The sequence below is a fragment of the Rhipicephalus microplus genome, chromosome 2 (assembly GCF_043290135.1).
Source record: "Rhipicephalus microplus isolate Deutch F79 chromosome 2, USDA_Rmic, whole genome shotgun sequence".
NCBI classification, from domain to species: Eukaryota; Metazoa; Arthropoda; class Arachnida; order Ixodida; family Ixodidae; genus Rhipicephalus; species Rhipicephalus microplus.
Window position 1 is genome coordinate 203421671 of NC_134701.1, and position 72089 is coordinate 203493759.

At 43.7% G+C, this 72089-nt stretch overlaps 10 non-coding genes across 10 annotated transcripts; 5 read left to right on the forward strand and 5 right to left on the reverse strand.

Moving 5' to 3' along the window:
- Positions 1-22463: 22463 nt before the first annotated feature.
- On the reverse strand, positions 22464-22536 carry TRNAT-CGU (transfer RNA threonine (anticodon CGU)). Its single transcript has one exon. It is a non-coding gene; the product is annotated as a tRNA-Thr (tRNA).
- Positions 22537-22918: 382 nt separating this feature from the next.
- Positions 22919-22991, reverse strand: TRNAT-CGU (transfer RNA threonine (anticodon CGU)). Its single transcript has one exon. It is a non-coding gene; the product is annotated as a tRNA-Thr (tRNA).
- A 382-nt stretch (positions 22992-23373) lies between these two features.
- On the reverse strand, positions 23374-23446 carry TRNAT-CGU (transfer RNA threonine (anticodon CGU)). Its single transcript has one exon. It is a non-coding gene; the product is annotated as a tRNA-Thr (tRNA).
- Positions 23447-23828: 382 nt separating this feature from the next.
- TRNAT-CGU (transfer RNA threonine (anticodon CGU)) lies at positions 23829-23901 on the reverse strand. The gene has a single exon. It is a non-coding gene; the product is annotated as a tRNA-Thr (tRNA).
- Positions 23902-24282: 381 nt separating this feature from the next.
- On the reverse strand, positions 24283-24355 carry TRNAT-CGU (transfer RNA threonine (anticodon CGU)). The gene has a single exon. It is a non-coding gene; the product is annotated as a tRNA-Thr (tRNA).
- A 486-nt stretch (positions 24356-24841) lies between these two features.
- On the forward strand, positions 24842-24914 carry TRNAT-CGU (transfer RNA threonine (anticodon CGU)). Its single transcript has one exon. It is a non-coding gene; the product is annotated as a tRNA-Thr (tRNA).
- Positions 24915-25296: 382 nt separating this feature from the next.
- TRNAA-CGC (transfer RNA threonine (anticodon CGU)) lies at positions 25297-25369 on the forward strand. Its single transcript has one exon. It is a non-coding gene; the product is annotated as a tRNA-Ala (tRNA).
- Positions 25370-25751: 382 nt separating this feature from the next.
- Positions 25752-25824, forward strand: TRNAT-CGU (transfer RNA alanine (anticodon CGC)). The gene has a single exon. It is a non-coding gene; the product is annotated as a tRNA-Thr (tRNA).
- Positions 25825-26206: 382 nt separating this feature from the next.
- Positions 26207-26279, forward strand: TRNAT-CGU (transfer RNA threonine (anticodon CGU)). The gene has a single exon. It is a non-coding gene; the product is annotated as a tRNA-Thr (tRNA).
- A 382-nt stretch (positions 26280-26661) lies between these two features.
- TRNAT-CGU (transfer RNA threonine (anticodon CGU)) lies at positions 26662-26734 on the forward strand. Its single transcript has one exon. It is a non-coding gene; the product is annotated as a tRNA-Thr (tRNA).
- The last annotated feature ends 45355 nt before the right edge of the window (positions 26735-72089 follow it).

Consider the following 72089-nt stretch of genomic DNA (forward strand, 5'->3'; position numbering starts at 1 on the left):
TGAGATACTCCAAAGAGTGGCCACGTCGTCGTTTTGAAATGAACATAAAAATAGAAGATGGAAGCCCCATCATTTGCATATTTATGAGGAGCCAGGATTCATAAAGAGAAGTGTAGTGTTCTATGTGGGCCTTCTTTTTTGTTTTTGCACACGTGGCAATGAATGAGAACGAGAATAACTAGCGTGAAATAAAAATATAGCCTTAAAGATAGTTTTTGGTAATTCATTCATAGTTACTAAAAGCATATATGTTACGGAGCAGTCAACGCACTTTTTGGCAATAAAACGCAAGTGCTTAATCTTCAACAAAGAAAAAAAAGATTTCGAAAATTTGCCTTACGCACACACATATACGCAAGATGCGCCATCCGGCCTAGTCAGGGTTAAAAATATACCGATGGAATCTATGAGGGCTCGACCAATTGAAAGATCATTGAATAGTGTGTCACACTATTTTTGTGTGGTACTTGACTGCCTAATCAGGCAGGTCTAGTTAACCTTTTGATGCAACGAGGTCGGGAAAAAGTTTCAACTGTGGTAAGCACAAGATCACCAATTCTTTATACAAAAACGTTAGAGGCTATATAACCGCACGTTTTGCGAACTGATCTAAAACTTCCTCATCGCAATTTTCGCCCAGATTCGTTGCTTTTAATTACATTTGCTGTATCTTCTAAACACTTGAATACTTTTGCCATAGCCATGGTGAAGCAGCATTTTCTTGGAGCGTTAATATCTTGGAGGCTCTAACAATTATTAGGACATTGCAGGCACATGTTCGTCGTTGCTGTCCTCGTGATGATTCATAACATCGTCCCGCATGTTGTATCGCCTATGTGCGAATGTAGACGTGTGAGCGCAGCCAATATTCGTGGCTCAAGTGGCACAGAAATACACCAGCAGGCTTTCATAGTTTTCCCTTAGGCGCCCACGGAGCAGAGGGGGGAGGTGTTTTGTAGAACAGGTGGCGTGACAGAGAAACTTCGCATTTAGAGCTGCCGGGCGCGGTCACGCGAGTGTCCCATTGGAAAGGTGTTAACAGAAGGCAGAAGCACAAAGTGTTAGCAGATACCATGGTACATGCTGTGTTTTCGGTCCTCAGCTTGCGCTGAAGCAACGGCCAGGGGGAAGGTCACGTCGCTTGCTCCAACAGCCCTGTTTCTTTCGTCCATCAGTTTTTTTTTATGACGAAAAGCCATATTTTTACACAGGAATTCTGTTATCACAGGAGGCACCTTTGGTCCAGGGCCTGCGCTTCCTGCTATACTTTGTACGGTGTTTACCGAGTTTACTGCTAGCCTTATTTTGAAAAGTTTTCCAAATTCTTACTAATCCTATAATTGCTTTGCCTTCGCGATGAATTTGTGACGTTTGTTTATTTGTGCCATTGTCGTCATCTTTTCAACAATCACTACAATATGTACATATGTGTAAACTCAGTGTATTTATGTTTTTCATATGAAAACATGCCGACTATTATAAAGAAAAGCAAGTCTATCTCTTCGCTGTCATGCTCTTGCTCCTCATGAGCAAGGACACGAGAAAACAAATCACCTTCGTGACGGGACGTTCGACAGGGGTACGAACATGACTACCCTGTATAAATAAGTAAGGCACCTATTGGAGATAGTCCCAATTTCGGTATGCTGATCGAATTTCCATTTCTGAGTTCAAATGGGGCCATTGTGTCTCGATGCAAACTTCTTTTATTCTTATGTCAGCTAGATTTTATTTCTTATTGTAGTTCGCAATGCACTTCCTCCCTGAATCGGCCCTGAAATTTACACTGGGGGCGCCTGCGCACGCGTTACAAGTCTGTCATGTGTGTGTGTGTGTGTGTGTGTGTGAAGTGTCGTATACTCTGTATGGACTACAGACAACACTGCCAAGGAAAGAAAGTATAGGGGATGATATTAGTAGTAAATGAGATATACTGAATGTGAAGCCGCCGTGGTCGCTCAGTTGGAAGATCGTAGAATCAGCAATTCAAAGGTCGCAGGTATGATCATTGCCCACGTCAAGTTATCTTTTCACCCACTTTTTTCATAGCATTTACATTACTTAAAACATTCCTATACTTTATTTGGTAATGTTGTCTGTTCGCATTATTATTGTCTCGCAAAAAAAGACGTGCCCTGACACTTCTGCTTCAATACTCTGGTTGTGTATTTATATTATCAATCACGTTGCTATGGCAGACTCGCTAAACTGTGACAACTGTGATTGCGTAGAAACTCTTAACCACGTCCTGTACCCTTGTTCTGACTTTGAACAAGATCACCGGATTTTCAAGTGTTCCCTCAGGAAACAGGATGATCATCTATATACCAGGGCAAAGGTCTTGGGGCTCTGGTAGTCAAGTAGATCAGCCCACGCACACACATGAGCCCTTCTACTATTCTTCATGGTGACATCACTGAGAAACTGCCTATATGAAGCCTTGCACTGTGTGTGTTTTGTGCAATGTGCATTCCTTCTCTCTCTTTCTCTCTTTTACTCCCTTATTCCCCTCTTTCCACTTGCAGGAAGCAAACTGGACGTAGTCTAGTCAACATCCCTACCTTCCTTACAAACCTTCTCTCTGTCTTCGTTTATCTATGCATTTTTCTACTTATGAGCGTACGTGGCGCAGTGCCACTTTTTTTTTAGAATGCGTTCAATATTTATTTTTCTCTCCCTCCCGTGCGTTCTCTAACTTTTTCAAACAGATTCGTCTGTTTGAGCCTTGCTTTGTGGTTTCAATTATCATTCCACGAGCAAGTAACCCCGCGTTATTTATGCAAGTCTCCTGAGCTCAAATTATTCATTTTCATAACGTACGGTAACCACACGTCAAGTATCTTGGCTGATTGACCCATGGTAGAAGCGCTGTTTCTTCTTTCTCCAACTTCTTTTCCCGTGATGCTATATGCACTTATGCACAAACTTGTTTTTAACTTTTCATCAGACGTTCTACCCCACATATATTATTACAATATTTAAATAATAACAATAAGTTTGTAACTTTTTCACGCAGCCAACTAGCCTTCCATGTTTCTAGTTGATTTCTGCGAGCCCGAAAATTGTAGTTACACACAATGCAAATGTTGGACCGCGATCGCAATTTACTGTACTGATGGCTACACGAATTAGAGCCGTGAAACAAAAAAAAAATTCTGTGGTGTATATATTTATTTATATTTATTTATTTATTAAACCCTTAAGGCACGAAGACAATCCGGAGAAAAGTTGTAAACGCGAATATGTGGTATAAATAGGTTGGGATATTACCGTAATAAAAGGGTACCGTAATGAAAAAACAGACTAGTATTAGCAATAATGAAGTGTAATTGGGCAAAACTATGCAAAAAGTTGTAGGTGTCGCAACGTGAACACAACGTACATAATTCCTGTTTGTGCAATGTTAGCTGATTTGTTTTGACTTACTCGACAAAAAAAACGATAAATAGAACATTTTCGGCTTAAACAGTGTTGTTAGCAGTCTTGTGAAAAGTTAGTCAATTTTGATTACGATTATGTATTTAGCAATGGTAGTTCAATTGCTCGAAGAATCTGGTGGAAAAAGAATCACTGAATGCGTTTGTATATTTGTATTTGTACTTTCAATGTCCCTCCTGCTTAAGCCCCTACCTGGGCCTACAGTATGTCACAAAAAAATAAATACATAAATTATATACTACATCCTGTTTTATTCGTGTTTTTCTAGCGATGTTTTTGTTGGTCCGATAAGTGATGCGGTTCTGAAGTGAAATCATTTTGAAGAGAAGAATTATGATAGAACGAGGGAGGCTAAGTTGAGGCCTGCTATTTTCTTCTGAGGTGCAAGTGATAGAAGGCTTATATTGCCTTGCATTAGGATTATGGTGGAATTACATTAATATTAAAATATATCAATTGAACTTGATCATTTGGAACGAGCTTCAGAGGAAAGATGTTATTGTCATTGTGTGGCTCACACCTGTTGCAGCATACACTTATTTGGGGTACTAGTGACTGGTATAGTCTTTGATTTAATGTCAATTCGGCATTTTAAATGCTGTGACACAAGTAGCCGAGCATACTGAAACTTTTAGGGATCATTTGCCTAGTTCAAAATACTCATTAAAAAATGGCAGCAAAATTTGTGTTATGTTCCCCTTTTGAGCTCTACGAAAACCCTCGCCCCAATGACACGCTATTGAATCTCTTCTGTAAGCATGCCACACAATTCATCTTGCAAAAGTTTAGAATGGTCTATTTTCGCGTAAGTAGTAGTGCCCGCAGTGCATACATACATACATACATACATACATACATACATACATACATACATACACACATACATACATACATACATACATACATACATACATACATACATACATACATACATACATACATGCATGCATGCATGCATACATACATACATACATACATACATACATACATACATACATACATACATACATACATACATACATACATACATACATGCATACGTACATACAAACGTGAGTACGTGCGTATGTACGTGTATGCACTCATGCCTGCATATATCAATGCATGCATACGTTACTATGTTCAGGGGTTACATTTAAGTTCTTTCCCAGTTTGGTCGTATCGCAGTAAGAGACTGCGCTGTAAGAAGGCAAACTACATTTAGAGTATGTGCTTCCAGTTACAATTTGTATCATCAGATTTGCTAGTTTTCTGGGTGTGTGATCAGATTGTCTATTAGGCTGAGCATGTAATAATCAATCATAAGCATATGCTACTTGACACATAGGTGCAAGCTCATTTCATCTGGGCAACAAGTGCTCGAAAAAATGCGTAGTGGAAGCACAAGTATCTAAAATGTCTCATCTTGTCCACAACACATGTGCGGTTCGAGAATTTCACGGAACGTTTTGATGAAATTCTAGATTCATCTCCACCTCTTTCGGATCCTCAATCACAACTTTGTAGCTTCGGAGATCTGCTTCGTGTTTCTGTTTTTTTAATCTTTTTTCGGTAGAAGTGGTAGAATCACATGGAATGCAGTCGACCGACGATCAACATTTTGACGAATGCGCGATCCCCTTAAAAAAAGGTGTCTCTTTGTGAATCGCTCGTTTCAGGCTTGACTCGGCGTGTTCGTAGGTTTTGAAATGACGCCAGTTTCCTGTTTATTCGTAGTTGGTCAAGGCAGTTTTTCAAAATCCTTTAAGTAGGCGGCCGGAGAAAATATTTTTCCCGCAGAGCACACGTTTGTGCTGGAATGTGAGCGCTACCACAGGAAGGAATTATTTATTTTGATACATTTTGATCAAGTGGTAAACTTGACTAAAAACCTACAAATCGCTATGTAGTATATTTTCTTTTGTGATTTCATAAAAATATGCAGAAAAAGAAAGTCTTACGGCCCGCATTATTTTTTGCCGACGAACAAAATGAAACTAACATCCACTATCACGACAGTGATGCCGAAGTACTTATAGAACATCAACGTAAGGGCTGAGGCTCAGGTAAAAGATTGGGGAAGTATAGAAAGTTGGTGGTTTACAAAAGAATGTCCACTTATGGAAGAGAAATCAACATCTATTTTTCGGACTATATAGCACAAAACTCGATATATGATATCAAAAAAAAACTAAGAACTCGGCATGCAGAGGGCGAATCTTGCCGGAAGCGCAAAAAGTATTTGGTCATTTTTTCACACCAAAGAAAAATCTTACATATTTAAGCACTTGCGCAATCTTCTCATCCTGGCAACAAGAGGCTCACACCACACCTCGAGGACATACACGCAGAGCCACCGAAATACCTGTACTAGGTTCGATATGAGATAGCAAGCTAGCTTTGAGAAAGCAGAGGAAAGGAGATCACAGGGTTGCCGAGGACGCCAACAAGGCGCAGTGGCAGTTAGCTCACGCTTAGACGAAAAATTATACATTCGTGGTCTTACTTGCCGACTAAATAAAGCTCACTGTGTTTCATATGTAAGCCAGTTTCTTCTACGAAATAATCTAGCTGTTGCGTACAAAAATAGATGAGGACATGTTTGTCGTGTTTAGTTGCACTCTAACGATGGTTTATATGTCAAAGCACCAACTTGCCCAACAGTCAAATGTCTTGAACGAACAACAAGCAGCCACAATGATTGCACTCTTTTTTGAGAGTGTTTCGACAAAGTCGTCACGAAACTTTTTCCGAGTGTATGCACATATATTTGAACTGCTGTTCACTGTGTAAATATCGGCTATGAGAGCACCACGCCTTTCTCGAAATTCCTCCTTACTTCACGTTTCGCACTGTCACCAGCGCAGTTACAGACGTGACTTGCAGAACGCTGTATGGCTGCGGCTCTTTTTGCGGCTTTTTTACATTCATACACCTGTTCATAGCGCTATCGATTAAATAACCTTTGATAAGCGTACTGATGAGTGAATGCAAACGAGGTATACGTTGGGGAGAAAACAGAAGCATGAAGACCGAAACAAAAAAAATGACGAAGTTAGCGCTATATGATGCAACGCTTTAACAGTGAAACTAGAAGACTCTGAGGAATACTTTGGCTGCTAGATTTTTCTATGCCCTAGCTTGGCGATGCAGGTTCTCGGTTGCTTTTAGTTTGTTGGCAAGCTTTAGCTGGAAGATGCTAGTTTGCTTTTACGTTCTATCTTGGCGTACAGAGGCTGGAGGTAAACCACACAGCGACTGATGTGACTGGTTGTCTAGATTCCAGAGACAAAAACTGTACTAAAAGCAAGCTTTCGCTCCTTGCAGAGATATGCGGGTGCGTCGTTATTCGCATATACGCCTTCCATCACGGAGTCGCCACTTGCTTTCCTGTTTCCTAGTATTGCTTGGTTATGTACGCCTAGAGTCTTCCGTTCAGCATCATTGCTTCGTGGCCATTAATTTGGGCTAACAGTTGGCCTATTTACACATTTATTGAACCGGCAGTTCATACTGGTATGTGCCAAACTTCAGCGGCATATACTTGCTTATGATGATACATTCCAGGATCGACTCGCAAATAGCGATTTGCAAAACAAATTCGCTGTTCAGACTTCTCGAACAGGGTGTATCACTAGAGCCAACACTTCAACATATCACCTTGTTTTTTTTTCCTCTGACTGTCTTCAAGAAGACAAGACCACTTTTGAAAGCGTTGACCCTAACGGCTTTATTATATTTCAGTGAATTTTAGTATATAGATAAATCTTTGCGCTGTTCGTTATGATATCAAGTTTGCCAAGTTATGCAGTTGCTTGCCAGAATACCCCGTCGTTATGATGAAGATTTCTCATCGTATTTTTAGTTTTTACTTGATTTACAGTATATCAACCTAGTTTTCTTACTTTTACAGGTTTCAGCAGGTGCGTAACTTGATTGTTTCTCGTTTTTTTTTCTGCTTAAGGATAGCAAGGTACTGCTTAATCACCTAGAGTAAATACTCGGAAAGTAGCGCCAAAGTATTCATGTTTTTGGGATTTTCTGTGTTGAAAGAGCAAAATATACATGCTTAATTTACTGTAGCATGAAAGTAGTGTCAACATGTTAATGTGTTTCTTGCTTTCTTGTGTAGATTTTTTTTCTTGTTTGCACTTCAATGCCCACACAGAACGGCACCATAATAAATGGATAAAATAGCTTAATTTAATGAAACTTTGTCATTTTTGAGTTTCAAGAAGAAGGAGTAAAGTGATTCTAAGATAAATTACTACAAATAGGAGTAAAAAAGTGAAACAATTTGTTTAGGAAAATTGAAAAAAAAACTTCGGCTTTCCGCTTCGTGTTTCTTCTAGATGAAAAGAAAATTTCATGAGCAAGACAATCAAGTACTATATTTATGCTTCCACTGTTTCATGAAACTTTCCTTTTTTTATGGAAAGCTCAGCAAGAGCTAGTTCAGGCTTAAATATGTAACAACAGCACAATGAAAGAATGACATTCTAAATGATGGCCTAGTGACGTGTGGTCAAAGTTCCGCTTCTCAGTTGATAGAAGATTCCCAGCCCTTATTGCCTTTCTCATGTGTCTCATCCAAAAACAGCACCTACATAAAGAACTTTCGCGAGAAAATAGAACAAAAATATGACGTATTTCTCACCCAATATACACGGAGAAATCGTTTCTGACATAAAGCACAAATATAAAAGCCCTCAAGAAAATCTGACTGCTCTTCCCGCAGTATAACAGCAACGTAAAAAACGAAAGGAATTAGTGGCTGGTTGTTTAAAAGGAAAACAGAGGTCAGAAATTATAAAAAAAAATTTATAAGAGCCTGAAGTAAAACAAAATGATACAAACTCAATGAAAGCTCAATGATTTATTCATAAAGGTGGATGACAGATATCGTGCAAAGTTACTGCACTTCTGATAAAAAATGTGCTTGTAAGACTAACAACCAGCCTACACGCTCTACTCAGTTTCATGAGCATGTGAGGAAAAAAAAAAAAACTAACGAAACGAGCAATTGACTGAAATTTCTGATCAACCTTGGGCGTGCAATAAATTTACTAGTTTCTGTTGGTTCCACGTTAACAGTTCTCTATGGTCGTTTTTTTAGCGTAATATCAATATTGTGGGTGAGATATAACTGTAAGGTTGTGTGCTTTAACTGATTGATTGATTTGTGGGGTTTAACGTCCCAAAACCACCATATGATTATGAGAGACGCCGTAGTGGAGGGCTCCGGAAATTTTGACCACCTGGGGTTCTTTAACGTGCACCCAAATCTGAGCACACGGGCCTCGACATTTCCGCCTCCATCGGAAATGCAGCCGCCGCCGCCGGGATTTGAACCCGCGACCTGCGGGTCAGCAGCCGAGTACCTTAGCCACTAGAACACCGCGGCGGGGCGTGTGCTTTAACTGAACTAACGTGCAGTCCACAATACCCTTTTTTTTGTTTATCGCGTTGCACTGCAGGCTCATTGGTGATGCTTTTTATTTTGGCGACACATTATTTCTACCATGACTTAGCATTGTTTGCCGCACAAATAATAATAATAATAATAATAATAATAATAATAATAATAATAATAATAATAATAATAATAATAAGTGGGGTTTAACGTCACAAAACCGTCACTTGTCTATGTGAGCCGCTGTTGTAGAAGGCTCCGGAAATTTAGTTAACCTCGGGTTCTTAGACGTGCGCCGGAATGTGAGCGCTCTGGCCTACAGCATTTTCGCCTCTATCGCAAGGGCGGCCACCGCACCTGAAATTTAATCTCGCGACCTGCGGGTTAGCAGGCGAGTAGTTTAGCCACTAGATCACCATGGCAGGGAACAAACCACCCGAAATAGTTTCAGGCGAAACGAAAAGTCATAGCAGGAATTAAATCAGCAACATTTCCCGCATTAAAAAATGCGAAGCATTGCTAAGCGAACTTCGGCGACTTTGAGCGTATCTATCTATCTATCTATCTATCTATCTATCTATCTATCTATCTATCTATCTATCTATCTATCTATCTATCTATCTATCTATCTATCTATCTATCTATCTATCTATCTATCTATCTATCTGTCTGTCTGTCTGTCTGTCTGTCTGTCTGTCTGTCTGTCTGTCTGTCTGTCTGTCTGTCTGTCTGTCTGTCTATCTATCTATCTATCTATCTATCTATCTATCTATCTATCTATCTATCTATCTATCTATCTATCTATCTATCTATCTATCTATCTATCTATCTATCTATCTCTCTGTCTGTCTGTCTGTCTGTCTGTCTGTCTGTATATCTATCTATCTATCTATCTATCTATCTATCTATCTATCTATCTATCTATCTATCTATCTATCTATCTATCTATCTATCTATCTATCTATCTATCTATCTATCTATCTATCTATCTATCTGTCTGCCTGTCTGTCTGTCTGTCTGTCTGTCTGTCTGTCTGTTGATGAAAATCATGACATGAATCATCATGAAAATCATGACATGCGTGTCATGTAAGAACTTGAATACATGACACTCTCACGATGCTCTCGCGGTCATTTCGCTAGCGTCACATATGCCGAATTCAGTGAACGGTACGTGAATAAATGACGAAGGTATGGGACTGGTGCAAACATGATAATCATGAGATGCGTGTCATGTACCAACGTGACTACATGCCACGCTTATGATGCGCTGGCGGCCGTTTTGCTAGCTTCAGTTACACCAAATTTGGTATTCCGAGGCGTGAATGGATGACGAAGGTATAATACTGGTGCAAACATGATAAACATGAGATGCGTGTCATGTAACAAACCGACTACATGCTACGACGCCCATGATGCGCTCACGGCCGTTTCGCTAGCTTCACATATGCCAAATTTCATATTACGTGACGTCAACGAATGACTAGGGTATCTGACTGGTGCAAACATGATAATCATGAGATGCGCGTCATGTGAGAACTTAACTATATGCCCCAGTCAAGGCGCCAATACATATCGACGTGATGTGGTGCGCGTGCTCTCCAGCGTTCATTTCGTCAACGCCAGACGCCGGTCCTGCCTTATACTCGCAGGCTTGCACCGTCCTGCGTGGCTTTGACGCATGCGCGTTTCAACACGTCCGGCATCCCTCCGTCACAAAAAGAGGGAGGCGCAGTGTTGTCTGGTAACGCATTGGCATGAAATGCAGCATGTCGCATTTAGCGCCGGTTGGACGCTGGTCGCGCCTGGCGTCAGACTATAGAGTGATCGCGTTTTGCTAACGTAGCATCGCTGTGCGCAGCGTGCATGCGCGCCTACGCTACATTGGGGTATATTGGGCCCTTCATGATGCGCTCGCTGCCGTTTTCCTAGATCCACATATACCGAATTCAGTGTTACGTGAGGTCAATAGATGACGAAACATACGACTGGTGCAAACCTGATAATCCTGACACGCGTGTCATGTAGGAACATAACAACATACCATGCTCATAGCGTGCTCGCGGGCGTTTCTCTAGCTCTCTCTATATACTAAATTTGGCATCACGTGACGTGAATAAATGAGGAGGGTTAATGACATATACAAACATGATAATCGTGACACGGAAGTCGTGTACGGCATTATATACCTCCACCTCGTAACGCTGAGCTCATTTTAAAGTGACATACCAACCTTTCCGATCCGTGCTTCGCATATCATCGATTCCCGCTGTTTGTGGGATCTGCCAATTTTTCTTTCTCTCTTTTCTTTCTGTATCACGGTGCGATGCTCCCAACTAGCTGCTTTCTTTCGTCAACGCCAGGAATGGGTCCTATATCCACAAACGTAGCCACAAACAATAAAGCGTGGGAACATGATTAGTGACATCGATAAAAGATCAGGTTGTCATATCACAAACCACCAATCAATGGGATACGCACACTCGAGAGAGCGTCAGTTATTGTCAAATGGCGCATACAAATGCACCAGTGACTGGCGCTTCTAAGAAAGCTGTATTTCTTTTCATTGCTTCAAAACTTTGCTCTTGTTGAAGGAACGAGAGGCGAGTCGGCGTCGATGAGCCCGTCCTCGAGATACACACTTTTCGTCGCCGGTTAGGTCCGGACTGTTTGGAAGCAGGCCCACGGGACGGCTTTTCAGCTCTCCCATAGTAGAGTACCGAGTACTCTAAATCTTTCACCACTTTCTCTAAACGCATAGGTCACTGCTTTATTCACGACGCAGGCTTTGGCGGAGTCACCGCTGCAGCGTGCAGCCTGGTTCCGAAGCTAGGCCATTCTGAAATTCATCGCTGCTCGCGAATCACGAGCCACGTGGCTCGCTTCCTTGGCGTGGCTAGCTGACAGATCTCTAGCCCAGCGCTACATAGGCTCCCCCCGCTTAGTGCTTTTCGCGATCGAAAACATACTTACAAAATAAAAATTGGCCGATTCCACGTACAGTGGGAATTGATTATATGCGAAGCACGAATGAGAAAGGTTGATATGTCACTTTAAAATCGGCAAAACGTTGCAAGGTGGAGTCAAATGATGCCGTACATGACTTCTGGGTCATGAATATCATGTTTGGATGTGTCCTTTACCTTCGCCATCTATTCACGTCACATGACACTAAATTTAGTATAAGTGGAGCTAGCTAAATGGCTGTGAGCACGCTATTAGTGTGGTATGTTGTCATGTTCTTACATGGCACGCGTGTCATGATTATCATGTTTGCTCCGGTCATAGAATGCGGTATCCATTGACGTCACGTAACACCGAATTTGGTATATGTGAAGCTAGCAAAACGGCCGCGATCGCATCACGAAGGGCCCAATTATATACTCCATTGTAGCGCTAACGCAATCGCACGCTACCTTACCAAATGCGAGCATGCTATACTCTGCGCCAGGAGCGACCGACGCGACCAGCGTCCGTCAGCGCGGCCCGACGGCAACCGGTGCAAAATTCGTGCCGATGCGTTACCCACACAACACTGCGTCTCCCTCTTTTCCTGACGGAGGGACGCCGGACGCGCTGCAACACGCATGCGTCAAAGCAACGCGGCGCGGTGCGTGCCTGCGAGTATATGGAAGAACCGGTGCCTGGCATGGCAACGCCGGCAAGTCTGCGCACCGCGTCACGTCGAAATGTCTTGGCGCATTGACTGTGGCATGTAGTCACGTTCTCACATCACACGCACCTCATGTTTATCATGTTTGCACCAGTCACATACCTTCGTCATCCATTAGCGTCACATAATACCAAATTTGGCATATGTGAAGCTAGCCAAACAGCCGCGAGCGCATCATCAGTGTGGCATGCAGTCATGTTGTTACATGACACGCATGTCGTGATTATCATGTTTGGATGTGTCATTTACCTGTCGTCCATTCGCACCACGTAATACCGAGTTTGGTACATGTGAAGCTAGTGAAACGGTCACGAGCGCATCATGAGCGTAGTAAGTAGTCATGTTACATGACACGCAGTTCATGATTTTCATGTTTGCACCAGTATCATACCTTCGTCATCGATTCACGTTCCATAATACTGAATTTGGTATAATTGAAGCTAGCGAAACGACCCCCAGCTCATCATGAGCGTGGCATGTCATGTTACATGACATGCAACTCATGATTATCATGTTTGCACTAGTCACATAACTTCATCATCAATTCACGTATCGTAATACCAAATTTGGTAAATGTGACGCCAGCGAAACGGCCGCGAGCGCATAGTGAGCGCGGCATGTAGTCATGTTGTTACAAGAGAAGCATGTCATATTTTCATGTTACAGTCTGTTGCTTGTGTTCGCCATGCAATCATGTCATACCATACCAGTTTTGCAGCATGCCATGTGAACGAAACGACCGCAAGAGCTTCAAGACCATGACATGTAAATCATGAGATTCATGACATACATGTTATGATTTTCATGTTATGACTAGTCAAGTCATGTTATGCCATACCAAGTTTGGTATATATGCCATTATCTAAACGGTCAGGAGAGCTAAAAGTCGTAGGCGGCTAAATAGATAGATAGATAGATAGATAGACAGATAGATAGATAGATAGATAGATACGCTGAAAGTCGCCGAAGTTCGCTAAGAAATGCTTCGCATTTAAAAGAGAACGACAAATACTATATACATGAACGGCCATGGTAAGATGTCCATTGGGACGCCCAGGTTGTCAACGCGGAATGGCCGTTGGTAAGCAGTGGGTCTCAGGTGGGCGACTCTGGAAGAATCATAGCGGGCGAGGGTTGCGAGGGACGGAGACTGCTGGAAGCCAGGGTGGTCGTCCGTATGGGCGGGTAGCGCAAGTAGCAGTCCTGCTACGCAGGCGTGAATTTCGGCGATGAACTGACGCCAAATGACGCATTGCGTGGCATCCATGCTGCAAGTGTGCGGACACAGGACGAAAATTGCTGTACCGTGGTGTTTTAATGTTCCCACGACGCCTTCCGTAGATGGTGGGCTGCACCTCAAATGCCGAGGGCGCGCTGGAAATGTGGCGTTTATGTTGCTGGCGCTGCGCACGACGTCGTCAGCGCAATGCCTACTGATGATGTGTGGAGCTCTGATACCAGCCCGGCTTCCGCATTTCACGACGTGTCGGAGGGTGCATTCGCCGTACTTCCGCCTTCTTGCGGTGGATGCTTGCACCCTGGGGTAACTTGGAAGGGTGGGTGGAAAGCTGCCCGTGCGTTTGCCTATGGATACGATGACGTCGCCGTGTTTGAGACACAACTCAGTGACGTGCGAGGTGGTGGCTGGGTGTTAGCGCATTAGGAGCTGGGGCGCCAGCATTTCCGGGGCCTGGCCGCTGGCATGCCCGGGCTTCGTCCAGGAGGACGTCACGCAGAGGAGGTGCAGAACCCGCGGTAAGACTGGACTTTGAACAAGTGGTCGGGGCATTTCGTTGAGAGTCTAGTGACGAGCAGCACGCGGGCAGGGGAGCATGCTCATTGACTGCTTGCGTTTCTTTTGTAGCATGCGCAGGCGGTTCCAAGCCTGGCCAGCCCGGTGCGTTGTACGCTGTCGTCACCGTCCTAGTGGGGGGGCTCGGCAGTTGTGCCCGAGAAGCCACCAGGTGGCTCAGCAGGCTCATCTGTAATTGGAGATTCGGGAGCCTGTGCTGCAGTACAGGATTGTGCTAAGAATCTGACGGGGCTCGAAGTTGTAACCGGCGTCGAATCTACCAAGGAGAGAGGTGGAAGTGGCCCTCGTGGCAGAACTAACACCTCGGAAACACCTCGGAAACTGGGGTGACGGGCGTTTCGGTCGGTGGGCCGCATAAAGTGACAGGGTGATCTCCATCACTTGTTTAGTCAGTGGTGGTTGGCAGGAGGATATTCTGGACGGACCATGGTGTGGGAGGCGTAGTCGACACCATGCAGTCGCTTTTGGGAACTTCGAACTGCGAAGAAGGCTGGATTGCGGTTGGATGAGAAGCCCCTTGTGTTCCGTCCGTACCTTGTCGGAGGTGGTGTTCAGCGCCGCAAAACCATAGGACAGCGTCCAGTAGTCCGTCATATGGGTGGGTGCTCCGAGAGAAATGGGTGAGGCGTCGCTTGATGTCAGGTGGAAGAACATACGCCTGGACCTCGAACATGAATTTTCGGAACCAGATGCTGTTGCGCTCCGAGGCAGCCTCGGACTCTCGGAAAAATGGCTCAAAGTCGGAGGTGGGGAATGGTGGCAGAGGCGGGTCAAAGTGAGGCTGCAAGAATTGAGCTGGCTGGAACATGGCCGCAAAGCTCAGGGGCTGCGGTCCAGTGCCGGTCGCTTGTCCATTGGTCCGTGGTCACCACTTGTTGAAGGAACGTGAGGTGAGACAGCGGTGATGAGCCCGTGCCGAGGTCACAGCTTCATTCGGGACGCAGGCGTAGGCGGAGTCGCCACAGCAGCGTCCAGCCAGGTTCCGAAGCTAGGCCGTTCTGAAATTCCTCATGGCTCATGCATAACGAGCCACGCGGCTCGCTTCTTCTTCGGCGCGGCCAGCTGGCCAAATATAGTGTGGCGCTCAAGGAGGTTATATTAAAGATTTAGTATAACCTCCTTGGTGGCGCTACGCTCCTTTTTTTGTAAAACAAGTATTTATCATCGTAAAATACTGGTGCTTCGTGTATAATGAATATTGCTAATATTTCAATGAATTTGAATTTTGGATACAAGGTTATGACTTACAATCTTTTTTTATTTGTGGTCTTCTTTCGTCGTCGACTGACGTGTGGCCGAAACCCACCACGGCACTCGGCTGCTGAAAACACAGGTCGGGCATTCAAATCTCTGACATGGCAGGCCCATTCTTGATGGAGGCGAAAATGCTTGAGGTCCGTGTGCTCAAATTTAGGTGCACGTTAAAGAACCCCAGGTAGTCTAATTTTTCAGGGGCCCTGTTCTACGGCGTCTCTCATAATCATAGTGGTTTTGGGGCGTTAAACACCAACAAATATTATTAAAGAGTTTGAGAATTGGGGCGTCGAGGAGCTTGGGGACCCAAGAAGTTTGCGACGCGCCAGGGCGTATGCGCGGAATTCAAGCCTATATTGGACTATTGCGTTCGTGCAGACCCAAGGCCCAATACCTTCTTTTTCAGCCCTACCAAAGCTACATGTGAGAAACCCACATATTTGCACAGAAAACCATAGTCCCAGATATATTATGTGCCCTAAAATTGACCGGGTTGACTAAAATTGGCGTTTTTTTTGTGTGTTACGCCACATCATTATGTGACACGTTTATTGTTCGCATTTAGTTGGTACTCGTAAAAATATTTTTTTCCTCTTATCCCGCTAACTGCGTTTGCAAATCAACATGGCAGCATCCGTGCAGAAGCGACCGCCTGCTTTGATCCGTACTTGCTCTTGCTACACGCCCACTGCGCTGACATTAACAAATGAATGGTAAAATTTGCCGTGTATTTGTTTCATTTTGCTCTGAAGATAAAACGTCAGGTACGTGCTGTCGTTATTAGCGAAATATGCCGCTTGCTTAGCCGCACGTACTAAGAATAACGCGCCGAGGCAGGGCAGGTAATGCGTCACCAGACCAAGAACGCTACATCTTCAAACATCGGACATGCAGCACGGCACAGCGTTTCATGCGTGTCAGATCCTCTTTTGATGGAAACAAAAAAAAAATTGGCAGATCTCATGTTCAGAGGCAATTGATGATATGCGAAGCACGAATGAGAAACGTTGATATGTCACTTGAAAATCAGCACAACGTCAAGATGTGGAGGTAAATGATGCCGTACAGGACGTCCGTGTCATGGATGTGTCGTTTACCTTCGTCATCTATTCGCGTGACGTGATACCAAATTTAGAATATGTGGAGCTAGCAAAACGGCCGCGAGCACGCTATGAGCGTGGTATGTTGTCATGTTCCTACATGTCACACGTGTCAGGATTATCATGTTTGCACCAGTCATATATTTCGTCATTCATTGACGTCACGTACCACCAAATTTGGTAGATGTGGAGCTAGCAAAACGGCCGCTATCACATTATGAAGGGCCCATTACACTCCATTCTAGTGTTGACGAGCGTGCATGCTGGGCTCAGCGACGCTACGTTAGCAAAACGCGAGCACCTATAGTCTGACGCCAGACACGACCAGCATCCTTCGGCGCAGCCCGACGGCAAATGGCGCGAATTGCGACATGCTGCATTTCGCGTCGGAGCGTTACCCAGAATTTAATGCGTCTCCCTCTTTTGGTGATGGAGGGACGCTGGACGTGCTGAAACGCGCATGTGTTAAAGGAACGCAGCGTGGCACGCGCCTGCGATTAAGTGTCAGGACCCGCGCCTGGCGTGGCAACGCCGGCGTGGCGCGATGAAATGAACGCCGGTGAGCACGCGCACCGCATCACGTCGAAATGAATTGGCGTCTTGACAATGGCATGTAGTCATGTTCTCACATGACACGCATCTCATGATTATCATGTTTGCACCAGTCACATACCTTTGTCATCCATTGGCGTCGCGTAATACCGAGTTTGGTAGATGTGAACCTAGCTAAACCGCCGCGAGGGCATCATGAGCATAGCATGTACTCATGTTGTTACATGACACGCATCTTATGTTTATCATGTTTGCACCAGTATCATACCTTCGTCATCCATTCCGGTCCCGAAGTACCAAATTTGGTATAAGTGAAGCTAGCGAAGGCCACCAGTGCATCATGAGCGTGGCATGTAGTCATGTTATTACATGACACGCATATCATGATTATCATGTTTGCACCAATCAGATACCTTCGTCATACATTCACGTACCGTAATACCAAATTTTGTATATCTGACGTTAGCGAAACGGTCGTGAGCGCAGCGGAGCGTGGAACGCAGTCATTTTGTTACATGACACGCATGTCATGATTTTCATGTTAAGGTCTTCCGCTTGTGTTCGCCATGCAATCATGTCATACCATACTAGTTTTGCGACATGCCATATGAACATAACCACCGCAAGAGCTGCAGGATCATGCAATGTAAATCATGATATGCATGTCATGGTTTTCATGGTATCACTAGTGAAATACGTTCTTCATACAGTCATCTTATGCCATACCAAGTTTAGTATTGATACCATTATAGAAACGGCCAGGAGACCTAGAAGTCGTAGGCGGCTTGATAGATAGATGCGCTCAAAGTCGCCGAAGTTCGCTAAGGAATGCTTCGCATTTACTTTTTCTTTCCTAATTATGTATTATTCAGAGTTGTTTTTATTGTTACCCAATTTGTTTATGATATTCAATTGTGCTTTGTAGATGTAATTATGTTGTACCCTGTCCCTACTGCATGGGCCACATGGCCTGCAGTATTTAATAAATAAAAATAAAATAAAATAAATAAAATAATAAGAGATAAAAGAGGTATTGCAGCAGGAGACACAAAGAAACGCGTCGACGGAAAAGCAGTTATACGAGAGACACGATAAGAATCGCAGAGAAATAGACACAAAGTGAAGTTATCCGCCGGCAAGAGCGCCTACAGATCTCCAGCATAGCAACAAACCCACGCTTCAAGTTCCTAGGTGACTGTGTGTTTCACAGTTTTACTCTACTTTTAAGTTAATTAACCATCGTCATCTATAATGAGTGTATTAGACAATATGCGAGTAGATGCCGTGAAGACGGTGAGCAGACAATATGGCGTGAACGAATATATGTGGAGAAGCTAGTCGCCCTTTCCATCTGTGTCTTTTATTGCCTCGCACCTTTTAAACATTTGTCATGATAGTTGTACGAGGGTATATGATGTTTTTTTTTTCACATTTCAGAAACATTTATGGCCATTAAAGCTTTTGTGTCTCATGCCATTGTTTCGCCTAAAGCGAATGACTGCTGTATGAGCACAGAAAAAACGAGCAACGCATTGTTTAAACATATAATGCTTAACTGTTTAGAACTGTTTAACTGAAGAACTGTTTAAACATATAATGAATGCGCGGCCAGCCCACACACAAGGTCGTTTTAACAGATACACTGAATTTCAGTAAATGCATGTAGAGGGCGCAAAAGACGCCCATATACCATATGAAAATACCGCTTTAAACGTGTAGTTGCCTTCAGACGCAGCTTCTGTAATGGGCTTTCCGTGCAAGCCGCGTACGAGGATTTCGCACAAGAAGGGAATGTAAGGGCCGGCTACATAATGGCATCTTATATCGACGGCGCTATGAATACCACGTACAAGCCGCAAAAGCTTCAAGCGGAAGAAACATTGAGAAGTATGTTCCATCACTTGAGTCTCCATGAGCAAATATGTTTTTTTCGTACTGGGTCTATGCGCATGAATATGTATGAGTGTGATTCCGTGTGCTTTTATCATTGGTGTGCACTTGGTTTTTTTACGATTCTGTTATGATGAGCCAAACGTTGAGCCTCGTAAGCCGAAATATTTTATGGTTTATAGCGAATTTGTATTGCCGGATAACTCGGCGCATTTTTCAAGTTGTCGTTAAAACATATATAACATTTGAAAACCGAATGCCGGGAGTCACATTGCATGATTTCGATGGCATTAGAGTGCAGGTCAATTGCAGATATGATTATGAGACACGCCGTAGTGGAGGGCTCCGGAAATTTGACCATTTTATTGCCGGCTAACACGGGAGCATTTTGAAGTTCTCTGTATTACATATATAACATTTAAAAATCGACTGCTGGGAGTCACACTCCCAGCATTCGTGTCTGAACTTACGCCAATGTTCGGACCAAGTTGCTGTCAGTCTGCTCTTATTTTCGTTCTATTAGATTATATTAGTGTTACAATCGGTTTGAGCCATCCACATGCACTGTAAACAAGTCTCTTTATCAGAATTACGCTAAGAATCTGTAGACAGAAAATCCGATTGTTAATACCCAAGAAAACGGAATACATTTATGGGACTTCACGCCATCACCACTTATTGCAACTCGAAGGCAAGCCTTTGGAATTTTAGTTGCTGCTTACATATTCATGCTATGCTTTTTATGATTCTGCAATCACCGAAGTCTTACGGTTCAGCAATGTAAAAACGGAACATTGCAGTCATCAGAGTTGATTCAGAACACAAACTGCTCGATTAGCTCAAACAACGCTGCCATTTATGTACTGTGGGAAGGTATAACTGCACGTACTCATAGAACATTATTACAACTTGTGCGCACACACACACACACACACACACACACACACACACACACACACACACACACACACACACACACACACACAGACACACACATATATATATATATGACGAACCACACGAGAACGGTGTGGTGGAATGGTAGAGAAGGAGGAAGACGAAGACAAATAAATGATTCATCGTGCAGCCATTACATCTCCTGCGTCACACTAGTCGACAGGATCTACCGTGCCCTTCATCATGGCGACATCCAAGAAAGTCATAAACATCCCCAAGTACTCGGGAACATCTATGGACGTCCCCTTTGACAAGTGACTCCGGCTCTTTGAGGTGAGGACTGCGGCCGCAGCATGGACGTAGCGAGACAAGCTGTGCTACTTCTCCGATTACCTTGAAGGTGAGGCTTTCCGATGGTTTCTCACCAAGGTTTGCGACACAGACGCGTCTTGGGAGAGCTTATGTGAACACATGAAGGAACGCTTTACGAGCGGCGTCGTGGATCCTTTTCGCCAATTCATTCATTGCCGGTTGCGAACAGGCCAGAGCTTGAAGGAATACTATAATGAAAAAATGTCTCTCGGACGCCTCGCCGACCTAAAGGACACGCACCTTATATCAGGGCTCATCGACGGCCTTCCTGCACATATGGAGATGGCGCTTGCTGGGCTTACCTTGTTTACACCAGAGGCATGGCTTATAGCTGCACTTCGTCTAGAGTCAACCATGCAGAGAGTGAACTTACAGCGCTTTCCACCAGCTCGGAATACACAGGTTAACGTAACAAGTGACAAAACTAGTCAGCGTCCACGTAGTACCCCAGTACGAACACCCGTGCGTGAGTGCAAACACTGCGCGATGGATGGCTTACCCTGACAGATGCACTGGCATAATGAATGCCCACGACGCGCAAGCATTTCCGCCCTCTCCACCAACCAGGGAAACGAGGAGGGCGACCCAGAGCTCATGTAATTCAGTTTGATGCCCTCATTAACGGGTACCCTGTCAGCGCTACTCTTGATACCGGAGCTACGATTACCTGTATCACCTGCAAATAATGAGGAATTCATGCATCTCAGTTCAACAAGTCACATCATCTACCAAAACTTTGGGTCGCGTTAATCTAAAGTTACAGATAGGAAAAGTGACAAGAGAAATTCCGGCTCATGTTCTACATGGCATGAAGAGCAACTTACTTCTTGGCTTGGATAGTACTTGCCTCTTTAACTTGTCGCTGGGCCTTGACACCATGACTCTACGCCAAGGGAAAGACATCCTCCATTCTCGTACACAAAACCACACCACGGCTAACATGGGCGCGTCTTTGCAAGGTGTTGAAGTTTGCGATGTACTACATCTAAATAAAACTCAACAGTTGGATACCAGCGGAACAACCATTTGATCTTCTGGCCATGGACACTATCGGAGGTTTTGGCAACTACGGCTCATCCAAAAGATTCATTCACTTAGCCGTTGATCATGCCACCCGTTATGTCTGGGCTTTCGCACACAAGAATGAAACTTGCGACGCGTACATCTCTTGCCTGAAGAGTATCTTCGCTGCTGGAAAGCCTCGGAAGTTCCTTTCCGACCGCGGCACAGGATTCACTGCCGGCAAATTTAAGCAGTTCCTCAAGAACAACAATATTCATCAGCTTTTAACAAGCTCACAACGCCCGCAGTGTAATGGCCTAAACGAGCGCACTAATCAGACGATCATTACTCGCCTCCAATGCAAGATCAACGACGAACCCCGAAAACCGTGGCCGCGTCTCCTCTCGGACGTTGTCGACGAGTACAATAGAACACCTTACGAAGTCACAGGCTACCCACCCTGCTTTCTTATATATGGCACACCATCGTATCCCTATCTTCTTTCAGGCGTTACCGAAAATCTGCAGGAAGCTCCTACAAACGCAGTCCGCAATTCAGTAGCATATCAGGAGAAAAACAAGATCATATATGACAAGAAGTTCCTTACATTACAGCTTCAAGTGGGAGACTTTGTTCTATATGAAACATCCTGGCACCCGAACCACGGCAAACTCAGTGCAATCATGGAAGGACCCTATACGATCATACGCAAGATTTCGGCAGTTAACTACGAGATCGACCGCAGCGCACTCGGTCGCCAGACTGACATCGTTCATGTCGGGACACTTAAACGATATCATCCGCCCCTGCATCTACGTCTCTCTCGATGAGGGGGGAAGCGTGTGACGAACCACACGAGAACGGTGTGGTGGAATGTTAGAGAACGAGGAAGACGAAGACAAATAAATGGTTCATCGTACAGCCATCACGTCTCCTGCGTCAAATATATATATATATATATATATATATATACAATATTAATGAGATATAACAGACAGTAATGCCAAGGAATGTACAGGGGAAGTTAATAAAACCAATGGAATGTAAATAAGAAGACAGAAAAGTGGATGAAAGAATTACCAACTGTGAGCAGGAATCGAACCTACGACCTTCGAATTACGCGTTCGATGCTCTAACCACTGAGCTATCACAGCGGCCCTCCCTCCATCCACTTTTTTGGGTTTATCTGTGAATTTAGAAGTAGGAGTGACAGTCAGCGCCATCTATAAGCCAAACGACGAGTGTGAAAACACTCTTATGCGCATGTTTGGCGTCACGTAGCACGTGAACTTATTATGAGCGGGCAGCTGATTAATTGTCCCTCTTATACAACCTAAACACACCAAGTCTGCCAGTACGAGACCCTCGTTCAATGAAATAAGGGAAAGAAGTGTGTACCTAAGGACTCGTTTTTCTGTGTTTTAACACAATATTAATGAGATATAACAGACAGTAATGCCAAGGAATGTACAGGGGAAGTTAATAAAACCAATGGAATGTAAATAAGAAGACAGAAAAGTGGATGAAAGAATTACCAACTGTGAGCAGGAATCGAACCTACGACCTTCGAATTACGCGTTCGATGCTCTAACCACTGAGCTATCACAGCGGCCCTCCCTCCATCCACTTTTTTGGGTTTATCTGTGAATTTAGAAGTAGGAGTGACAGTCAGCGCCATCTATAAGCCAAACGACGAGTGTGAAAACACTCTTATGCGCATGTTTGGCGTCACGTAGCACGTGAACTTATTATGAGCGGGCAGCTGATTAATTGTCCCTCTTATACAACCTAAACACACCAAGTCTGCCAGTACGAGACCCTCGTTCAATGAAATAAGGGAAAGAAGTGTGTACCTAAGGACTCGTTTTTCTGTGTTTTAACACAATATTAATGAGATATAACAGACAGTAATGCCAAGGAATGTACAGGGGAAGTTAATAAAACCAATGGAATGTAAATAAGAAGACAGAAAAGTGGATGAAAGAATTACCAACTGTGAGCAGGAATCGAACCTACGACCTTCGAATTACGCGTTCGATGCTCTAACCACTGAGCTATCACAGCGGCCCTCCCTCCATCCACTTTTTTGGGTTTATCTGTGAATTTAGAAGTAGGAGTGACAGTCAGCGCCATCTATAAGCCAAACGACGAGTGTGAAAACACTCTTATGCGCATGTTTGGCGTCACGTAGCACGTGAACTTATTATGAGCGGGCAGCTGATTAATTGTCCCTCTTATACAACCTAAACACACCAAGTCTGCCAGTACGAGACCCTCGTTCAATGAAATAAGGGAAAGAAGTGTGTACCTAAGGACTCGTTTTTCTGTGTTTTAACACAATATTAATGAGATATAACAGACAGTAATGCCAAGGAATGTACAGGGGAAGTTAATAAAACCAATGGAATGTAAATAAGAAGACAGAAAAGTGGATGAAAGAATTACCAACTGTGAGCAGGAATCGAACCTACGACCTTCGAATTACGCGTTCGATGCTCTAACCACTGAGCTATCACAGCGGCCCTCCCTCCATCCACTTTTTTGGGTTTATCTGTGAATTTAGAAGTAGGAGTGACAGTCAGCGCCATCTATAAGCCAAACGACGAGTGTGAAAACACTCTTATGCGCATGTTTGGCGTCACGTAGCACGTGAACTTATTATGAGCGGGCAGCTGATTAATTGTCCCTCTTATACAACCTAAACACACCAAGTCTGCCAGTACGAGACCCTCGTTCAATGAAATAAGAGAAGAAGTGTGTACCTAAGGACTCGTTTTTCTGTGTTTTAACACAATATTAATGAGATATAACAGACAGTAATGCCAAGGAATGTACAGGGGAAGTTAATAAAACCAATGGAATGTAAATAAGAAGACAGAAAAGTGGATGAAAGAATTACCAACTGTGAGCAGGAATCGAACCTACGACCTTCGAATTACGCGTTCGATGCTCTAACCACTGAGCTATCACAGCGGCCCTCCCTCCATCCACTTTTTTGGGTTTATCTGTGAATTTAGAAGTAGGAGTGACAGTCAGCGCCATCTATAAGCCAAACGACGAGTGTGAAAACACTCTTATGCGCATGTTTGGCGTCACGTAGCACGTGAACTTATTATGAGCGGGCAGCTGATTAATTGTCCCTCTTATACAACCTAAACACACCAAGTCTGCCAGTACGAGACCCTCGTTCAATGAAATAAGGGAAAGAAGTGTGTACCTAAGGACTCGTTTTTCTGTGTTTTAACACAATATTAATGAGATATAACAGACAGTAATGCCAAGGAATGTACAGGGGAAGTTAATAAAACCAATGGAATGTAAATAAGAAGACAGAAAAGTGGATGAAAGAATTACCAACTGTGAGCAGGAATCGAACCTACGACCTTCGAATTACGCGTTCGATGCTCTAACCACTGAGCTATCACAGATAAACCCAAAAAAGTGGATGGAGGGAGGGCCGCTGTGATAGCTCAGTGGTTAGAGCATCGAACGCGTAATTCGAAGGTCGTAGGTTCGATTCCTGCTCACAGTTGGTAATTCTTTCATCCACTTTTCTGTCTTCTTATTTACATTCCATTGGTTTTATTAACTTCCCCTGTACATTCCTTGGCATTACTGTCTGTTATATCTCATTAATATTGTGTTAAAACACAGAAAAACGAGTCCTTAGGTACACACTTCTTTCCCTTATTTCATTGAACGAGGGACTCGTACTGGCAGAATTGGTGTGTTTAGGTTGTATAAGAGGGACAATTAATCAGCTGCCCGCTCATAATAAGTTCACGTGCCACGTGACGCCAAACATGCGCATAAGAGTGTTTTCACACTCGTCGTTTGGCTTATAGATGGCGCTGACTGTCACTCCTACTTCTAAATTCACAGATAAACCCAAAAAAGTGGATGGAGGGAGGGCCGCTGTGATAGCTCAGTGGTTAGAGCATCGAACGCGCAATTCGAAGGTCGTAGGTTCGATTCCTGCTCACAGTTGGTAATTCTTTCATCCACTTTTCTGTCTTCTTATTTACATTCCATTGGTTTTATTAACTTCCCCTGTACATTCCTTGGCATCACTGTCTGTTATATCTCATTAATATTGTGTTAAAACACAGAAAAACGAGTCCTTAGGTACACACTTCTTTCCCTTATTTCATTGAACGAGGGTCTCGTACTGGCAGACTTGGTGTGTTTAGGTTGTATAAGAGGGACAATTAATCAGCTGCCCGCTCATAATAAGTTCACGTGCTACGTGACGCCAAACATGCGCATAAGAGTGTTTTCACACTCGTCGTTTGGCTTATAGATGGCGCTGACTGTCACTCCTACTTCTAAATTCACAGATAAACCCAAAAAAGTGGATGGAGGGAGGGCCGCTGTGATAGCTCAGTGGTTAGAGCATCGAACGCGTAATTCGAAGGTCGTAGGTTCGATTCCTGCTCACAGTTGGTAATTCTTTCATCCACTTTTCTGTCTTCTTATTTACATTCCATTGGTTTTATTAACTTCCCCTGTACATTCCTTGGCATTACTGTCTGTTATATCTCATTAATATTGTGTTAAAACACAGAAAAACGAGTCCTTAGGTACACACTTCTTTCCCTTATTTCATTGAACGAGGGTCTCGTACTGGCAGACTTGGTGTGTTTAGGTTGTATAAGAGGGACAATTAATCAGCTGCCCGCTCATAATAAGTTCACGTGCTACGTGACGCCAAACATGCGCATAAGAGTGTTTTCACACTCGTCGTTTGGCTTATAGATGGCGCTGACTGTCACTCCTACTTCTAAATTCACAGATAAACCCAAAAAAGTGGATGGAGGGAGGGCCGCTGTGATAGCTCAGTGGTTAGAGCATCGAACGCGTAATTCGAAGGTCGTAGGTTCGATTCCTGCTCACAGTTGGTAATTCTTTCATCCACTTTTCTGTCTTCTTATTTACATTCCATTGGTTTTATTAACTTCCCCTGTACATTCCTTGGCATTACTGTCTGTTATATCTCATTAATATTGTGTTAAAACACAGAAAAACGAGTCCTTAGGTACACACTTCTTTCCCTTATTTCATTGAACGAGGGTCTCGTACTGGCAGACTTGGTGTGTTTAGGTTGTATAAGAGGGACAATTAATCAGCTGCCCGCTCATAATAAGTTCACGTGCTACGTGACGCCAAACATGCGCATAAGAGTGTTTTCACACTCGTCGTTTGGCTTATAGATGGCGCTGACTGTCACTCCTACTTCTAAATTCACAGATAAACCCAAAAAAGTAGATGGAGGGAGGGCCGCTGTGATAGCTCAGTGGTTAGAGCATCGAACGCGTAATTCGAAGGTCGTAGGTTCGATTCCTGCTCACAGTTGGTAATTCTTTCATCCACTTTTCTGTCTTCTTATTTACATTCCATTGGTTTTATTAACTTCCCCTGTACATTCCTTGGCATTACTGTCTGTTATATCTCATTAATATTGTGTTAAAACACAGAAAAACGAGTCCTTAGGTACACACTTCTTTCCCTTATATATATATATATATATATATATATATATATATATATTAAAATAGAGGTGTTGTACGTCGAGAAAGGTTCAAACGCAGCTTGGCAAATTGTGCTTTATCAGGCAGGTCTGGCTAATGGCGAGCGGAGTGCACGAGCTACTACTACAGCCACCGATCATCATCGTCTTCTTCATTACCAGCGGAGCGTCCGTTATTTAGATTCATTACAATTACTTTCCGCGAAATAAGGAGCCATCCTGGCGACCTATGAACAAGTAAACACGGAAGGGTCGTAGCAGGGCTTAAGTCTCGAGACGTGGACAATTTCCTGGCCACGACGATGTTGGTCAGAAGATAGTTCCAGTGGCTCGATGAGGTAATACACCGGTGACGTTTTTTCTAGCACATGTTATTGGCCGTGATACTTGTGGACCAACTTTGTAGAAAGGCCAGGTGTAGCAGAAGGGACATGCAGCCTGACGAGTGAACCTGGATCGTAGGAAGTAGTGTTATTTGATGCGTCATGGTGGTGCTTTTGGCGTCCTTGGTCTTGGGTTGTGAATGATCTTGCCAGTTGGCGGCATTCTTCAGCATATGTAGCGGATTGAGACAAAGTCGTGGACTCTTCGAGGAGTCAGGTTTGTACGAAAGAATGGTGTCCATAGTGCAAGAAGGTTCGCGTCCGTAAAGGAGGAAAAAAGGAGAGAACCCAGTAAGGCTTTGAATGGTGGTATTATAGGCGAACGTGATAAACGGGAGCACTCGGTCCCAATTGGAGTGGTCTGACGAGATATACATAGATAACATGTCACCAAGGGTGCGGTTGAAGCGCTCTGTCATTCCATTGGTCTGGGGATGATAGGCGCTTGTAGTGCGGTGAACGACGTGGCACTCACGCAGCAATGGTGCGATGACGTCTGGCAAGAATACGCGACCACGATCGCTCAGTAACTCCCGAGGTGCTCCTTGACGTAATCCGATGTTGCAAAGAACGAAAGTCGCAACGTCTTTTGCTGTAGACGAGGGAAGGGATGAAGTTTCGGCATACCGCGTGAGATGGTCGACGGCAACTATGATCCAGCGGTTACCGTCAGCAGTGTTGGGAAGGGGACCATAGATATCAATGCCGACGCGGTCGAATGGTCGGGATGGGCATGGTAAGGGTGACAAGGTATCGCTGGTGTGATAAGGGGGAGTTTTTCGTCTCTGGCAGGTCGAGCAGGCCCGAACGTATTGTTGTATAAAACGGTACATGCCACGCCAGTAATATCGGAGACGTATGCGAGAATAAGTCTTCAGGAAACCTGCGTGGCCACATTGGGCGTCGTCATGAAACGTGGAACAAATTTCGGATCGCAGATGACGTGGAATCACGAGTAGCCACTGACGTCCACCGGGTGCATAGTTGCGTCAGTACAGCACGTCGTCGCGAGTGGTGAAGTGCTCGACTTGCCGACGCAACTTGCAAGAAGAGGGGGAAACGTCCGCCCAGCCAGGATGTCTAGAATCGAAGCAACCTAAGGGTCTTTGCGTTGCTCAGATGGCATGTCGGCGATGGTGACGGCAGTAGCATCACAGGTTAGACTTTCGCAGCAGTCCGGGTCAGGGGGTAGGGGCGAACGGGATAGGGCGTCTGCGTCCGAATGTTTCCGACCGGAGCGATAGACCACGCGAATATTATATTTTTGAAGGCGTAATGCCCATCGGGCGAGGCGACCGTTAGGATTCTTCAGTGACAGCAGAGGGCGCGGTGGTCAGTCACGACGTCAAAAGGGCGCCCGTACACGTAAGGTAAAAATTTCTCTATCGCCCAAATAATGACGAGGCATTCCTTTTAAGTGACGGAATAGTTCATTTCGGCTTTGCTAAGAGTTCGGCTTGCGTAAGCAACCACGTACTCTTGGAAGCCATCTTTCTGCTGTGCAAGAATAGCGCCTAGCCCGATACCACTAGCGTCGGTGTGGATCTCTGTGGGTGCCGATAGGTCGTAGTGTCGCAGAATAGGCGGCGACGTGAGGAGGCGGCGCAGTTCATTGAAAGAATCGTCACAGGTGGCAGACCAGGCTGAAAGGTCTCTAGAGCCGGCAAGGAGCTTGTTCAAAGAAGCGATGATCGTCGCGAAATTGCGAAACCACGTGGCCAAGGATCATAAGCTTTCGAGCGGCGAAATGGCACTTCTTCAGATTCAGTTGCAGCCCCGCGGCAGAAATACATGCGAGGACTTTCTTGAGGCGGGTTAAATGGGTTGCGAAGTAAGTTGAAAAGACGACAATGTTATCTGAATAACAAAGGCAAACGTTCGATTTGAGGCCTCGAAGAATAGTCTATCATTCGCTCGAAAGTAGCTGGCGCGTTGCAGAGGCCGAAGGGCATGACTGTGAATTCGTAAAGCCCGTCGGGCGTGATGAAAGCTGTTTTTTCACGATCGGCCTCTGCCATGGGTACCTGCCAGTATCCAGAGCGCAGATCTAAAGAAGAAAAAAATTCGGCTCTCTGTAGGCAGTCCAAGGCATCGTCAATGCGTGGCAGCGGATAGACATCGTTGCGCGTGATTCGGTTGAGACATCGGTAGTCCACGCAAAACCTGATGGATCCGTCCTTCTTCTTCACCAACACAACTGGAGAGGCCCAGGGACTGCTTGACGGTTCGATTATGCCACGTATCAGCATGTCGTCAACCTGTTCATTGATGGCAGGGCGTTCGGTAGTTGACACACGATATGGACGCTGCCGTAATGGCGTCTCTTGGCCGGTATCTATACGATGAACAACAGATGACGCTCGACCTAAGGAAGGCTGATTGTGGTCAAACGAGGCTCGAAAACGCTGGAGGAGCTTGATCAGCTGTTCCTGCTGCCCAGGCGTTAGGTTGCAATCAATGGACTTGTGGAATTCATCCATAGGTTCATTAGCGTCAGTTGCGGGTGTAATGGCACAAGTCGGTAAAAATAGCTTGTGTGGATAGGTCAGGTTTTCGAAAATACAATTAAAGGTCTCGAGGCTTCCCAGACACTCGCCGCGTAGGAGGATGTATGGAAGAGCAGAAACTTTGCACGCGTAAAGTACCGCCGAACCATTGGAAAAGTTGATGACGGCAAACGTGAGTACGATGGTTCGGTGGTGCACACTAGCTATAGTTGGTTGGAACAGGAGCGTCGAGTTAGTGGCAGCAGGGGAAAACACAGGCGCTACCACGGCGGACAACGGTGCGATGCGGACGTCAGCTGCGGCAAACACTTTCGAGGGACTGTGGTGGTCGATATCAAGGCACGGATTCGTCAACGTGAGTTCAGCACGAGCGCAGTCAACGAGAGCCTGATGGGTAGAAAGGAAATCCCATCCTAGTATGACGTCGTAAGATGAACGTGGGAGAACAACAAAGTTGACGGCGTACCAAGCATCTTGAATAAGAACGCGTGCTGTGCACTGAGCCGTCGGCGCGATGAAATGGGAGGTGGCTGTACGCAGAGCAAGATTCGTAAGTGGCATTGTAACTTTTCTCAAATCGCGACACAGTTGTTCACTAATTACAGAAACGACGGCGCCTGTGTCGACAAGTGCACGTACAGCAACACCTTCTACTAGCACATCAATTTCGTTGGGCGGACAAAGAGGAGGTCTTGGAGAGTTTGACGACGACGCAGTTCTTGCCTCCGGAACGGCGGCTGTCAGTTTTCCTCTCGAGCGGGGCTCGTGCGCCGAAGCATCGTGGAGACAGATCGGCGATGGGGTGGTAATGACCGGCGAGAATCGACAGGGCGTCGTGGGAACAATGAGTCGGTGATAGGAGAAGATGGTCGCTGGAGATTCTGGGCAGCCTGGTAATTTGCAGAATTCTCATGGTCTGGAGGCTGGAAATTGCGACGGCGACAGTAGCGTGCTATATGTTCCACGAAACCGCATGCAAAGCAGATGGGTCGATTATCCAAGGTGCGCCATGGGTTAACGATAGAAGGTGCAGGGGGCGAAACAGGATGGGGTGCCGTGTATTTAGGCAGCGTCGTAGGGTAGGAGGATCCGGTGCCCCGGTATGCGCCAGACACATGTGGGGCTGGGGGTCTAGCAACGACAGCAGCGTAGGTCCGCGGCGTAGGGACAGATGGCGATGGAGGCAGTGCCTGCGTGACCTGTGTCTCAATGACATGGCGTAGACGTGGGTCTAACGAGGTCACTGACTCAGATGCTTCGGCCACAAGAGAAAGCTGACGCGCAACTTCTTCACGAATGAATTGTTTGATGTGGGGCACTAAGACGGTGTGATCAGCAGCGACGTCGTGCGTCGTGCACGAGGCGGAAACTTCAGCCGTATCTTCAGCGGCCCTGCGCGTCGAGACACGCTGCTTACGCAACTCGTCGTACTCCTGACAGAGCTGGACAACATGGGTGACGGTCTGTGGATTACTAGCGACGAGCATCTGGAAGGTATCGTCGTCAACTCCTTTGATGATGTGCTTGATTTTGACGCGTTTGGTTAGAGATTCATCGACGCGTTTGCAAAGAGACAAGACATCTTCAATGTGACTTGTAAAGGTCTCGTCCCTGCGCTGGACTCGACTACGGAGACGCTGTTCCGCGCGAAGCCGGCGACGGCGGGACGACCGAAGACCGTGGCGATGGTGGTCTTGAAGGCGGACCAGTTGGTGATTTCGCCTTCGTGGTTCTTGAACCAGAGCCTGGCCACATCAGCGAGGTAAAAGTGCACGTTTGTGAGCTGGTGGCAGGCGTTCCACTTGTTGGAAGCGCTTACGATTTCGTACTCGACGAGCCAGTCCTCTACGTCTTGTTCGTCGTTGCCGCGAAAAGTTGGTGGGTCGCGTTGCCGAGGCACGCCAGTACAGTAGACTGTCGTTGGTAAGGCAGCTTGAGAAGGGCCAGGAGCAGTCATGGAGAACGGTGAGGCTATCGTCCGATTGCGCAGTTCCAGGTTCATGGGAACCCCGGCTCCTCCACCACTTAAAAGAGAGGTGTTGTACGTCGAGAAAGGTTCAGACACATCTTGGCGAATTGTGCTTTATCAGGCAGGTCTGGCTAATGGCAAGTGGCGTGCGGGAGCTACTACTACAGCCACCGATCACCATCGTCTTCTTCATTACCAGCAGAGCGTCCGTTATTCAAATTCATTACTATATATATATATATATATGGGGGGTCGGACTCTTGGGTGTGCTTTCAAGAGGGTCTACCTAAATAGGACGCTGCTCGCACTGTGAGTCCGTGCTTGGCCGTGACGGTCGCCATCGTGTATGCTCGCTGTGTGCCGGCTAATGAACGCCTTAACAAATTGATTGGTGAAAGTGCTGAGTAATATATATATATATATATATATATATATATATATATATATATATATATAGGTTCCGAGTGTTTAAGGGAATGGCCTTTAAAGAGTTATTCAGGTAAGGAAGAGTACATGCCGCAAACATGTCATTTTAAAACTTTTCTTCTAAGTAGAAGGTCGTATTAAATTTCCCTACTTTCTGCCATTCTCTCTTTTCTTTGCGTATTTCATCATCATCATCATCATCATCATCATCATCAGCCTGACTACGTCCATTGCAGGACAAAGGCCTCTCCCATGTTCCGCCAGTTAACCCGGTCCTGTGCTTGCTGCTACCAATTTATACCCGCAAACTTAATCTCATCTGCCCACCTAACCTTCTGTCTCCCCCTAACCCGCTTCCCTTCCCTGGGAATCCAGTTAGTTACCCTTAATGACCAGCGGTTATCCTGTCTACGCACTACATGCCCGGCCCATGTCAATTTCCTCTTCTTTATTTCAACTATGATATCCTTAACCCCCGTTTGTCCCCTAATCCACTCTGCTCTCTTCTTGTCTCTTAAGGTTACACCTACCATTTTTCTTTCCATTGCTCGCTGCGTCGTCCTCAATTCAAGCTGAACCCTCTTTCTAAGTCTCCAGGTTTCTGCTCCGTAGCTAAGTACCGGCAAGATACAGCTGTTGTATACCTTCCTCTTGAGGGATAGTGGCAATCTACCTGTCATAGTTTGAGAGTGCTTGCCGAATGTACTCCACCCCATTCTTATTCTTCTAGTTACTTCAATCTCGTGGTTCGGCTCCGCGGTTATTACCTGCCCTAAGTAGACATTGTCTTTTACAAGTTCAAGTGCACTATTACCTATCTCGAAGCGCTGCTCCTTTCCGAGGTTGTTGTACATTACTTTCGTTTTCTGCCAATTAATTTTAAGACCCACCTTTCTGCTCTCCTTGCCTAACTCCGTAATCATGAGTTGCAATTCGTCTCCTGAGTTACTCGGCAATGCAATGTCATCGGCGAAGCGCAGGTTACTAAGGTATTCTCCATTAACTCTTATCCCTAACTGTTCCCATTCTAGGCTGCTGAAAACCTCCTGTAAGCACGCGGTAAATAGCATTGGGAGATTGTGTCCCCCTGCCTTACACCCTTCTTGATTGGTATTCTGTTGCTTTCTTTATGAAACACTATGGCAGCAGTTGATCCCCTGTAGATTTGTTTTAGAATGTTTATATCTACTTCATCGACGCCCTGACTCCGCAGTGTCTGCATGCTGGCTGATATTTCTACTGAATCAAACGCCTTCTCGTAATCTATGAAGGCTATGTATGGTGGTTGGTTATATTCTGAGCATTTGTCTATTACCTGATTGATAGTATGAATGTGGTCAATTGTTGAGTAGCCTGTTCGAAATCCTGCTTGTTCCTTTGGTTGATTGAATTCTAATGTTTTCTTTACTCTGTTAGCAATTACTTTTGTAAATAGCTTGTATACTACAGAGAGCAAGCTGATCGGCCTGTAATTCTTCAAGTCCTTGTCATCTCCTTTCTTATGTATTAAGATGATGTTAGCGTTCTTCCAAGACTCTGGTACTCTTCCCGTCAGGAGACACCTCGTAAAAAGGGTGGCTAGTTTTTCTAACACAATCTGTCCTCCATCTTTCAGCAGATCTGATGTTACCTGAACCTCACCAGCAGCTTTGCCTCTTTGCATGCTCTCCAAAGCTTTTCTGACTTCTTCTATCATTACTGGTGGGGTGTCATCTGGGTTACTGCTAGTTCTTATAGTATTAAGGTCGTGGTTGTCTCGGCTACTGTACAGATCTCTGTAAAACTCCTCCGCTATTTTAACTATCCTATCCATATTGGTAGTTATTTTGCCCTCTTTGTCCCTTAGTGCATACATCCGACTTTTGCCTATCCCAAGTTTCCTCTTCACTGCTTTGACGCTTCCTCCGTTTTTCAGAGCATGTTCAATTCTCTCCATGTTATACCTTCTTACATCGCATACCTTACGTCTATTAATCAACTTCGAAAGCTCTGCCAGTTCTATTTTGTTTGTTGTACTTGACACTTTCATGATTTGACGCTTCTTAATTAGGTTCTTCGTTTCCTGGGAAGGCTTGCCAGTGTCCTGTCAAACTACCCTGCCTCCAACTTCCACTGCACACTCCTTAATGATACTCGTCAGATTATCATTCATTGTATCTACGCTAAGGTTGGTTTCCTCACTAAGAGCCGAGTACCTGTTCTGCAGCGACACTCTGAATTTCTGTACTTTCCCTCTCAGTGCTAGCTCATTGATTGGCTTCTTGTGTATCAGTTTCTGTCGTTCCTTCTTCAAGTCTAGGCGAATTCGTGACCGTACCATTCTATGGTGACTGCATCGTACCTTGCCAACCACTTCCACATCCTGCACGATGCCTGGGTGGGCACTCATTATAAAGTCTATTTCGTTCTTATTTTCGCCATTAGGGCTCCTCCATGTCCACTTGCGGTTTTCTCGTTTTCGGTAGAAGGTATTCAAAAATCCGTAAATTATTGCGTTCTGCGAATACTACTAGTAGCTCTCCTCTGGGGTTTCTAGTACCGATGCCGTAATCTCCTACTGCCTGGTCTCCAGCTTGCTTCTTTCCTATCTTTGCATTAAAGTCGCCCATCACTATAGTATACTGTGTTTTTACCTTACTCATTGTCGATTCCACGTCTTCATAGAAGCTTTCAACTGAAGCGCCATCATGGCTGGATGTAGGCGCCTAAGCCTGTACTACCTTCATCTTGTATCTTTCATTCAGTTTAATTACAATACCTACCACCCTTTAATTAATGCTATAGTATTCCTCTATGTTGCCAGCTATGTTTCTGTGAATTAGGAACCCCACTCCCAGTTCTCTTCTTTCTGCCAAGCCCCGATAGCAAAGGACGTGCCCATTCTGTAGCACCGTATAGGCCTCACCTGTCCTCCTAACCTCACTGAGCCCTATTATATCCCATTTAACACCCTCTAGCTCCTCGAATAGTACAGCTAGACTTCCCTCACTAGATAAGGTTCTAGCGTTAAACGTTGCCAAGTTCAGGTTCCAATGGCGGCCTGTCCGGATCCAGAGATTCTTAGCACCCTCTGCTGCGTTGCAGATCTGACCGCCGCCGTGGTCAGTTGCTTCGCAGCTGCTGGGGACTGAGGGCCGTGAGTTATTTGACGTATGCATGTGGGAGGTAGTGGCCAGATACTGAACCAGGGTGGCCAATCCTTCTCTGGTGAGGGAGTGCGTTCTCGGCGGTGGTTACCGGTGAGGCCGCACCCCAGGCCTCTTAATGCAGTTCCATCAACACGGGGATTTTTTTTAATCCGGTTGGGAACTGCGCGGCACCGGGATTTGAACCACGGACCTCTTGCAAGCGAGGCGGATGCTCTAACCACTACGCCATCACCGCACCCCTTTTGCGTATTTACTTTAATTTAAAAGGTATCCTTTAGTTGAATTGGAGTGCACTTGAAGTTTTTAGGGCCGACGCTTACCGCTATCACCTTTCTTCCAATGTTTACAAGACGACAACATGGCTTCTGTCATCGGTCGGATGGCACCGAAGACAGAATTTCTATCAGCTTATGTGTAAGCTATGCTGCCTGGGCTCTCCAGCCTCGTGGCTGATCTTTACAAATAATAATACGACCAAAGTGTCCGAAAAACGCATTAGTTGCTATTTTGCCTTATTTTTCTCGTTTATGTCCTTCTATTTGCGAGGTTTCTGATTCTTTAAGAATTTTCAGAAATCGCATGTTGGCAGTTTCAAAATTTTTTAAAAGATTTGAAAAGAGAGAGAAAGAAAATAGCTCTCACGCCGTGTCATTTCAGTGCTGTCAGCTAAAGTTCCAGATCAAAAAAAAAACTGCTTGTCTGCACACTTCACTTGCAAAAGTCCTCGAACGACGAAAGTATTTTGTTTGCAGAGAAAAAATAAAACATTCATTTGACTTCCTGCGCGAGAAAATGGCCGAGTACGGACTGATGAGATATGGGCGCCATGTAGCAGTAATTTGAAGAAACAAAATTTTTCTAGAACTCAAACTCACTGGCAGGTGGCAGAGCCACATAGATTTATTGAAACGTAGGAAACGGGCGTTTTAGGGGTGAAGCTCCTTATAGCGGCACCCGTTCGTCCCGCGTCCCGTCGTAGTATGTAACCAGTCTTACGCTTTGACCTGTTAACATTTTGACCTCCAAGGTGGTGCCGGTGAGAGATTCCTTCTGTACGTGCGTTGTTGAACAACAGAAAAATAGTGCTCAATGTACATGCCAATAGCTGATAATGGGGTATGAGAGACAGGAGCATTCGGCTTTTAGTTAACGTGCACGCTGTGATCCCCATTAGCAGCCATTGCGTGTACACTGAGCACTATCTGAAGGGAAAGGGTTGCTACGTTATACCCGCTGGGTGTAACCACCTTAGTTTTAGAAAGGTTTAGCGAGCGTTGAGCCGCAGTGCCATCAATACAATGAACTAGTATATACCATGAATGAACTCGAGGTAGTTAAAGGTGGGAAGTAGGTACGAAGTGCAAGCCGTAAGAAAGTAAAAGCCGAATTCTCCTGTCTCTCATTTCCCATGCAGCCATTGGCATGTACATTGAGCTCTATCTGCCAGGAAAAGGTTGCTACGTTATACTCGCTGGGCGTAACCTCCTTGGTTTTAGAAAGGTTTAGCGAGTGTTGGGCTGCAGTGCCATGAATACAGTGAACTTGTATATACCATGAACTCGAGGTGGTTAAAGGTGGGAAGTAGACCCGAAGCGCATCCTGTTAGAAAGTGTGCGTGTGCCACCTCTCGTTTAGTCCTTGGAATGTCCGCTGGATGGCGGTGTTTTTATATGGGGAATATATGATGAAAAGATGCGAGATGGTGGTACTTGGAGTGTTGAATAGATGGACGAATGGACACACAGACAGATGCATGAATGGACGCATGAACAGACGCAGGGGCGGATGCATGGACGAACGCAGGAACGGACGCACGCACGGACGGGCGGATGGACGCATGGACGGTCGCACAGACGGAAGGAAGCAAGAACGAATGGACGGACGAATGCTTCGCCCCACTCTCCATCATTCACTCCGTGGATATGCTGCCAATTTTTTTTTTGTAGTAGCGTCACATTGGCAGCGCCGTGTAATAAGCACTGCGCTCTTCAAAACTGCGTATTTATGCATTATAGCAATAAAGTTACGCACTACCTAATCACCTCGTGCTGATGTTGCACCTAATTAGGCACAATGTTTGTTTTCTGACTAACATGGTCCGCAAAGGTGAACGCAGAAAGCAGATCAAGATGGCTCGCCACTGCACCGTTCGCAATTTCACCCTATCAGTTGACCGACAGAAAAGCAGGAAAGACACACACTCTTACACACGCACACAGACAGCCAGACCATAATTTCTGCGTTTATGTATTCCAAGAAAAACTACCGCCTTTAAAAACTAACGCAGCATATATCAGAATGTCTGCATTACTTTTCGTACTAATTTTTTCGTGGTAGCTCTTCCCATTACTCCACATTGTTGATTTCAGCGCGCATTACTAAACTTGAGGAGAGAACAAAAGCACTTACGTGAGAGTAAAGGTTTGGCTTACTGGCTACTCCGTTTTGGCCAGTTTCTCTCTGATGTCTATAATGCAATCCTGGTTGCAGTTGCCACATTTAAATTTGGGTAAATGCAGAAATATTGTCCATAGATCAGGGCGTTGGCGAAGGCAACATTCAGCGTGTCTAAAATGAAGCTCTTTATTTGACCGAAGCTATGGCCGGCTAAAAAACTCAAACTACAGCAAGTAGCGCAAGCTGTACTCTGATAATGGTGATTAGAGCGTCGGCCATTGTTAAGTTGATCTGCAATAAGGCGCATGGACATTTATAGATGTGGCATCAAAGAATCTAGCGTCATTGCTGGTGCTTACAAAAGCTCTGAAACACATTTGACTATTCGTGTATACACGCGTAATACCCGAAAGTCTCAGCCATGCATGGGACTTCCAGAACATTGCAAAGCCGTCTATGCCGCGCGTTCCTAGAAGCTTTTGAGGGTGTAAGTCAAATAAATAACGATTTGAAAATTAATCCGTTTGGAGACATGCCCCATATTTGTTAAATTTGCACGTTAACAAGATCGCAAGTGATGAAAGTAATTTAGAAATCTCGAACAATTGTGTGCCTATGGAAAAGCAGCTTGAGTGGTAGTTTTCGTATAAGTTGAAACCTTCAATTTTTACGAAAACTTGAGCGTCTGTTTCTCATAATTGTGTGCACTTGATCAAACATACTAAATACTTGTACACCGCAGTATCCAGTCTTGTTTCATTTCTTTTTTAAATGTTAAAATTTTGTTCTTGTTTACCCTGGTAGAGCACAGCTTTTTATTTTCTCATGTCACAAATTATTCCTGGCTGTTTCGACCGCAACACCACATATATGCGTTGCAGGTTTTATCGCTTCTTAAGTACACAATGCTCTAGATAGGGAGGGAAAGAAAGAAAAGAAAATGCGCAATAACGAGAAGGCATTGTGCAATCTGCTACCCTGTCCTAACGCAAAGGAAGAAGAAAAGAGCAAAATACCTGAAGCGAAGATGGGTAGACAAACATTGTCACGTCCCTAACGCATAGAAAAATAAATGTAGGTGGAATCAGCAGGTGGACTGAAGTACTTCATGAAAATTGACGCTAGCATTGTTTGTTGTAAAAGATAGTACCGAGTATAAGAGGATTGTACGAGCGGCTGTAGACTGATGGTGATGATGTATACTATAGAAAGCTTAACGCTTTTCTCACTGTCTCACTTCGTTTCAATTTTGTCACATTCATACCTCCTCCATTAAAGTTAACTGCTGGAGGATAGCATACCAGTTATCCTAAACGCTTTAATATCCCTGCTTTTCCCGTAATGTTTTTTTCTTTATTTGTTCCGACCTTATATGCCCTGGGTACACCTATCCTTTTTTGTGTTTGAAGGCCATGCTTCATTTCAGACACTCTACTGCTGTATTTTATGACAATTTGCAGCGTGGTATTTCTTGGTGGCCATCAGGAGCAAAAATATCAATACGAATAAATAAATAAATAAATAAATAAATAAATAAATAAAGCTCAATCTTGGCGGTGTTACCTCGAGCCCATTGACAATATTGTCCAAAATAACAATACAGATAAAAAATCGACGAATAAATAAAGGAAGAAATATAGCTCAAGCTAGAATGAATTGCCTTGAGCTCACCGACATTAATGTCCTTGCTTCTAAAGCAGAAACAGAAGAATGCTACTCACAAACTATGTCACTGGCATAGTTACGTTTTATGGAAAGATCCCTGAGAAAGAAAATATGTCACTTATTTGCAAATTCCCTTCTTCGTGCATTTATCAGACATGAATACCTATAGCTTGAGTAGCTGCAATGTGCACGACATGAACGATTCTGTTTTGATGAGTTGGGACCGAATGCACTTGGGATTGTTATACGCGGTGAAGCGACGTCACCATTAGTGTCTTAGTATGTTGCTCAGCTGTACGCGTTTGTATTTGTTAAATGATAGCTAGCTGTTCATTACTATTTATACTACACCGAAAATGGGTTATCCCCTTTCCGCAGAAGATGCCAAGCATTTGGTTCTTAATTACTCAAGCGTACTTTATCTCACTGTTTCTCCACTCATCTTCCTTGCTAAGCAGCTCTCTAAAAACCAGAATCGCTTGTTGGGCAAGTTGGTGGACGTTCATCGTAGAACATTCGATAGCGCAATGTGTTAGATACGGACAGAAAAAAAAAGTCAGCGTTGAACTCGCAACTACATTTTCATATAGAAAGAAGATGTATAAAAAAATGGGCCATCAAAACTGTGCTCAAGTGCACATGTGTGCAACACAACAGAATTGATGTCTTGTCTAATACATAGTTGTGATCCTCTTCTATAAGAGTGATTGAAGGATGTCATGCACTTCCTATATCTAATAAAAAAAAAGCTTCGGCTATTTCACGTGTGTGCTTATGCTATTTTCAGCGCATAATGAAGTGCTTATTGCGTGCGCTTTGGTAGATAGAGGGGTGTAGATAGAAGATAGGGAAAGGGAACATGTGGGTCCCCAATCATGTCTACAAATATGCGCTTTGTGCTACTGACGCGGTTCACACCGTGCCAACTCTCTTACAGCACAGAATGTATAGTGTTCTACTCAAATGCTGCCTGAGAAATAAAGCAAGCTAAAATATATCTTCAACGTATAAGCTATGCCTTAATTAAAAAAAACACAGCTTATCTACAGAGTGCATGATAATGAGTGGGGCGAAGTGTCCGTCCGTCCGTTCATTCTTGCTTCCATTCATCCGTCCGTTCGTGCATCCATCCGTCCGTGCATCCATCCGTGGGTCCATCCGTCTGTGCGTCCATCCGTGTGCCCGTCCCTGCGTCCGTCCGTCCGTCCGTCCGTCCATCCGTCTGTCCATCCATCCATCCATCCATCCATCCATCCGTCCGTCCGTCCGTCCGTCCGTCCGTCCGTCCGCCCGACCGTCCGTGCATCTGTCTGAATGTCCTTCCGCCTTTCCATCTAGTGAACAATCCAAGTACTGCCATTTAACATCTTTTCATCATATATTCAACATATAGAAGTACGGTCATTCAGTGAACATTCCAAGGAATAAACGAGAGACGGCACTCGCGCACTATCGTAAGGCATGCGCTTCCACGACCGGGCTAAACGATGGCATGCGAGCACGCGCAGGACGCCTACCCACGGCGTCTTCTCGCCAACAGATGCAGAAAGGTGGTGCATGGGAGATGGTGATGCCAACGTGAGGAGTAGGCTCGAGCGTTGCGAGCGATTGAGAGGCTGAAAAAAGAGAGTTGACACTGGGCGAGCGGCGACAGGCTAGGCAGAGTGTGACATCACGCACGCGCACTGCGAGTGAAGGCGTGGCCTACTTGGCACCGCCCCGGTGCCGAGGGACAGGGTTACACAGGCCAGTCAAACAGCTGCCTTGCAGCTCGCGAAGTTTGAGTTTTTCGTACATTGAAACGGAAACATTTCTGTTGTTTCTTCGAGCGGCTAGCTGCGTTCACTTCCAACGGGGATTCATAATACTTGACTACAGTAGCAAAAAAAAAAAATGCTCTCAAACTGCATCTTCACGCCAGTCGTGTTTTCTGCTCTGTATTGTATGAGAAAGCAGAGAAGGTGAACAAGCTCCAGCCAGCCATAAGCCATGGCTCCGCCATTGCATATTGAGTTTTCGATTCAAGTACACATACGATAGCATTCCGTGAATGCTTTGACATGTGTGTTTTTTTCATGAAGGAAAACACGCATATACGGCCTAAGGTAGCACTTTTTTGTTGTTTTTTAGCGTATCTTCCATGAATATGATGAAAATAAAAAGAATTCATGCATATATGCACCGTAAGCTATGCGGAAAATTTATGGAGCGCACCTGCGCTCATTCTTCTGTAAGAAAAACCAATAAAGTGCTCAAACTTCGTGTCGCACTCTCGTGGTCGTTGAATGCATATCATTTTACAGTTGGATCAATGATTATTGTTTATTTTTTTACGTGGTAACGCCGTTGCAAAGTATCCTGAATCCTTGCATGCTCAATGAATTTAAACTCAAATCCAATGGAGACAAGTGCTGGTTTCATGGGTTGTGAAAACATGGCAACGCAAATGGAAATAACAATTCTCATAATTTGACCACGGGTGTTATTCGGAAAATGGTTTAATCACACTGAATTGTGTAGAGCGTGCTCCTTTTACTCATGTCACATAAGACAACGAAAAATGCGTTACGTCAGTGGTCATCATAATGATTGTCATGCGCATGCAAAAGTCTCGAAAGTCGAATATGTGATCCATTCCTGTCGGAAGTATTTCTGTTTTCTGCTTATCATGACTGCGCTGATGCAGTATACTTCATTTTTCTCAGCACCGAAAGTACCTTCACAGATAGAATGTGTGAAGATACAGCTCATTTCACTTAAATTTCTGCTTTGTTGAAGTTACAGCATTTCGCGTCAAATACATGAAAGTTTCACTCTTTCTGGCTTTTGTTCATAATTTTTTGCACGGAATGTCTTGGGCATTGAAATTTCAGTTTGCAAATTTGGATTTTGAATGCGGCTTCTCCCCTAAAAGGTTGCATTGTGTTTTTCGAACTGGCTGAGGAAACTCTTGAGTGTTCGAGCATTTCACAGCGAAAGCTGTTATGAGATCACAACTTGGGCCTCACGCAGTGCCGTAGTTGTCCGGCGCCGGTGTCCTTTGCCACATCGCGCGAAATTAGAAAAAAAATCGCTGCATATCCACGGAGTGAATCATAATGAGCGGGGCGAAGCGTCCGTCAGTCCGTCCGTGCTTCCATCCGTCCGTTTGTTCGTGCTTCCGCCCGTCCGCGCGATCATCTGTGCATCCATCCATGCGTCCGTCCGTCGGTCCGTTCGTCCATCCGTCGGTCCGTCTGTACGCCTGCGCGTTAGTCCATCTGTCCATCCATCCGTGCGTGCGTCCATCTAGTGAACACTCCAAGTACCACCATCTCGCATCTTGCATCCCCTGTGGCACATACTCGCTCCGCGCGTCCACCCATCCGTCCGTCCATCTGCTGGTCTGTCTGTCCGTTCGTCCATGCCTCCGTCCGCGCGTCCATCTAGTGAACACTCCAAGTACCGCCATCTACCGTCTCCCACCCCCTGTGGCACATACCCGCCCAAGAGCGGGTATGAGCCACCGGTGGCTACGTACAACAATGGAGGAAGGGCAGACCCACACCCTAAGGAGCTTCGCCCCTAAAAACCTAGTACCAATGACACAGTGGAGTTTGAACCCGGGTCCGATGGGTGCCAGCCCACTATTCTACCACTGAGCCACGCCGGTGCTTGGGACTTGTTGGCGAAGTTGCCTTAGGCAGGCTTGATGTCGCGAAAGCAATCGCGTTAATACGACTTACAAAGCGTTTCGAAACAGCGAAACAACAAGCAGTCGTCGCACAACGAGAATAGTGTAACGAGTGGGCCATCCGATGCTCGAACACATTACAAAAGCGTGTTCTTCTTCAGTTGTTAACTGTGGCACATACCCGCTTCAGTCATAATTCGTCATCATCGTCAGCCACTGCATGAACAAGTGGCACAAAATTCTTCGCAATGGTTTAGCAGACCAGGCTTCTCAGAAGAATGTCGAAAAATAGCATAGCGAAGGCTGCCCTACTGCCCTATAATTTTTAATATTAATGCCATAGTGAGCATCAAGCAAGTGTTTTTTGCAGCAGTTACCCAATGAGTGTTTAGAAAAGGCTCTGAAAGGCCGCTCTTCCAGCTTTCGCTGTGAGTGCTGCGCCTTCCACGCAGGCCTGGCATTTTTCGTTCTCCTCGTAGTGCTTTGGATCTATTTATTTTAGGAGCAAAGAGGCAGCAGACTTTTCAACGTGAATCCTCACATACATTTAAATAACGAAGTAGATTAGCAAAAACCCTTACTACTTGGGGTAGTTAAACACAAAGGAGTCGTGCTCTCATCTAGAATAAAAGCGAATTGGTTTTCCATACAGAGGGAGAAATAGATACATGCATTTATTCTATAGCGGCAATTCACGCATCCGTAATATATATGAATATATATATATATATATATATATATATATATATATATATATATATATATATATATATATATAGTGGGAGTAATAATTCAATTGGGCCAGTTAGTCTTCGTGAAGGTATAGAATATGGCACAACGGGAGAGTTTTCAACAAGGATAAATATATTTATTTCCCAACAGTTTCGGGAGGGGTCCTCCCTTCATCAGGGGATGAGTTATACTAACATGAACTTCCAAACTTCGTTGCTGCCACGTCCCTCTCGCCTTGAAAGATGTTTGCGAGAGTGAGAGAGAACTAAAAAAGAAAGAAAGAAAAAGAGAAGAAAGAAATGAAAGAAAAGGAAGAAAAGAAATAGAAACAAAGAAAAAAAGAGGAAGAACCACTGTGAACACTGAGAACGAAACCAAATGTCGGTGTACGTCCACATCCGGTTCTTATCCCGTGCTGGTCAGTTCTCGACGTGCGTCGGGCCACCCAAGATTGTCGCCGCGGTTGCAGGAGGGGTCCGTGACGGCGTGCGTAAGGAAAGGGTTTCCCCTTAATGGGTCAGTCGGCTCTTTACCTTTCATCTTCGTCCGTTTCCCTTCAATGGTCATCAAGTGGTAGATGAACATAAACACTTTGTATGTGCATGTGAAAAAAAAGAAAAAGAAAACAAAAAAACAAGAAAGGACAGTGTACACGTACGAGTCAGTCAGAAAAAACAAGCATGGTCTCCAGCTATCAATCTTTGTCACCAATTTCCTCCTGGATTACTTTTCGGAGGCAGGAGAGTCTACCGGGGTCCTCGTTGATGCCGGCTAATGTTCTAAATTTGAAAATAAAATATGCCTCACGCTGTTCGCGCTCGGGCCTGTTTGAAAAACCGGACTGCAAAAGAGTTACGCTGACATTTTCAAAACTGTGGTTTAGCAGGCGCAGATGTCTAGATAAAGGTAGCTTCGGCAGTGAAGTGGCGTGGTACCAGTGATTATTGAACCGCAGTCGAAATGGCGTGTCTGTTTGGCCGATATATTCTTGTCCACAGATGTTGCAACGTAGCATGTATATTACGTTACTGGAGTCACAGTTAAGGCTTTCAGTTATGCAGAATTTGAAATCCGAGAAGTTCGCTTTGGATTCACGTGTTGTGACCATCTGTGGGCATGCCCTGCATCAAGCTTTTTCGTAGGGATGGCACCCTGATTGAATTTTGGGGGGGTTTGTTTTTGCTCTGACAAGAATGTCCTTCAGATTTTTATCCTGGCGGTACACCTTGTGAGGTGGCTTCGCGAAAAGAGAAGTTAGTCGTTTGCTTTGCCTGATTATGTTGAAATGGCGCGAAAGTATGTTGTTGATTCGTGGCGCTGATGAGGAGTAAGTTAGTACAAGGTACGTTTGGGAAGTCGTTTTAGATACTCTGTTTGGTCCCTTAATTATATCATTCCTGTTCACTTTGCGAGCACGTAGTATGACATCGTCAACAATGTCTTCCGGATAATTTTGTTTCAATAAGGAATGCTTTAGGTGTTCCGTGTGTCTGTCAAATTCTCGCATATCGGTGCATATTCTTCGGTACCAGCAGGCCTGAGAATATAGAATACCTGTTTTGCATTGCTTTGGGTGGCTGCTGTTGAAATGTAGGTACATTTGACGGTCTGTAGGGTTTTTGTAAAGGTTTGTTGACAAGCGGTCATTTTTGACCATGACAGTGACGTCTAAGAAGTTAATGATAGTTTTGGAAATATTGTGCGTGAATTTAATTGACGGGTGACACTTGTTAAAATCCTCTATGAAGCGGAAAAGACTTCTCTCATCATGGTTCCATATCATAAAAATATCGTCTAAGTATCTTCTGTAGTAGAAAGGTTTCAAGGTGCGTCCTTCAATGAATGGGATTTCAAGTGAAGCCATAAAGGTGCTCGCGAAGTTTGGGGCCATTTTCGTGCCCATTGCAGTGCCACTGAACTGAAGGAAATGCTTGCCATTGAACTCAAAATGGTTTTAATTTAGTACAAGTTCAAGAAGTGTAAACAGTACCTCGCCACTTACACCAGTTGATGAGTCAGATTTTACATATTCAGAAACCTTTCTTTCTTTATTTTTTTTAGTTCTCTCTCACTCTCGCAAACATCTTTCAAGGCGAGAGGGACGCGGCAGCAACGAAGTTTGGAAGTTCATGTCAGTATAACTCATCCCCTGATGAAGGGAGGACCCCTCCCGAAACTGTTGGGAAATAAATATATTTATCCTTGTTGACAACGCTTCCGTTGTGCCATAACCCATATATATGAGATTTAACAGACAATAATGCCAAAGAAGGTATAGGGGAAGGTATTAGGCTAATTGTAATGTAAACTAGAAGAAAGAAAAGTGGGTGTAAAGATAATTTGCCGTGGGCAGGATCCAAACCTGTGACCTTCGAATAATGCGTTCGATGCTCTACCACTTGAGCTACCACGACAGCTATCCCCCCAGCCACTTTATTGAGTATCTATGTCAATTTAAACGTGGGAGTGTCAGTCAACACCACTAGTAGCCATGGCGGCGAGTGTGGCATACTTTTTATGGGCCTGTTTGGCGTCACGTAGCACGTGAACTTATTACTAACCAGCAGCTGACCACTAGTCCCTCGTATACAACCTAAAGGCACCATGTCTGCCAGTACGAGACGCTCGTTAATGAATAAGGGAAACAAGTGTATACTTAAGGGCTCGTTTTTCGTGTTTACACAATAATAATGAGATCTAACAGACAATAATGCCAAGGAAGGTATAGGGGAAGGTATTAGGCCCATTGTAATGTAAATGAGAAGAAAGAAAAGTGGGTGAAAAGATAACTTGCCGTGGGCAGAATCCGAACCTGCGACCTTCAAATAATAACGCGTTCGATGCTCTACCACTTGAGCTACCATGACAGCTATCCCCCCAGCCACTTTATTGAGTATCTATGTCAATTTAAACGAGGGAGTGTCAGTCAGCACCACTAGTAGCCATGGCGGCGAGTGTGGCATACTCTTTATGGTCCTGTTTGGCGTCACGTAGCACGTGAACTTATTACTAACCGGCAGCTGACCACTAGTCCCTCGTATACAATCTAAAGGCACCAAGTCTGCCTGTACGAGACCCTCGTTAATGAATAAGGGAAACAAGTGTATACTTAAGGGCTCTTTTTTCGTGTTTACACAATAATAATGCGATCTAACAGACAATAATGCCAAGGATGGTATAGGGGAAAGTATTAGGCCAATTGTAATGTAAATGAGAAGAAAGAAAAGTGGGTGAAAAGATAACTTGCCGTGGGCAGGATCATAGCCTGCGACCTTCGAATAATAACGCGTTCGATGCTCTACCACTTGAGCTACCACGACAGCTCTGCGAAGGTCGCAGGTTATTCGAAGGTCGGAGGTTCGGATCCTGCCCACGGCAAGTTATCTTTTCACCCACTTTTCTTTCTTCTCATTGACATTACAATTGGCCTAATACCTTCCCCTATATTTTCCTTGGCACTATTGTCTGCTAGATCTCATTAATATTGTGTAAACACGAAAAACGAGCCCTTAAGTATACACTTGTTTCTCTTATATATATATATATATATATATATATATATATATATATATATATATATATATATATATATATATATATATATATATATATATACATATAACTGGATTTGCAGTTTTTAAGATGATAAGGAGAACATATGTACTGTACGTCCACACGTTTACATCATCCTGATGAGACTATTGTAAATATAGCGTGCATCCTACACGCATTCATTTCGAAGAAAGAAGCCAAAGGGCGATTTCGTATCTCTGATGACATTCAACAGTCACTTAGGAGTGCACACTATAATGCCTCCCGTGAGCTCAGAGAATTGCCGCCAATAGCAGATAGCCCTTTGAGAGGACAAGGGGCTGTCAATATGTCCGTATTTAGAGTTCATTTGGAGAAGGAAGATAATAGAAAATAAAAAGGTGCTGCAGCACGACATGTAGATTGTTCTATCAGTACGAAACATTTTTTTCTGGAACACATATAAAAGAATCGACTTAGGACATTTCATGAAGTGCGCCAGCAAGCATAAAATTTAGGCAGCACGTGCGAGGCCAATGGCCTGGCGTGACGCACTATTTGTTGATGGAAGATTTGGCTGCTGCTTTTTTAGGGTGGTTTAATTGTGGCCCACTGCGTGCGTTCTAGACAAAATGTGTTTTGTTAATGCAGTAGGCTATAATGAAATCGCTCTACCATCTGTTTCACGCTGACACCGCTTTTGGTCTTCACCCTGTTCTTCGTAAGTAGTCTCTTTTACCCCACAGTAGTGCATTTTAGAAAAGAGAAACACTCGCTGATGTTACTTTTGTCGCTGTTGAAAGGGTGGCTGCAAAATCAAGAATCGAGTGTTTAGCCACGTTTTACCCTCGGAAGTGATCCCTGTCTAAGGGAATAAGAAGGAGCGGTCATTATTCATTGACTTTGTACTACATTATAACCTAACACGTAAGAGAATCAGTGCTTAGAAATGAATCGTAGTTATGAGATTTGTCTTTAGACCTTGCATAATCTGATTTTTTTATTTGTCTTTTCATTCCACAGGTAAAGGTGTGGATCCACGATCAGCACTCACCCGAGAAAGGTCTCCAGAGACGTGATGGGAATTCGGTTGAAGTGACATTGTCAAAGGTACGAGTTCTTATGGGAAGTTGTTCAAAATGTTTGGAAGTTTTGTGAGGCAGCGCTTTTTTTTTTGCACAAGTATTCCAGTTAGCTTAAAAAAGCCGAATCGCAATATGTTGGGCCACGGCGTAATTTTGATTGCACTGTTAGGCCAGGGACAAACATCACACAAACAAACAATCAAACAAACAATAAACAAAAAAACAAAGCTTTTACGAGGTGAACACAAAATATTATCGCAGTTTAGTCGTTACAGCTAGTCCTACAGCGCCATGTCAGGCGCCATCAGTTCGGACCCTTGAAAGATTAAAAATTAAAAGGGAAATACCTTGACTCACGCGATATTACAAGATACTGTTGTGAGAATGAAATCACATAATAAACAAACAGGCATATTAAAAACGTTACACAAAGAAAGACTTTTCCGATCAGTTTTTTTTCAGCAGGAAAGGTTTCGTAGTGTTTCATCATGATCGATGTTAACAAGTTGTCCTTCAGGGCAAAACTGTACTGAAATAAAGGTATCTCCTAACATCAATGAATTTTTCGTGAGCTCGAAAACATTGGGATTTTGCAGCCGAATTTGCGCTCTGACCGTTCGAGATAACCACGAGAAAAATCAGCAGAAACAACTCATATCTGTTATGCCTAAGTGGAACCGGGAACAAATGATTGCAAGGTGAATCTTTTATGATGCCGCAGCGCGACTGATAGACCATCGTGTGTAGTCCGATTGCTATGGGTAGAAGAGCGTCACTGAAAGGCGGTGTTATTGCACCATTAAATATTGAACACCGTTCCTGTCGTGTGTGCACTACAGGGTAACATGTTTTTGACACACGGGCTAGGCAAAGTGTTCCTCAAGCTTTCCACATCGTCAGTTTTGATTCCTTGCTTATGACTGTTGAGCAATCAATATGTGATTCAGGAAAGGTGGAGCTATTTCCTTGTGCAGTTTTTTTATTCATCACTGCGACCTAAGGTTTCGAAGTTGCTTGAACTACAAGCGTAAAATTTTGACAGAGAATAATTAGGACAGAGACAAGCCCGTCTTTGTCTTAGTACCGGTCTACGTTACGTGTTCGTACTTCCACTAATCATGAATTACGAACTCGCCCAAGCAGCAGTTTTGGCAAATTTAGTTTCGCAGTGAAAACGTCAAACGCAGTATAGCGTATGTGTGTTGAAGAGCACTCAACTTGAAATGTGGGAAAGAATTTTTTTCGGGCAGACGAAGTTCCCAAGCACGCGAATATCTGTCGAAACAATATATTCTAAAAAAGATTCACTCAAAATGTTGTAAAGAAGAGTGGCGTTCTTCAAGCGTAATCGCTAACAGTATCTGTTTTGTCATACATGGGAGTTCCAATCAGTTTATTTCAAATTAGTAGACCAAGAAAAAAACATCTTGGCATAGTTTCAATATTTTGAAAACGTCAATTAACCACGGAGCCAAGTGGAAGCTTCAGCGACAAAAATCCTACGCTGCTCTACTATTCTTTACTCTCTTATTTCCTCTTCACATCATCTGCTATATATGCTATGCAAGGCTTTTATTCGTGCCTATTCTTGCCTTATGCATTCGCTATGCTGTTCCACTTTTGTCTGCTCCGCTCTAGTGAGAACGACATCGCTGTACACCGACTTACGTTGGCTATAACAGCCCATCGCTGGAGGTGCGCCTTCTAGTTGTACTCAGCTAGTCTTCTAGCGTGAAGCATGCTTGCATGCGAACCATTGCTTCCACTAGTGAACCATCGGCGTTGAATAAAGATAACGGTATAGGAGTATAACAACACGCTGTTTGCCCAGTTGGTGCATTACCATCTAAAGACGCGGCACAACATTAAGAACTAGAACGAGAGAGTAGAAGAGACATATCATTTGTATATAATGCGGCACAGCGTCTTTCAGGCACTACTTTAGGTTGGAGAAAATGAAGCGTACATCTAGTGCTAGAGCAGCAACAAGAACCAACAAGAAACTAGTCTAATGGAACAGTGAATTGTAGGTCCCACAAGTAAAGAAAAATTGGCTGTCTATAGGCGACGTGAACACATCAGGCACCATGTCTTATGAACTCAGACTCATCAAACGAAGCTGAAATAACGATGTGACATTACATCCTATCTACCTTCGTTGTTGTGGCGCAATAATTACGGTAAAAACTGCGTCACTATTTGTGATCATGTTACGCGATTATGTTGCAAAGAGTGACCGTTGTTTGGTGGAAAGTCTGCTGGTTTTAGAGGCAATGCAATGTGGAGTGAGATGCACATTACTTCAGGGATGGAGTATATTATATACTTTCTGTGCTCTCCTTGGCGTTGTGGAAAGACACTATCACCCGTTTATAATCATTGTGAACTGCTGTGATGTACATTCTTAAATTATTCGTTTAGGTAAATATGTTTCATAAAGGTAGATAACAGATATAGAGTTGCATTATGTGTTTCACATTTGTCATTAGGTACGTAAAACAACGTTTTCAACAGCCCCTAAACCACTTAAATTTCGAGGCGTGAGATTGTATCCTTTTTTCTCTCCTTCACTATCTTTATCATTGGCAATATCTCCTGTTTGCCAACAATATTCTCATAAATCACGTGTACAATGTCAGCACTAAGCGTTGAGCCAATAAGGGGTTCACGCAGTTTTCTCCGCTTCAGTAATCGGAAACACAAAAAAATGAAGTGAAATCAGGCGATTGCGCACTAGAGTATGCGAGTCTCAAAAAGCTATAAGGGCGACTGCATGATTGAACAGGGTAGAAGACAATTCAGGTTTAATATTTTTCGGCTATGGAAGAATTTAGAGAATCTACAGTGTCATTTTTTATGAAATGGAACTGAGGATTGCGTGGCCTGCACGCTCCGGCGACTGTTGGCAGCGCGTTCAAGCGGGAGCCAGAGCAACCACAGATTTTTTATCGCGTTGTCTTGCGGCGAGCAAAATAACCATTCGTTGCTCATATGGAACCAGCGGCAAGATTGCAACCACTCCCCCTTCGAGGCGTTCACGCGAGAGCTGGTAATTGCTTTGAAGGGGGGGGGGGGGGTTGCAAGCTTGCCGCGAAGACGGAGCACTGTGATGACAAGACACCAAATTGGGGGTAGATTCTGAAAATGGTTTGAACGCCTCACTGTTGGGCTATAAAAGCCGGATACCTTTTGTACAAATTCCTCTTCTTCATTATCACCTTCAATACTTCTACTACGTAAATAAATTCCTTTCTTCCTGTACGAGCACCTCTCATTTCTGGAAAATTGTACGATTGGTCAGACGACAAGGACCAGCTACCAATATCGAGACCCGCCGGAGCTTCATTTCTCAAAGTACTCAAGACGTCACCAGTAGTATAGGCATCTATACAGGGCAGTACTTGAGAAAACATCTCTCCTTCATCTTATGCAGCAAGTTTTTTTTTCAGAGGAGAAAGAAATTTTAAATAATATAGACGTAAGGCATATGCACTACGAAACGTCTTTTATATTAGTCGAACGTACCTGTCAGGGGGGTGTCACTTGATATCATCGTTAAATTCAGCATAAGAAAATCAAATTCTCGCACCTTAGACATTATATAATAAAGGTAAGAAGATTGCGCAACACTCGCACTCATTTTTATTCATCCTGAAAATTACGTGAGTGTGCTAACACCCACGACTCTAGCATTCGACTGATGACCTTTGAGCAATTCAGAGCTAGCTCTGATCTGTATATTTTCTCCGTCGCTAAGGCTTGTTGCCGTAATTAAATCGCGAAGTCTTTTTTGTTATTTGTTTTGTCGTTCTAACTCTGATAGTGCCCCGAAGAGCCAAGTTAATGCGAACTCTGTCGGGCGGAAAGAATTCAGTTGCGACAGAATTTTGACACTTTAATTAAGCCGTCGTTCCTAGTGCGATCGCTTTTGAGTTTTTCGAAAGCTGCGAATTGTATCTTCTTTCAGAAAGAATTGTACCAGTTTCTCCGCTTTAAGGCTGCATGTGTCATTCCTTTTTATTCCAAGATTGCGTGTAATAACTCCGACGACAAAACTATACACAAATTAACAAGAAAAGCAGCATAAAACGAACTCTTTAATGCACATTTTTCTAGAATCATTGTATGAATCAAATTTAAAATCTAGACTTCTAGAACGCACTTCTCTTACCGTAGGAAGAAGCAATCCCGCCAAACTTCCTTCCCCATTCTTCCAAAATGTGAATTAGGGAGCTCCATAATTTTATCAGAGACTACATTAAATCCAGCCGGACTTCTATGTTTTCCGATTCATGTTACAACAAGATGGTAACAAACAGTATAACCTTGCTGCTATTCGGCTGTAGTGTTCACCCTAATATTAGTTTCTATGCACTGGTAATTATCGCAGCAGCCTCTTGGCATTGCTTTTACTGTTACAGGTTTTCTTATGATACACGCTTTTTTACACTCGCTCACTTGACTTCCTTGTAAAAGTGCTGCGAGTGTATATTGGTCATTGGGCAGGTTTCAAAGTTTCAAAGTTTCAAAGTTTCAAAGTTTATTTGCAGGAAAAAAATACAAAAACTTCCCTGCGGGAGGCAAAGACTAAAGGCTAAATAGCCTGACGAGGTCTTGACCTCCTGATACAGTCTGCATCAGTGCCATATTACACATATTCACACATCAGTAACATACATATACAAATAAGTGACATTATACATATCTTATTTAGTTACATAGCTTATTTCTACATGATATACATTCAGAATATGTTTTACTTAAACAGGCAACAATTTTGGTATCAAACGATTCTGTTTAAGTATCATTGTTCACAGTAAGAAAAAAATCAACTCAGTATACAAGTATTCCTAAATATAAAAGCCTATGGATCTACTATGTCTTTAGTCAAAAGAAGAAAGGATTTATGATGACATTTAAATTGTTTAGTTTTCAGAGTAAAGTCTATATTGGATTCGTGAAGGTTTAGCAATTGTATGATCTTATAATCAATAGCCTGCTTGCCATAGTTCGTGCGTGTTTTCTTAGTTTTGCGGGTAGAATTTCTGAAGCCATATGTTGTTGATACAGTGCGTGGAAATGAATCCTGTAGTTTATGTTTGTGGATGTGTTGCATCAGTTTAAGATTATATACTTTCCTAGCAGATAGAATTCCATGTTTAAGAAAAAGCGGCTGAGTGTCTAAGTCCTTGGGGTGACCTTTATATTTTTCTATTACACGGAGCGCGCGCTTTTGCAAGATTAATATTCGATCGTAATTGGTCTTAGTTGTTGTTCCCCATACAAGCATTCCGTATAGAAGTTTGGAGTAAAACATGCTATAATATAATGATTTACATAACCATGAGGGGAGGAGGAAAGCAATTTTACTCAAGCACCCTACAGAACGAGCTAGATCTACCAAGAGACTATTTACGTGCGGTGTCCATGTTAAGTGCTCATGAAACCAGACTCCAAGGAATTTTTGTGTGCTGACTTGTTCGAGTCGCTGATTGTCAAACAAGATTACTATATTATCACTGATGTGCTTGTTAATGGGCCTGAACATAATAAATTTTGTTTTTTGTGTGTTTAATTTTAGTTTGTTTTTTGTTAGCCAGCCTGAAAGTTTCGAGAGATATACATTTGTCGAAGCTTCTACTTCCTGAATGGTGGAGCCTGTGAAAAATATACTTGTGTCGTCAGCGAACATTTTAATTTCGGGTGTATACTGAACCTCTGTAATATCATTGATATATAAAAGGAAAAGCACGGGGCCTAAAATGGACCCCTGCGGAACTCCTTTCTTTACGCTTAAATAGTCTGACTTTTTACTGTCTATGCTAACAAATTGTTGTCTGGATGATAAATAGCTTTTAAATAAATCAGAGACTATTCCACGAATTCCATAGCGGCTTAATTTCAACAGTAAGATATTATGGTCAACAGAATCGAACGCTTTACGCAAGTCAAGGAAGACACCTAACGTGAACATTTTATTTTCAATATTTTCTATTATGCGGCTTTTTACATCAATTAGTGCCTCTTCCGTGGTTTTATTTTTGCGAAAACCATATTGATGCGGTGATAAGATATTGTACTTCTCAAGATATTTCATAAGGCGCGTATTTATACATTTTTCATAAATTTTTGAGAATACAGGTAATACGGATATCGGACGATAGTTTGTTAATTCAGTAGTGTTGCCACCTTTATGAATGGGTGTAACTTTGGCCACCTTAAGTTTTGTTGGAAAGATTCCAATAAGAAAGGAATAATTTACCAGATATGCTAATACGGGGCTAAGTATAGATGCGACAGCCTTAACTGGAGCCACCCTTACGTCATCATAACCACTCGCAACGTTTGTCTTTAGTTCTTTTATATATCGGTAGACTTCCTCGGGTAATACTTCGTGTAGTACGAGAGAGTTCATGCAACTACTTGTTTCATCTTCATATTGTGTTGAGTCTTCATCACAAACAGCCACATTTACAAAGTATTGGTTAATTGCGTTCGCCAGTTCCTTACCCTCCAGAATGATATTGTTGACTTTTACTTGTTTAGGTGTATTTGACGTTGCTGTTCTCCCAGTTAAGGAAATAACTTGTTTCCATATTTTTGCCGGTTCTGATTTTATACGTGAGAAGGTGGCTTCATAATAGGCAAGTTTAGCCTTCCTAGTGTCACTATTTAGTTTGTTGCGGAATCGCTTGAACTCACGCAATATTGCAATATCTCTAGTAGCAAGAAACCTGTGAAAAAGCGCGTTTTTCTGCTTGATTCGTTTCAGGAGGTCACTGTTTATCCATGGTTTTCTGTTCTTACCCTTTCGTGTTCTGATCTGTTGTATCGGGAAAGCAATATCGTAGCACTCAAGGAAAATAGCTAGGAAAGTATTATATGCGCTATCTGGATTGCATTGCACATACACAGGTGACCAGTCAGCACGTTCAATTAATTCGGTAAACTTAAGCAGTGATTTGTCATCAATATATCTATACCGCGCGATATTTGGACATTTAATTTTATGCTGCAGGTTTTGTGTAGAAATGTAGATAGGTAGGTGGTCACTTAGGTCTGAGCACAGTATGCCCGAGGTGTAATCGCAGCTATTTAGGCTTGTTATACAGACGTCAAGTGACGTGGAACTATTGTGAGTAATACGGGTTGGATATATAATGGCATTCCGACATCCATATGATGCTACAAGGTTTTTCAAGTCAAGCGCGTACAGCTCTTCACTCATCATATTAATATTTACATCACCCATGATAAAATATGGTTTTTTTATCTCATTAAAACAATGCATGAGGTTTTCCATATGACTGAGAAAATGCCTCTTATATCCAGTTGGGGGTCTATACACCACGGCAAGTACAAAAGAATTTGTTTCTATTGCTAGGCACTCTATGTCACCATTACTCACAGAAAGATCATCAAGCATTTGAAAACAATATCGCTGCCGCAAGTATATAGCCAACCCTCCACCTCTTCCTGCGCGATCCAAGCGTGCTATATTATAGTTAGTGAACTGAGGAGACATGTCAGTATTACACAGCCATGTCTCTGTAAACAATATTGCATCGATGTCCACGTGAAGAGAACTCATAAAGACATCAAATGCTTCATGCTTGTTCCTAATACTTCTTATATTTTGATGTAGTATGGTAAAGGAGGCATCATTAATTATTGGTATTGTTGTTTCTATAGTAGACATGGTTCTCTTCTCCTTCCCTTCCCCTTTCTTTACTTAATGAGACCTAAATCAATTGGGCTTGTTATCCGGATTACATCTGACGTTTCATCTTTGCGCGCAAGAATTTTTCCTCCACTAGACCATACGAATTTCCATTTTGCAGATTTCTTTTTTGCTATGGCTGCGCCAAGAAGCTGCTTGTTCTGTCGCGTCAGGTGCTCGTTAACATAAATAACGCTTTCCGCTCCCTCGTAATCGAGGTGACTAGAAAGGATCCTTTGTTTCTTTGCTTTTGCGAGCACCGCATTACGTTTGTTGCGCGAGATGAGCCGGACAACGATGTTCCGTTCATTCCTTTTTGCCGTCGACACCCTGTGACAGATGTCGATGTCACTGTCAGATATTGGCTCGCCCACAAGCTCACCTATCTTTTTCACGACGATAGTTGAGTCAAATTCCTCTGGTGCACCCTTTATCTCAAGATTGTTACTTGTTTGATATTGCTCAAGTTCTTCAACTTTCTTTTCAAGCCGATGATTCTCGGCTTTTAGTTTTTCGTTCTGAGAAACCAGTTCTTTTACTTCCGCTCTTAGTGCCCTGATATCGGTTCCTATTTTCTTTACTTCGTCGCATGTATCGCAGCAAAATTTCAGGCTTTCTTTTAGTGACCTTATCTCGGCACGTATTTCCCGTTGAAAATCAGAGATTAACGTTGCGATTTCTTTCTTGTCACCCTTACTCATGATAGGAACTTCACTTGACAAGTACAAAAAAAAAAGAAAAAAAAATGTTTGTCCGGCAGCAGTGCAAAAAGCAAGGAAAGTAGTCGAGGGATACCTCTTTCTTACCTGCAAAGAATTGCAGATGTATTTTTGCCGTCTGATCGCAAAACGGTTGAAACGGTAGTTTCGCTTCTGACTAACTGTCGAAGCTATTGAAATAGTCAAGTAAATAATCAACCTTCCTTCGGGATAAGTTGCACGAATAGCACGGGGATTAGTTCAGAATCTAAATGAGGCCTATTAATTCAGAAAAAAAAAGAAAGCTGGAAACTACTTTGTACTATTGAAAGTGCCTTGCTGAAAAAAATTGTGTTAATTCGCATGTGGAATACACCCATTTAACTTGAATTCGGTGTCCTAATACGGTATTTGTGTTGTATTGAAAACAAGGTGAGAAGAGCACGTAAAAGTTCTACAATAATTTCAGAAAATCGAATATAAAAAATTGACAGATGCTATGTACAATGGTAATCGACAATATGCGAAGCACGAAGAAGGAAGGTCGATATGCCACTTTAAAATCAGTACTACGTTACGAGGCTGACGTAAATTATGCCGTGCATGAATTTCATGTCGTGATTATCATATTTTAGGAACAAATGAATATCATCTGTCGGTCACCGTTGTTCGCACTAGGCTGAGCAGAAGACTGCGAGTGCCTCAGTGATTAAGTGCCAAATGCCGTCTGCTTTTAGTCGCCAAATGCCGTCATACATTTAGTACCCTTAAATAATATTAATACACACTGTTTCTTTGTTTTTTAATTTGTATCAATAGCACAAAAACGTAAGGGGTAAATAGCACTGCGCACTTTATTTCCTAAGCGCTAGCATGTATGGACGAGGAAAAGGTTCTTTCTGTGACTTCATGTTAAAAAAAAACATAATAGCACACTGAAACCAGTTCAAATATTATTCCAATGCACAGTTTTCTTCGCGCAGTTCACACAGTCATAAACTACTTACACGCACACCTTACTAATCTTATGTCAGTATATACATGACCACATTTTATATAATACCCATCTCTGGCTGTCAGTCATAGGCGCTTGTCCAGTCCGGTCTCCACCAGAAAGTCTGTCAGGAAGGTTATTGCCTTTTTCTGGAGATGCATCTCAGGCCATGGTCCAAGTAGTTTCTTTATTGTGAGGGGCCATCTGTCCAAACTTGCTAATTTGTTCTTTAATTTTTCTCTTTCATTCGCGTATTTACCGCACTCCAAAAAATATGGCAAACATTTTCTTCTGCATGACCACAATGACATTCCGGTGAGTTGGATCGATGTATCTTGTGCAGGAAGCTGTTTGTGTATGCCACTTCCAATCTAAGTCGGTGGATTAATGTCTCTAGGTGTCGTGGGAGGTCTGTCGCTATGGAAAATTTTCTGTGTGGATCAACTTCATAAAGTACCGTTTCCTTTGATTTAGGGCTCTCAAACCACTTCTCCATCAAACAATAGTTAGCTACTTACGATATAAAATGTCAAATATCCACCCCAGACATAGGGATTGCGCAATCTCGTCCTTCCTTCAAAGCTTTCTTCGCGAGACAATCAGCATCTTCATTTCCCTTTATTCCAATGTGGCTGGGTATCCATTAGAATATGATGTTGTGACCCTGCGATGAGGCATATTCCACAGTTTCTGCGATACATTGTGCTATTTCACCATTTTTGTAAGGTGATCTCACATTTCTGATTAGCTAAAGAGCAGGTTCAAAAATACTGTGACATTTATACTATATAAAGTGGCGGACTATGCGTTTCTGGGGCATGAATTAAACTGACTGGCACTTGAGTTAAAGTCATTGCAAATGAATTGAACACGGAGTCGTCAACTTCCGTCATACATTTAGTACCCGTAAATAATATTATCACACACTGTTTTTTGTTTTTTTTTGTAGCTATAGCACAAAAACGTAAGGGGTAAATAGCACTGCGCAGTTTATTTCATAAGCTCTAGCATGTATGGGCGAGGGAAAAGTTCTTTCTGTGACTTCATGTTAAAAATACTCTGACATTTATATTATATAAAGTGACAAACTATGCGTTTCTGGGGCATGAATTAAACTGACTGGCACCTGAGTTAAAGTCATTGGCAAATGAATTAAACACGGTGGCACTTGGAATAAATTCACTGGCACATGGCCTCATTTAGTTGGCGCTTGGATTAAATGTGTGGTCCATGAATTTATAGCTCGGCGCTCAGATTATTTCAATGGCATGCAAATTATTTAAGCTGGCACTTGGAGAAAAGTGAGCGGGAAAACCTGTAGTTGCTGCGGCCGGCCGGCAGTGGCGCCAAGCAGACGATACGGGCTTCGGTGTTTCCTTTAACAGTGGACCCCCCTGTACATTTGCCTGCGTCGTATATTCAAGTCACGTGATAACAAATTTGGTATGTGTGGCGCTAGCGAAACGGCCGTGAGCACCCTACGAGAATGCGTCGGTGGCTTTCTGAAATTCGAATCCTCTCGATGCTGCTACTGTCGTCACCGACTTTAGAAGAAGAATAAAAGAGCAAGAAGGTCGAGATTCTGGAAAGACGAGCCACCATTTTATATAAGGTCGCTATAGGTGGTACTGTATTTCAAAGGCTTACAGCTTGCAAAGCAGCGGAGATCACATTTGAAAAGACGCAAGCACGAATCTTCCTTCAGTCGCAAGTAGGCTCGTACTCTTTCATTTGTTGTTTCTTTTGATGCTGCTTCCCGAACCCGTTCTTATGAAAAATCTACCGGAAGCTAAGCGAACGTGAAAAAATGCCGTTTTGGTTTGGGTGTGTGTATATAGGATCATTCAATAGATGGGTAGATGTTGGATCGACGATTGAAACTTTCCTAAAATGCCATCCGAATACGAGTTGACACATGTATAAACAAACAGCAAAAGCGTGATAATCTGCAGCTGGTTCTAAATTTTGGGTTGAAAGTGCGCGGAGTTGTAAATATGCGCAGTTTATCTATTCTGATAATATTTCTTTTGTAAGTGGACATGGAGTTATGAAATTATCTTGCCTGTCTGATTGTTTTATAGACAAAAGCTTACCACTTCAAAATGTCGGTGGCGTCTGTTTTTGTCGCAATATTGTCTTATATAGCATAAGTTATGGCATTTATTAATTATAAGAAATTTCACAGAAGCTCTGCGTTAATGGCTACTTTTGGCTGCTCGCCGAAGTTATTTTATTGCGTTGTAAAAGTGGATACTTAGTGTTTGGAGCATTCATGAGAATTCATGTCTGAGGCTTTTATTTTGCACTATATTTGCCTGGACATATCGGTATTACCGGAAATCAATTAGCCGATGATGCAGCCCACTCAGCCCATGAAGGAACCCGTGTAGTCCTGATTCCTCTATCAAGGAATGATGCAGCAAGATAACTTTACCTGCTGGCTCGAGATCTCACACGCACGTTCTGGTCGTCTACCAGCTTCCAAAGGTGTCAATTTTATGAACTGAATCCTTCGCTCAAGCTAAAGCTACCATCACAACTTTCCCTCTCCGATGCGACACTGTTATGCCGCCCTTGGTTGGGTGTTGCATTTACAAAGGTGTACTCCTTTCGCATTGGTATGGCAGACACTCCTACATGCGACTACTGCGGAGCTGAAGAGACCATCGAACACGTCCTGTGCAGCTGCGCTTGCTACGACACACAGCGATGCCAGCTCCGGATGGTTTTGAATCAACTTGATCCCGGACCATTTTGTGTGCAGAAGATACTAGGACCTTGGGCATCTGCCTCAGTTGCGCAGAAAGCAACTAAAGCACTGCTACTTTACCTAAAGTCAACAAAACTGAGCGACCGCCTGTAGACTGTGTGTGCTCCCCGAGTGTGCTCGTGCTTGTGTGTACCTTCTCATCTCTCTGCAATCTCTTTTCTTCCCTTTATCTCTTCCCCAGTGCAGGGTAGCAAACTGGATGTGCGTCTGGTTAACCTCCCTGCCTTTCCTTGCATCTTTATCTCTCTATATATATATATTTGCATCTCACGTTTGCTCACGAAGTTGTTGCACTACCACGCTCTAAATAATTTCTTTTCAACTCTCGCGAAAGAAAAAAAAACGATGCAGAGCCCAGCGTCTGATGATGATTATGATGATGAAAAACATTTATTATAAAAGAGAGAGGTACGGGGCCAAAGCATGACCCCGCTACATGGTCGGCGTCCTCAGTCCGGGACACCGCATGACGAGGCCCCTACTCGCACCCGTCTCACCAGAGCCCGTTGAGACTCTAGTGATGAGCAGTTGAGGAGGGCAGTCTCCTATGCCTCTCGGGAAGGGTTAGGGGAAGGGGGTAGGTGGGGATTTTTCGGACATGCCCATACCATGTGGAAGATATCACACGTCTCCCCACAGTGTGGGCACCGCCCATTTGTGTTCGCATCGAAATGTTTTAGGATTGCAGGACAGAGTAGAGTACCTGTCTGCAGGCGCCTTAGAGTTCGCTCTTCCGCCTTACTCAGCCCCTTTGCAGGAGCCGGGTAAAGGCAGTGAGTGTCGCGATAATAGGTCCGAATTTCTTTGAACCGCAGCAGCGGTGTATTGGCCTCCGAGTCATAAGAGCCAAGGTGAGGAGCCCGGTGGGTAAGCGCTCGGGCGGCCGCGTCAGCGGCCTCATTACCTCGTAAGCCCTGATGGCCAGGAGCCCATACGATGCGTTTCGGGGCTGGATCAGCGAGAGCCCGTTTTAGAATTTGGCTGGCTAGGGGGGATATCTCTCCTACCAAGTAATGAGCACATGCTTTCTGGGAGTCCGTGATGATAACTTTCGAGTTGGGGTCCGCAGCAGCAAGCGCTATCGCGACTTCCTCAGCGCGCTCTGGATTTTTTGCTCGGAACGAGAGCCCATTGACATGCTTTTCCCGGTGAACTACACAGGCCGTGTAAAATGCCGTGGGCAAAGGCCCTGCTATATCTGCGTAGAATACACCAGGTCGGGAGCCGTGTTGCCTCTCAAGCGTCCGAGCCCGCGCCTGTCTTCTGCTTTCGTGCGTGTGCTTACCCATGTTACTGGGGAGTGGAGAGACCGAGAGCATATGCCGCCACAGTTCCGGAATACGCTCCGCCTCCTCTGCAGTGCAAGTGTGCTGTATATGTAAGCGGTTTAGCAGGCGGCGCCCGGGAGCCGTCTGCACGAGCCGCGTATATTGATTCATAAGGTGGGCCTCCCGCAACTTCTGGTAGGAGTTGAGCACACCTAACGCCCTCAGTTTGGCGTTGGAAGTGGCCACCGGGAGATCCAGAGCTCGTTTAGTAGCCTTACGAATGATGGCATCTATTCTTTCGTCTTCTTGCTTGTTAGTGCGAAGGTATGGGACGGCGTAGAGGATCCGGCTAGTCACGAAGGCATGGGCGAGCCGATGCGCGTCCCTGCCCCGCAGACCACCCCGCTTGTTGGAAACGCGGGGGATCATGCGCCCTACCTGTTCGCCTATTCTCTTGAGTTTTGCTATAGTGGAGTCCGATCTGAGTCTGTGGGGAATGAACAGGCCCAGAATCCGGAGCTCCTCCACCTCTCTGATGGGAACCCCAGACAGGGAGATGTGTATGGCTAACTTATCTCTTGGCTTCGCTCTAACGTGCAGAAGCTCTGATTTGTTTGGAGCACATTGGAGTCCACAATCGTTGGCATACGCCTCGACTATGGATGCGGCCTGCTGAAGGCGTTCCTGCATTTCACCAAGGCTCCCTTCAGTGGTCCAGATTGTAATATCATCGGCATATACTGCGTGTTGTGTGCCTTCCACCCTGGCCAATTCGCTTGGAAGGCGCATCATAGCAATGTTCAAAAGGAGCGGTGATAACACTGCTCCCTGTGGGGTACCTCGTGTTCCCATAATGTACGGGCCATAATCCTCGTCCTCGATCCAAAAAAGTGCCTGGCGTTTAGAGAGAAAATCTCTGACATATGCAAAGGCCTTAGCCCCACAATCGGTGGAACTCAAGTTAGCCAGGATGCTGCTGTGTTTAACATTGTCGAAAGCCCCCTTCAGATCAAGGGCGAGGATGGCTTTATCGTCGTGTTGCATAGTTATGGGCTGTATGACGGCCCTATGGAGCTGGAGAAGGACGTCCTGTGCAGACATGTGTGGGCGAAACCCAAACATGGTGTCTGCAAAGAAGCCCTTGCCCTCAAGGTATGGGGAGAGGCGATCCCGTACCATCGTCTCCATAAGCTTGCCCGCGCACGAAGTCAGTGATATGGGCCTCAGATTTTCCGTATTCACGGCCTTGCCTGCTTTGGGGAGCGTCTGAGCATTGCTTCTAAGATTCACATTAAATAGCAACGATTCGCTGCCGCATACACCAGCAGATCTGGTGATGGAAATGAGTACAAAATATAGGCTAAGCAATAAAAATGCTTTTATTCAAAGCATGGGCAGGAAAGCACAACAGTTCGCGCCACACAAAAAGTGTCAATCTGCGGCATTTCGAGGCATTTCGAATGAATGCTGAAATTTCCGGCTACTTCCAAGTATTGAGGGGAACGCCCTCGGACAAATAGCGGTGCACTCCCTTATTATAGCTCTTTCAGAAGGATTTGAATACTCACGAGTATCTGCCGTACACCTTGTAGTTGTTTTCCTCAAGGGACTGCGACTTTGAATGCATGCTGATCGTGAGATATTGAAGTCACCGTCTTCCACTACTGCATTAATGCTATACTCGTACAGCTTGCCAAAACTGTGACGCCTAAGCATCCTCAGATAGTTTACGCAGTTTTAACCTTTTTAGAGTTACCTCGAATTGCTGCTGCTGATATTTTTAATTATCAAATTGAAAGTACTAAAACCGAATAAAAATAATCTTATTCTGGCACAGAAAAATATTGGGAACGTGAACATGCAGCGACAAAATACTAAACAGAGAGTCGTTTATGCTGCATCTTCATGATTGTTCACTGGATCACATATTTCGAATGCTTTGGTGTTTCTTTAATATAATGGTTATTTCTTGTTGCAGTATGCATATTTCTTAATTCAGTTATATAAAAAATTCATTGCAGTCTTATATACTGGAATGAATTCTGCTCTGGCATGACAAGCGCACATAATATTATGTGGGGTTTGATGTCCCAAAACCACCATATGATTATCAGAAACGCTGTAATTCGGGACTCCAGAAACTTCGACTGCCCTGAGTTCTTTATGACAAGCGGACATTAAAATCACTTCATGTCGAACTTCAGGTATAGTTATAAAGCTCAGTGACAATCTCCACAAAAAAGGGTGGAAAGACTTGGTATAAAGACACGCCTCTTTGATCAAATTTTTGATTCATATGTGATAAAAACACCACCAATACTTTTTTGTACGCTCGTTCGTCTCTTTCTCCCATATGAGCACAAGCACATGAACACGCACGTGCGCAAATGACAGTCATTGAGACAAACCAATCAATCTGGGCATCAAGTGACTTCTTATTGTGTGTAAGTTAACGTAAAAGTGTTCTATATGAGACAAGTAGAGTTGACTATTTTGCGCATGCAGCCGATTCAGCGAATTAAGCTGCGTTTTCAAAAATATTTGGACACTAGCATTACTGACATGCTTTTCGATAAGAAAATGTCGCAATGCGGCTGACGCAGCAAGCGAAGAAAGAGTTTACACGCCATATTCAATCTCGCTTAGACAGCTTTTCTCTAAATTCAATTACACGATTCCGGTGCACGATTTCACCGTAACGCGAGCACTTTTACGTCTTCTTCGATTAAGTGAATCGCAAAAACAAACCATAAAAACAGCCTTTGACCCCGTCACCTTAGCTCTAGTTCTTAGTTTTCATGGTGGTACCAGTCACAATTAATTTCGCCGCCATCGGGAGGAAATTCGGTAGGCGACGCCTTAATATCTTCAATAAAAACCAGAGAACGCTGCTTTAGAGCGCTTACTACTCCTATGAATTGTTTTATTTATTTGTTTTTTTAAACAAGCTTGGTTTTTTATTGTTTTATGAACTTAAAGGCCGTGGTTACAAGACGCAGACGCTATCTAGGACGTGCGTGCCATTTTAAGAGCGTGAAAAACTCCGTGAAATAAATTTTCTGTTTTTGATTTCAGGAGACTTTAACGTGAGTGTGCAAACAAACCCAGTGAAAAGTTTTGAACAATTAACGATACTAGTTTGTGCTATTTACACCATTTATTCTGCGCCATGGATATAATTTTACGGTGCAAGTCAAAAACTACCTTGGCAATGTAAAAACCACGTGGTTTAACGTGTGTAAGAACCTTTATTAGGCGAATTATAATACACGTCTGCCATGTAAATTCAGCACTAGTAGCCACTAACGTTTACTTACTTAGGTGTAAGCATCATACTGTTATATTACGATGAACAAATTACGAGAAAAGAAAATTTCCCGCACCAACAATTCAAGGTTGCGCGCTTATGGTATGACGTAGTCGTGAAACGAACATCATGCTTAAGATTGGAAGAGGTGTGCTTCTGAAAAGGCGGTAATTTCAGGTGAAAAAAAGATTGCGAATATGTGAAATAAATAGGTTTTTTACAGTGACCCTTTTCATCAGAGGAATGATGCTACTAAGGAAATAGACGGTACTTCGTTTTTTAAACCAAATTCACAAGAAGAAAACATCAAGCTATGAACTTTGCGAAGTCACAGAAAATGTGTTCTGACACGCTAGTTTTTAATTCCAGCTCCATTTTTGGTGTGGGCCTCACCTTGAGGCTACGGGCAAAACCCAAAGCAATATTCTCAGTCGTGTGTCAACTATAACTTTTTGCGCTGAATCGTGAGTACCCTATTTTTCAAATCTGTGTCGGGGAGCATGTCCCCACAAACAGTGGCACATGAAAGCAGAGCGAAAAATGAAAAAACAAAGAGACGAAGCATCGAGAAAGAGGCGTTTCTGAACTACCAACATCAGCATCAGAAGACAGCGGAAATGTTTCAACGCTGCTTTTATTGACAGCATGTGTGGCTGCTCAAACAAGTAGAAACAAAAAGAGGGGACCCTCAGGCTTCGCTTTTTAAGAGTTTGATGCGATAGTGATCTGCGCCTAATATGTCCTTCGAACGCTTGGTGCATGAAACATTTTCGAACTCGCTTTGCAGCCAGTAGGCGTGGCCTTCAGAAAAAAAGCACAGTAGCGTGTGTGCATGTTGTAGTGGGTCACCTTCTTTTAACCATGAACTCATTATGTTAATCGCATGATCTGACGCCCGATTGCGATGGGCGCTTGTACCGTGCAATATTACTTCAATATTTTATGTTAATTAGCGAAGCATGCATAAAGGCCGCGTGGTGTGCAAAGCATGTGATAAGATGGAGCTCGAGAGTACATTGAAACCAGTTTAGCGTAGCATACCAGTTTTTATCGTGACAGAAATAAAAAGTTCACTTTGCAGAAATGCCGGAGTCGGCATCGGTGACGGCGTAGTTGCTCGACAGCGCAGAAGCACCATCTTGGCCGTGACTGAAAAATTGAGAAAGAGGCAAATGAAATAAATAAAACTTTGCTAGAGCCCACGTATCTTAAAAATAGATTTCATTAGAAGCATACGTAGAAATAACTCTGTGGTAATTTTTCATTGAGCGAAACGTAACGAAATAACACTAAAGATGTGTAGAAATGTTGCAAGCACACACATATGTGAAACAGTCGCATAACATTTATATAACCAGTGCTTTGCAGTTGTGCTAACTATCCCAGCAGAAACACCGGTATTAGCACCACCAGAGGGCGTGAGCGTATATGTGGGAGTTGTGCTCGCGAGGATGGAAATTTTGATATTGCCACATCAATGAAGTGCTGTGGTCAGTGCTTCACTACAAGTGATGCTACCCTGGCGTGATGGCTGTATAAAAAAAACGTATATATATATATATATATATATATATATATATATATATATATATATATATATATATATATATATATATATATATATGTGTGTGTGTGTGTGTGTGTGTGTGTGTGTGTGTTTTAAAGTCAAATGGCCAGCCCTGCTTTCTTAATTTACGTTTCGAAAACAGTAGAGTCTTTTTCGAAAGCTATTCCGAGACCGGGCTTGGCTTATACTAGAAGACTTGACTGCCACGCCTAATCCTTGTGTCTCATTGCTGCTAGTATTCTGACATTTATTCTTTGCATTCCTCGGGTCAACTATGCCGATGTCAAAATTTTTCTTAACGCTTTCACATTAAAACTTCCAGCATGTGTTCTCACCATTTCTGGGTTTATATAAAATGCCAAGCACCTGTGGTGCCTACATGTATACCATTGCCCATGTTTCACAGATATGTGCTAGACATGTCAGAAAAAAGGGCGTTTAATGAGGGTCGCACCTGAATTCTTACTTCATTCACGTTATGACCAATGATCCATATTTGTCAGACCATCTTACTCTCCAACACAAATTTTGTTCTACCCTAAAACAAGGTGGTGATTACGAGAGCACCCTTGCGTAAACAGACAGACAGACAGACAGACAGACAGACAGACAGACAGACAGACAGACAGACAGACAGACAGACAGACAGACAGACAGACAGATAGATAGATAGATAGATAGATAGATAGATAGATAGATAGATAGATAGATAGATAGATAGATAGATAGATAGATAGATAGATAGATAGATAGATAGATAGATAGATAGATAGATAGATAGATAGATAGATAGATAGATAGATAGATCGAAACGCTCGAAATGCCTGCAGAACGCAAGGAAATGCTACGCAGTTATTGAAAATCTTCTGTTCGGCAGATGGACCGATCCCTGGCGATCAGTGTGACAAGTAGGTGTTCCACTACAGAGTTGCTCTATTTCGAATAGTTAATACCAAAAAAACACTATATTCATGGTATGTTGTATTGTTGCGTGGTGAAGCATGTAATCGCGCCAGGCATCTAAGCATACGAATTGAGTGAAAATTGGGTATTTGATTGGACTCTGCAACACTTCTTCGGGAAACCATCAATTGGATTCAATAAAAAAACCTATTGCCTCATGAACTCTCCTTCGCAATTTTTTTACAATTCACCCAGTCTGAGTGGAGTTCCATAGATTTGTCGCACACTGCAATCGCGTTCTCTCTCATCCCAACGAAAGCACTGGGAGCTAAGCAGGGAGGAATGGCACGTGAAAGGAATATACGTAACACGCGCCTCGTGACCTTTAGAACTTTTTCCCTTTTTTTTTTAATTCGAATACGCGGCTTGTCAGTGCATACGCGCACGCACGCGTAGACAAGCCACGGCCTCCCGTGGTGGGCCCGGTAGCTACCGAGAGCGCCTTGCTTAAATCAGCGCATCGCTGATGCAATGGCTGGGACAAGCGTGTTTTTACCTCGTTCCGTTATTTGTCGAGAGAACAGAAAGCAATTTTACCTTACATTGAGAACCTATTGCGAACACCGGGCCTTGTTTCGGGTCGCGTGTTCTCGGGATCCTCGACTGCCAATCGGCAGCGTTTTCTGACTATGCTCAAAAAGTGTAGCATGGTTTATTTGAATACCCACCCCTCACAAAGCACACTTATATAAGTAATCATCATAATCAGTAGCACAGGCATCAGCTAACTGAACAGCTGCGTATGTTCCCATGATGGCTTACAAATGTCTTGCGGGCCTTTCTCTGATTCGCAAAAGCAGTAATTATGGCACGTTGGCCACGTGACAACTGCAATGACATTTAGCACTCTAGGATGTCTTGAAATGGCCAGAATTACGTCTACAGTCTTTCCTTTCCCTAAAGCTTGGTTCAGGGATGCACCGTCAACGGAAGCTGGATTAGCGATTGATACAGTCATGCGCACGAGGCTTATTACGCTGTCCTGTTGAACTCTTGAACGCAAAGATCAAGTGTCCTTACTACCTTGAGATACTTCTGCGCAGAAACTTTTCTCTGTCTGACTGTATTTCCGTTGGCCTATGAGTCGCATGGTTCAGACATCTGGCGAAAGTTTAAGCAGATCCTCAACCCCCAGCCATCTTAATCTGCTTGCTGTGTTCATCCTTCTGAATATTGTGAATCGAAAAGCAAGTATGACGCATATCTAAGATAAACATGTCATTTCAAAAATGCACAGAGACGTATTTTGAAAGACTACAGTGCTTATAACACTGCGCTAACAATGTGGCGATATGAACAAAAAGCGAGTCTTTCCGACGCTTCACTAAAACGGCACCATGCTTCTACGTACAAGTGGCTGTGCGCTGTAGAAAAACCTAAGTTACTCAAATTTACTGACACATGACGTCTATATCTGATGCAGCGCCTACTCGCAGCGGCCCGCGCCAACGGGATCCCGAACTAAGGAACCCACTCACCAATATTCTCGCGCAGAACGTCAAATAAACGTTTTATTCACACTCTCCTGGCAGACGACTGTAGTCTTTCAACGAATTTTGCCGGCGAAACACGCCACTATTTTTTTTCAGTTTCTTTGACATCCCTTTCTTTCCTTTGTTTGATTCTTGCGTATTGTCGACGTAGCGAAAAATAAACAATACACCTAGTCACTTATGCTAAATGAATGAAGAAGTAGGCTACTTGTTATGCGAAAACTTAGTGTCACCATGGAAATATTGTCCCCACTAAAAAGAAAGAGAAAACACGTGAAGATGTGGAATTTTATGTAGGTGAAAACAAGCTCATCATTGCTGGTATATAAATGTGCTGGTCACCAATAATTATTGCGTACCTTCAGTACAGAAAGGAGAGAGACGTTATCGTACGTATGTCAATATGGTGATTGCCTATTTGTTTAATCTTTCGTTTGCTTCATTAGCATTAGCTTTCCAGATAAGCGACCCCGCTGCGGTATTTGCGCCGAGACTATTCCTGTCGAAGGGCTCATGTTTACTCGACGTGGCAGCGGCGGCTAATTAAATGCGTTTGTTCTTGCGGCTGCCTCTTTTTGCCTTCAGCAAGCAGAAGATAAGGCCAAATGTGGAGGAAAAAAATAACGATTGGTCAACAATATAAGCGAGACCACACTAACGAAGACGGTGTACTCATCATATCTGCGGTGAAGTTCTGGCTGCTTCCGAAGGTATTCTGCGCCGCATATACCCCGACGAAGTTTCAAGCAAGGTTGATGAAAAAAACGCAACATATGGGAATGGTTTTTTTTTATTATTCCTTGAGGGGTCATGCAGGGAGTAATATCTATTCAATAAAATGCAAGGATGTTCTTCTGGGTCAACAGTAAGCGGTATGCACACACACTAGTGCTGGCTGTAATTACCAGCTGCGTACGGCAAGGAATAAGAAGGCATATAGTTTTTGTTTTGTTTTTTAATGCAGCCCGCATTGTTCTGCGCAATGTTTTCATTGTTCTTCTCTCTAGGTGTTTACAAGAAAATTTAACATTGCGTTAGGTTTTCAACCTTGCAACATCACAGCTATTTTATATCCCCAATGTGAAATACTTGATACGTATAATGAACAGACGGATAATTTGATTTGGTGATGCCACATGATTAGGTGTTTTTGGGTACAAACAGGAAAGTCCTCAGCACACTGTGAATTGTTTGGGTACATTAGTGCCGGAGGGTAAAAATGTGGACGCTAATTTGGTTATCGTGTTGCTATATTCTCGAGCTTCATATGCTTACACATACGCGCGCGCGTAATACACGGCCAGGCACCAACTGCCGTGTGCGAATGTTGTGTGCAGGCTGAAAATTATACGCACAAGTGAGTCGCAAACAAAATCTGCAGACACTACATCTTCTTAGAGAAGAGCAGCAAATGTTGTTACAGTTACCACGCACGTGAAGTATACAGCTCAGCGTTGATGCACCAGAACTCAGCTCTCTTTGTTTTTGCTTGGTCTTCCGCACATCAGGGGAGTACACGACTATAAAGTGATTGTCATCTTGCGTCTAATGCCCCTGTCACACGTGGCAACTTAAGTGCACTTTCAGTGAGTGTACTTTCATGTTGGTAATTTGCTGCTACACCAGAAAACGAAGTGTACTTTGCAAATGGTGGCAGTGGCGATTGACGGATTTGTAGCCAAACATAAATTTCTTATTTTTGCACCTGTGTCTCATCGTCGGACAACGTTGCCTTCGTGGAAGTAGCACCTGTGGCACATGTCATCCTAAATGACCAGAGAACAACTCACCTACACATGTGCAAATGTACCTGGAAGTAAACAACGCGACGGACGCAGCCATTGCTGTACAAATGCGGCCGCATCCCCCTAGCGGACGTGACCGCAAACAGCCCGACGGTGAATGTAGCGAGGTTATTGTTGTATTTTGTCACTAGTTTTATAAATAACCGTATACATCATAACAAAATTAATGGTTTAAGTATAGTATGAGCGCCGCTTTAGGCAACAGCGTCTTTCTGTTCAAGCCACTGGTACCGAGGCAACACACTCCATCGCAGCCGTCGAAGTGAAGTGAGGTTGGGGAACGCACTTGTAGGCAAGTGTACTTTGCAGCGAGTGATGCTAAACTTGCTCATGTGACAGCGCGCAAATGACACTCCCGGCTAAGTGTACTCGCTCAAAGTGCACTTAAGTTGCTACGTGTGGCAGGGGTATTACTGTGCACAAATTTCACTAAAATTGCTTCGAGCAATGGGTTATCTCAACTTTCTCTCTGCATATTTCCCTCTCCAAGCCGCTTGAGACAATGGATGTTTGCTGCTTATGATTTAGGGTGACAACAGTGTTTGGTGGTGCTCTGACTTGAAGATAAACATGTTAACTTCCTGCTTATGTTTCTGGCTAGGTTCTTCTGAGACAGAGAGGCTAACCTATCTCGCTTCATGGAGTGAGTTCCCTCAGACGCGGAGCAAGAAATAAGCAACGAGGGGTTGTTTTGAAATGTTCTGTGCAGAGTTGACGATAGCTTTATTTTTTGGAGCTGATATTTCTATACGAGAACTGCTTCACCGAATACTTTTGCCAAAGTACAATCGAGGCTGACTAGGCAGTCGCCTGCCTTCTATCAACTTTAATATATTCAGTACGTATTCATACAGTTATCGCAGTATATATCAAGTGCTACTTACGAAGTGACTTGCAACTCAGCAGAGCTCACTGCATTTCTTGAAGACCAGCACTGGTTCCGCTTGAGCTGTCTGCTGCCCGTAATTGTTAAGGCATCGCGAACATTTTTCTACCTCGGAAACCTAATGTGGTATGCGAAAAAAGGTTTCATGCCTTATCGCAAGAACCTTTGCTGTCGACTTGCTGGGCTGCAACG